Source organism: Tupaia chinensis, unplaced genomic scaffold (assembly GCF_000334495.1).
Source record: "Tupaia chinensis unplaced genomic scaffold, TupChi_1.0 Scaffold000527_1, whole genome shotgun sequence".
Taxonomy (NCBI): Eukaryota; Metazoa; Chordata; class Mammalia; order Scandentia; family Tupaiidae; genus Tupaia; species Tupaia belangeri.
Window position 1 is genome coordinate 7,772,581 of NW_006160040.1, and position 56,822 is coordinate 7,829,402.

General features: G+C 38.8%; 1 protein-coding gene and 1 pseudogene across 1 annotated transcript; both read left to right on the top strand.

Annotated features, from left to right (window-relative positions):
• The first annotated feature begins 16,497 nt into the window (after positions 1-16,497).
• On the top strand, positions 16,498-19,614 carry RFPL4B (ret finger protein like 4B). Its single transcript, XM_006157034.1, has 2 exons — positions 16,498-16,566; positions 18,685-19,614. Exon 2 carries the CDS (start codon positions 18,799-18,801, stop codon positions 19,612-19,614), a length of 816 nt encoding a protein of 271 aa, XP_006157096.1. The 5' UTR covers positions 16,498-16,566; positions 18,685-18,798.
• Positions 19,615-21,511: 1,897 nt separating this feature from the next.
• On the top strand, positions 21,512-32,954 carry LOC102487177 (stress-induced-phosphoprotein 1-like; annotated as a pseudogene).
• Positions 32,955-56,822: the final 23,868 nt, after the last annotated feature.

The following is a 56,822-nucleotide window of genomic DNA, read 5'->3' on the forward strand; positions in this document are numbered from 1 at the left end:
TCTTTCCTGCCTGCAGTCCCTAAATGAAATCCTTACACTGTAGGAAGCAGCAGGTCCTTTCACTGCTGTCTCTGGGCTGCAAGAATCAAAGAGTGAAATGGATGTTTTCCTCTGAGAACTGGCACTGTACAGAAGGAAGGAAATGCCTACTCCAATTCAAGAATGTTTTAATCTCTGAAGAAGGGGGTATTGGGGAGGGGTAGAGTTGGCTGAGGAGTCAGTGGGAAAGTCATAAATTTTGTCTTTTATCCCAGCAACTAAGACTCTTTCTTTATAATTCCTCCTACTCTATTTTGTTTCTCTTAAAAGGATTTCGATAATGAACTTTATAAATTCTCAACTTTAAAAAACTCTCAGTGGTGAAAGAAAAGAAAGTTTTTGAGTAAATCTCCAAAGGTTAGAGAATGTATAAAGCACATTCACAACTGGATGAGTCGCTTAAAAACATGTTCAGAAATTTCAAGATTCACACACACCTCATGAATCAGCCACCTGAATGTAATGTCAAGTATCTGGCACCAAAACAAATCAATAATTCTTTACCTCTTTTTTTTTTTTTTAAATATACTTTCAATATCTGAAATGATTAATTCATTTTTAAAATTATTTATTTAATTTTATTTATTCATTCATTTATTTAATTTTACCAGAGAAGGACACACACACACACACACACACACACACACACACACACACAGATAGAGAGAGAGAGAGGGAAAGTGAGAAGGCAAGCTACCAAGTCTAGGACTTGAACCATGGTAGGCCACGTGGGAGTGTCCAGCACCTTAACCACCATGCCACCTGCTGGTCCCAATTCATATTTAAGAATTGCTTGTAATTCAAAGACAGTAAACATGATAGACAGATAAATATGCAGTAAACATTATTGAGACCACTTTAAAAACTGACTCGATTTGAGTTGAGCCTAATGATAACATCCCGTTCAGACAACAAATATAGATGGGGGCACATTCTTAAAGTCAACTGACATAAACTTCTATTAACATGTCGGTGTCCTGAAAAAAAATGAAAAGAAAATGAAGAAGAGGCAAAGGGGTGGTAGTGAGGCCTTCTGGAATATAAGAGATTTAAGAGACATGACAAGCAAATAGAGTATAGAAGCTTTCACCTTAATTCTCGAGTGTGATAATGTGATTACAGAGGAAAACATAAGCAAAGAGAGACAGGGAGAGGAAAAATAAAGGGAAGGAGGAGGTAAATATTAAACAAATACATTCTGACTTAAGCGTGGATTTGGAACTCCCACTGAAAAATTCCCTGTTGCTTGTTCAAGTCCAGCAAATTTATGAGCTCACCATTCAGCATCAGAGCTGGGTTAATCTGGCATGTTCTAAAGATCTGTCTTTAGACAGGCTTCCATTCAGAATTTAGCTACAGGAAGAGCTTTACTCCCTAAAGAGGTGTATCAGAGCAGAATTTCTTACAGATGTCCCTTACAGAAATATTTCAAATTTGTTTCCCCTAATTTATTTTTATTTTTTATTTATTTATTTATTTTTTGGAGAGGTTTTCGCTATAGGGCGCGTGTGCTCGCCAGATAGACAGAGAGAGACAGAGAGACAGAAAGCGAGAAATCACCTCCTAGGGGGGATGGTCATGCTGCAATCCCTTCTCCTCCATTTTCCTCTCGGGATCTTGGGCTCGCATGCATGAGTTCTAAGCCACCAAGTCCAGGACGCGAACCACGGTGGACTATGTGGGAGTCCAGCGACATAGCCATTACACTAACTGCTGGTTCCCTCCCCTAATTTATTTTTCAATTGATTTCTATACCTGCTTCATTATATTTTTAATTTACTTTGCAAATAATGTGGCACTTGCATTTCTCTAAGTAACTTTGTCCCTTCTGTTATCTCTCATTTTCATGTCTAGAATCTCAATTATGTTATGATACATTCCACAATAATTGCATTGTAAAATGTCATGAACCATTACAACAGGGAGACTATTCATGAAAAGTCCCTCACTGTCTATCCACACTAAAGGCTTAATTCATTAATTTGAAAGAAAAATTCTGTGACTGCATGAGCAAGTGGAGAATCTTTATGTTTTAATAGGTCAAATAGCCTAGGGTACTGGGTACTGGGCACTTCACATATGGGAGTTTTTGAAAATGATTTTAAAGCAAGTCTTTGGGATATTTTCCTCTAAAAAATCAAAACTAATTTGATAGCAATTCAGGTTGTTTGTTTTGTTTTTCCTTTTTTTGAATCTTCCATCACAAATTTGGCCATTCTACTGTATTGGTGGCTCATGATTTTTGGGCATCTGGCAGTCGGCACTTGGGTTCATAAAAACCAGCTTTCAGCAGGTTGTTGGCAAGAGAATACCTTCAAAATTTGTCCCAATTATTTGATATCTTTGAAAGACTTATCTCTGTCCATTACTCACTTGAAGTACAAGTAGATCAAAGGTATTAATATTGCTTTTTCTCTGAAGCATTCTATTATTGAAGTCATTCCAGCCGGGACTTTAATAATGCTGTAGTTGGCACTAGACTGGACGATGCAGAGGAGAGATGGAAGAGTAGAATATGTTCTCTTGGTTCATAAGAAGAATGTGACCTAGTAGGGAATAGAAAATGAGAGAAGGAATCAAGGAGAAAATAGAGGCAAGACATTTATGGGATGCAGAAATGGATGATTATGTGTTGATGATAACGTGTACGGATAGTATTTTCAACTGGACTGCTGTGAAGTGTATTCATGTTGGGTAAATTCACTTTACAAGCTGTAGTGATGTATAGTGATTGCATGTATAACATTTAAAAAAAGATACATGTACAAATTTATATTAGATGGGGTTAAGAACTATTCCATATGGGAGTTGTAAACAAAGTATTGTGCTGGGTTCCTTACCCATTACTCTAGTAGAATTAGAACCTTCTCTGTCAGGATCCCAATTTTCTTTTCTCCCACACTGAAATTTGGACAACTGCAAATCATTATCATTAGCTGAGTCACCAGCCTAGAGTGTGCCAATCTCAAGCCAATGTCATCGACATTTATTTTATATCTTTAACACCTGTGAAAGTTTGTGGCGTGTAGAAAGGCCTTGGATATTATTGTTGCAGTAAATGAATGGATGGGTAGATGATGAATAGTCATTACAGAATCCTGGAGGTCTCTAAATTCTTCCTTGAACAGACTGATACAAGCTTCAGGGTTTGGCAGCCTTTGCTTCCAGTATAATAATAGTACTGCTTTGTGCCTCAGGGATTAACTAACATGGTGAGGACAAAGGAATTTGATTCTCTCGTTTATAACATTTACTGCTACTTTTCCTTTGGGGAGGAACTAGAATTATACCTTCATCTCTAATATTGTTTTATTTTATTAGTTATTTATTTTACCTATGAGTAAGAGACAAACTGAGAGAGAAAAACCCCTGACAGGGTTTGATACTGTAATCTACCCTCAGCTCCAGCCGGCCCTGAGTCATGGCATGTACATGTCTATCCATACTCAGGGAAGTCTCTGGATGTGAACTCATAACATTCCCACATGAGTCAGTCTCTCAGAGTGTTGTGCTTTGCTTTTTTTTCTAATTGTTTGCGGGTACACGCACAAGCTAGCAAGAGTCAGAGAGGCAGAGAAAGAGAGGGAGAAAGCATCTTCACATAGGGTGTGGTCATGCCACAAATCCTTCTCTTTCATGTCTCCATTCCGTCTGGATTTTGGAACTGTACGAATCTGGGCCTGGCATGTTGAAACTTCAGGAAATGGGATTCAACTCATGATTGGTCATATGGGGATATGACTCCCTCACCCATTAGGCTATGGGGCTGGAATAGAGTGTCCTGTTTGACCATTGTACTAGCATCCATCCCCTCTAATGTCATGATTTTAGAAATTGCTTTCTGTACTTTCACTTAATACTTGCTTAACTTGTGGCCCAGTGTTTTAGTGCCATACCTAGAAGAGCCCATCCTAGGTCAATAATTCAACTCCGGGATTATAGAACTCCTCACTCATCTCTGCAGGTTAATAAAAGAGATTATAACCTAGTTACTCATTAGTAAATAGAAGCCAACTTGAGGTTCAGTGGAACACTATTTCCAGTGCTATTAAGAAGCCATTGAACTGTTTTTAAAATAAGAACTTTCAGTCTGTCTGGCTGCTTGGATAGGATGGAAAAGATGAACTCACTTTTTTTTTGGAGAGGTTTTTGCTATAGGGCGCATGTGATCTCCAAAAAGACAGAGAGAGACAGAAAGTGAGAAATCACCCCCCAGGGGGGATGGCCATGCCTCAATCCCTTCTCGTCCATTCTCTCGGGATATTGGGCACGCATGCACATATGCCCCATGTGAGTTTAAGCCACCAGGTCTGGGACTCGAACTATGGTTGACTACATGGGAATCCAGCAACATAGCCATTATACCTACTGCTGGTCCCAGGATGAACTCACTTTAAAACTACTTGGGTAATATTATTTGTGTGGTACAATGCCAGCTTAAATGAAATATTAAGAGATTAAAGTTATTAAATGTCTTCTAACACTTACTTAGCATAGAAACAATGGTAAAGAAAATAAATTATTACTTGAGTAAATGTTAAATAAATGGTAGTAAACATAGAATTCCCGTTGATGATTTTTGCCTCTTTGTGTAATCATTGAGATGATTTTAGTGCAACTGCATGGTAGCATAAGTGCTTCACATGTATGACACCTACTCCTAGACTTTAGACTCTCTTCTTTCATGCTTTTAGGTGTAGAAACCAAGTCTCAGAGAAGTTAGATAACTTGCCATGGATCACGCAACTAGTGAGAGCCTCCTGGAAACTCCGTCTCGTTCCATGAACAAAACATCTACATAAACTTTAGAAATTAATAAAATGAATGTGTGACATCAACCTAATCAAGGAATTTAGTGGTAGAATGTGTTTGACAGGTGGTAGGGTAGTGTCTATCTAAATCCAAAAGTAAGTGAATTCTGTCTTCAGCACTTTCTGTCTTCTGATGATGTTCAGTGTAGGATTAGGCTACCAGTCTCTTTGTTTTCCATCTCCAAGTCTTGTCTTAATGAGAATCACAATCATTATATTTCAGTGAGCTTAAGGTTTTTGTTTACTTTCTTAAAGACCCGAAGTAGAGGATCTGAACAACCAAAAAAACTAGAAAGGAGACAGAGTAGATGCAGTCATCACTTAAGAGGTTGCTGTGGCTGTTGGCGTGAGAGAAAATTAGTGGCTCAGCCTGGGGATGATGGCTGTTGTGATGGGAAACATGGATGGCTGCACATGCAGAAAGGAGGAGAACACTGGAGAAGGCTTGGAAGATTTCTGGCTCATTCACATGACCATGGTGCTGGCAGGGGAAGTTGAAAATGTGGGACCCAAATGACATTTTTCTTTGTCTCCCCCCTTCTTAGAAACATTTGTACACTAAATAATTAAACTATGATAAAAGACCAAAAGCATCCCTCTTCTGCACATCCATTTCACTTTGGAGGAGAGACACACTGGTGATTTTGCTTAGTTCCTTGAGACGTGAGAACTGTGGGTGGTCACCACCGGAGGTTTAACGCCTCACTAACTCTACAGGAGCGGGGTTATTCTGAAATGAGTCTGCATGGAAATGAACAGCTAGAACAGTTGAAGCACAGAATTTTTGCTGTATTCACCTTCAATAAAGGGATAGCCATGACTTCACACTGTTAGCTTTCCTTGAAAAGGGAACTCAGAGCTCCTTTGGAAGATCTGTAGAGAGCTGAAGCCTTAAGAGCAAGTTATTCTTGCAAAAGTTTTTAAAAGTAAAACTGGCTGCCAAAAAAAAAAGAAAACAAAACAACCTTTTCCCTTTACATAATTAATTTAAAAAGTCATAATGGAGCCCTTTCAGTCCTTTGATTGAGGAGCCATGGTACAAACCAACAGTGAACAAAATAACGCAGCAGGAACTCCCCCTTCCTTTCACTGCCTTCCATCTTCTCTCCACTCTGCAGCTTGGGGGACTCCTATCTTCTTTTCAGATGATTTTGTTTTCCAGGGACTAAATTCTTACTTGGCTGCTCAAGAAACCATCCTAAGTTATTATTTTCCCCAGAACAAATTTTAGATCATGCCTATCCTATAAAAAATGGTTATATTTAGAATTGTGATATTTCAAGGTGCTAATGCATGGTGTTCTCAACAGCCAGTCAACTTCTAGAAAAGCTGGGGTCATGAGCACTAGGTACTAGTTGTGTGCTAACCATGTACTAGGCAGAGTTTACAGACACCTATTTAAATGAAACCCACCTAGTATTCAGTTAAGTGGAGTATCGGTGATGTGATGAACTTAACCCACAATGAAATTTTATCCCAACTTCCTCTCCTGCCCACTGACCTATCAGAGTTGCTAACAAGCTAAACTAACAGGCCTATGTGTGCCATCTCAGCCTTATGCATTATTTCCTTTCCTTTGGCATTGCTTTTGCAGAGAAATGGGCAGAAGTTAAGAACCAAGATAAAAAATAGGACAGGATAGACTAAATATAAACAGTTGACCTTTAAATAATTGATGTCCAATAATACTAAAAGAGTATTACATAAGTTCATCTTTTATAAATAAAACAGAACTGCATGAATAGTTTCTTTTCTTGTACATCTACATAATTTAATCAATTTAATTAGAGTTGCATGCTTTGGGATTTGATCAAAAAACTCGGATTGCCTTTTTCTCTGTTCTTCATGACACCAAGAAAAGTAATTACAAATTTTATAAACTGATTTCCCCTCAGTGAGGAAATTTCTTTTCTAATTTAACCCACTGTTCCTGAAATCATTATCCTAAGGATCTAACTGTATACATGTGAATTTCTCATTTGCATTTTTTCTAATATTCATAAAACCTCCCATGAGCAAAAGAAAAGTGATGTTCATTGGCTTCCTGTCACCATCAAAGTCTAGGATCACAGCGAATGGGGACCGAGGCTCCAGTTTCCTCAGAGACACGGTAGATGGCAGTGTGCAACACAGAGTCCCTAGCCTCAGCCTTGCAGGAGCAAGTGACTGCGAAGAGACTGACTCTCTGGTCATGGATACTGTTTTTCTTCAGCCTAGTCAGAGCAAGAGGTTGTCTTAGGAAATGCTTTTTTCTACATAAACTTGGTTTTGCTGAATCAGCAAAGTAAGCTGTCGTTATCTGAACTACTTTGACACCAAAGGACATAAGGCTTCTTTAATTTAAGCCTGACCAAATCTGTACTTCGAAACTCTCCTTCAATGCATTACATAATCTTTTAGTTATATGATGTGCTGACTTCTCTGTGCTTCATATTTTATTAATTTTATTAAAACAAGATCACCCTGGGCAACCTACAGATAAGTGCTCTGGATATTTCATAACTGTATATTGGATATGTCAGGACTTTGTGGTTTGACTTTCCAGCCTCATAGATAGGCTAATTTAAGCCTCAGTGTATACTTTAAAGGGGCAGATTTAGTCAGGGGATTGTGTCCTTTGGCTATTTTAAAGCATTTTAACATTTTTGCATAATATTTCTCCCCAACTTAGTAGTAATCCTTCAATAGACTTAAAAGGTATTTAACATAGTTAACTTTATTATTATTATTATTCCAGAAGAGTTAGGAATTTAGGGTAGTTTTGTTGAAGATTTTATAACTGTTATCACTTCCTTAATAACAAAAGCAATTATTTTTAATATGAAGACAATTATTAAACATTTACAAAGGAGACTTTATTCAGTGCTGGTCACAAATAGTTAGAAAAAGTGAATTCCTTAGAATAAGAGTTTTAGAGGATATGTTATGTGGAGTAAGTCATTACTGGACTTAATTACATGGAGACTTGGAATTTAAATAGACATACATCTACCTTAATGCTTTCTTAAACCTACTCTCCTTTCCAGAAAGGAGTGTGTCCTTCTGGGCAAAGATTAGGGACTTTACTCTGATCTCCATTTTGCATTCTGTGGCCTACCTGGCCTTTCCCAGTTGGGCTAATATGCTAAATCATATTTATTTTCAAAGATCTCTTTGTTTGTGACCAGCAGATGGCATAATGGTTATGTCACTGGACTCCCACATGGCTGACTGTGGTTCAAGTCCCAGACTTGGTGGCTTGAGATTCATACTGGGTGTGTTTGTGTGCATGCCCAAAATCCTGAGGGGAGACTGGAGAAGAAGGGATTGCGACGTGGCCATGCCCCCAGGGGGGTGGAGTGCAGTGATTTCTCGCTTTCTGTCTCTCTGCCAAGCACAAATGCCCTATAGAAAAAACCCTCTAAAAAACAAATAAACCAAAACAAGATTTCTTTGTTTACTTAGACTTCAGAGTTCTAATTCTCACAGTCTCTTGGAGCTCCCAGCTTTGGATTTTCCTGGCCTGACTCACTCTTCTGGCACTGAAGGGTGGCCCAGATAGACTACTGGTCATTCTCAGAGCTGCCTCCATTTGACCTGGGGTTTTGGAATTCCACAATTGGGTTTTGGATTTCAGGGATGGTTTTCCTTCATATCTGAACCACAGTCTTTTCAGAGATTGCTTTTCCCCTTGCCTTAAATGCTGGTGTTTCTCAGGGTTCCACCCTAGGCCCATTCTCACCCTATGCAGCTTCCAAGGGCAACCTCAGCCTCTCCTGATGTCCAGTAGCCATTTCCACTTTTGTGCTCATAGTTTTTAAGCCCATGTCTACAGCTCAGATCCCCCTTTTGACCGCAGAACTGCAGAAATCTCACATCTGTAAGACAGTTACCGGCACCACTATCAGACTGAGATTCCATGCTTCCTTGTCTCTATGTTTTGGTTTTCCTGACCATCTCACTGTTACCAGTGTCCATTTCTGTCCAGACCAGGAATCTCTTGGTGTTTTTCTTTCTTTAGACAATGACCCAGTCCTGTTGATTCTGGCTTGTAAAAATCATGGGAAAATATTACACACACACACACACACACACACACACACACACACATACATCATCGTTTCTTGTGATCTCATCTTCTTCCTTGTTCCTTTGCAACCCATTTTCCACGCTGCAGTTAGATGATATTCCTTGAATTCTCATTTGATCATGTTCTTTTCCCATTTAAAATTCTTCTATGACTTACCTGGTTCCCTGAAGACTTCTTCTCATCCTTTAGTCTTCAACCTAGATTTTGCTTTCTTTGCTACCTAAGCTGGCCTTCTCGGGCTTCTGTGAAGTATCTCTCCTGTGCTCTGGAGTATCGTGTGCTTTCTCCACGATAGCATGTATAGCTAAGGATGCTGTAGTGGCCAGTTTGTCTCTATCCCCTAGTAGACTGCAAATTTTGTAGAGGCTGGGATGATGCCAAGTTTACGCATCTATTTTATGTATTACTTGGGACATTGTCTCCAGTATAGGAGGGACATAGTATACAATGCTGCACTGTCTGTGGTAGGAACACATGAATGAATATGTAAATCCATCCCAAACTATCAATCTATGATACCTGTAGGACTTTTCTTGTGGGATAGTTATGTGATGGGTAATTAGGATTGTGTTAGGGTGGGAGCAGAACTTGTTAGCAAAGTAAAGCTACACCAGTTACCTCCGTTCCATTTATATCAAGCAGATTAATTGCACTGCTTTCAATGGTCTTCTATGATTCTGAGAAAAGAGCATTACATGTATAAAGTTTCTGAAAAGAGAATACCTAAAAACAAGCCAAAAATATGTTCTTCTTTGTTATCTATATACAGATGTGGTTAAAAAGAAAGAAAGTGTATGTGTGACCAACAGTCCATTATATACGGTCCATACAGTCTGGTCTGGTTTACATTATTTACTTTCTCTTAGATTTGTCTACTTCCCTTTATTGTTCCGTGACATAAAGAACATTGGCTTGGTCATTTACTTTTTTTTTCCAGGGAAGGAGTGCTTTATTGGTATCTAAGGTACTTCAAAGATAGGAGACACTGGATAGAGATTCATATGTAAAGCTGAGGGTATTTCTGGGATTCCTGGCAGCTTCTAAAGGAGAATTTTGATTAGTTTATTTTTATATAACCCATGACCATGGGAGGCATGCTGCTAAGGTGGCCTGTTGTGTTTAGATGATAGTTAATTGAAAGATTTGACTGCATAAGGCATTCTCTGCTGAGTTTGCTGGGCTGTGCTGACTCTGCTAATTAGTCATTACACTTGCTTGTTTTGCAATGATACCATGCTAAGGAACTCACTAATAGAATTTTGAAAAACTGAAGCTAATGTCCTGGCAGACTAGTACTGACAAGGACATGCAAAAGTATTATAGATCCAATGAATTACACCTGTCTATTCAGTTATAACATTTACTCTTATAAAAATGAAAAATACAGTGAAAAAATGAAGCTGGTATCCTATATTTCTAGATCCCTGGATGAAGTCTGATGTGTTAGAATGACTGTCAAACTAGCATGGATTAATAATTCCAAGACGCTAAAAGAATTAATTTAGCATTTGTTTTAACTGGACTTTAATTGGAATAGATTGGATGCACAACATAGAAAAATTGCAAAATATGTTGGTTTAAACAGGATAGTTTATTTCTATCTCATGTGAAAGACTACAAGGGGTAGGCAAGCCAGAGAGGTTTTAGTAAGGTCACACAGCTTGGTGCTGTTGAGAGCTTTAAATTAATCCTGTAAGACATTAGGGTAAGAATAGTACCTGCTTTGCGGAGCTAAGAGGAATCAATGACAGAAAATTTGGAAAGTTTTCTTAGAAGTCCGTAGAAAAATGCCTGGCACATAGTGAGTGCTCAGTAAGTGCCATTTATCAATGCCAGGGAACTGTGGACTGATCACGTGATCACATTGATACGTGTGTAAGTAATCTTTTGATAACTCACATGGGGGAAGGATGAAGGAGGGAAGGTAATAGGGATTTCTGACCTAGTCTGGGTGCTCAGGGTACATCCTGAGGAATGAGTAGGTGTGAGCCCCCTGGCCCACTGGGGCTGCTTCCAGGCAGACAGAACCATCTGGCCTGCATGTGGAGGGAGCACTCAAAAAGTGGCTTAGTGCCTGGATTTCAGAAGATGTGTGTGTGCGTGTGTGGGGGGGGTGGGGTGGGGTGGTTGTAGGGCCAGAGGACAGGTTAGGGATTTTGGCCTTTAGGAAAGGCAAAGGGCAGCCACCAAGGACGGTGACATGGGGGAAATGGAGTTATGTGGCTGGGTCGCTGCTTGCTTCTGGACCAAGCCCAGCCACTTCTGACTCCTAGGTGGCCAAGAGCTGCATGGGTCGGTGGGTGGGTACTGTTTGCCAGCAGCAGCGTGCCTCGATGTACTGAGTCATGGAGTGGGGCTGGGGTCCGGCCGTTTGGAGAGACTCAGTGGGCAGAGGACAGTACACTGAGGGTCAGGTAATTAGGTAGAAAGGAAGTTTATTTTGACTCGGATTTCCTCATCTACACAGAACTATGTCTATAGCCCTAAACCAGAGGAGACAGCACAGGGATAACCTGGAAACACACGTTTGGCTCTAGGAACCACAAAGTCAAATAGCTTAAGGGGGTGGTGCCTTTGCTCCTGCAAGCTTGTCATTCACTCGGAGTCCTACCATCCCCTTCTGTCTCTGCTCAGGGTCTGAGAGGAACCACCAGTGAAAAAAGGGTGACCCATGTGGGATGACTGAGCACAACTCTTACTTGAGGATGGCCTGTTGCCAATTATTATGCAACTATAAATAACCATGTGGATAAAACTCATTATTCAATTATTTGTCACTATTTTTGACACACATACACATACATACATACAAATACAATTCAGAGGAAGGAAAAATAAGCAAAGAGATTAAATAATAGTGTTCTATAGGGACCATATATTATCAGTATGAAGCTATGGAATCTAATCATCTCTGAAGTTTTTATTTTTTGTCAGTTTGTCCTCTAAAATAAGTTTAGAAGTGGAACATTCTATTCCAAGTGCCAAAAATATTATCTTTGTAAAGCTTGCCAGAGCTGCAAAACATGGCTTTTTTTTGAAGAGGACAACTCAGGAGTTCCATTAGCGTTTCTGATGGCATTAATAATTCAGAGAGGTGCCCTCTGTCTTCTCTCAGAGAGGCAGAAGGGTCCACTTTAATGCATAACCAGTCAGCAGAGAGGAGCAGAGGACACGGATTGAAGAAAAGAGGGAGTTGTAAACTGGCACCCATCCCACAACAGGGAGTGGAGGCTAATTGTGAAAAGCTGCCCCACCACAGCTGCCCCCTTCTGAAAAACTGCAAACTGTGTTGTGAGCAGAGGCATCATCTCCTTGTAGGCATCTGAGTTTCCTGGCCAGGCCGATGAGTCTCTCCTCCTGCCCTTCGCCCCTAGGTGGCTGCAACTTATCTGGTGTAACTAGTGTGTGAAAAGTTAATTTCTTTTTTAATCAGGAAGCTATGGAAACATGCTTAATTTATGATTTTTATCTTAATGCCTGGAAGCACTAGTGATAATTAAAATACATTCTAAAAAAAACACCTTCATGCACATTTTTGATAGGTTATCATAAGATATTAAGACATCACAGAGAAGGGACTTGAAATATTTCCAGCACGTAAAAAATTAAAAAGTGACCTTTCTTCCTGAATTCAATATTAGTCTACTAATGGGGAATATGGGAACTAAAGTACATATTTTTGGAAAAGAAGCAGTCATCCTGGCAAAGACCCAGCTGCATCGAGTCAGTGTATGTTCAAACACAAGCAGAACAGACTGAAAATGCAAAAATCAATGAGAAATGGTGTTTTCTTGTCATTCGATAATGATTTGTTGAGGGCCTATTTTGTGTAGATAGCGGTAGAGAGGATTTTATTTGGTGTCATTAATGCAGTTAAATAAACTAAATGAAAAAAATGAAAAGAACTTCATCCTTATTGGGAAAAGAAAAAAATGATTTATACTTAGCCATGTCATATGAACTAATTTTGAGATGGAAACAGCAAACAAAAAGATGGTTAAGTGCCTCGCTAGATTCTTCGAGTACCAAGAAACTAAGATTTCCTGCCACCACTCAGATTATAGAATTCGTTGTAGATCAGTGGTCTTCAAATGATGTTTAGAAGGGTCCTGGGGGTTCCTGAAACTCTTTTAGGGATCTGCAAAGTCCTCTCTTTTCCCTCTAAATATCAGTGGAAATTCAAATTTTTTTCACATACTTCCGTCAAAACAACACATTGCAGTAGATTGATCAAAAGAAGTTGTGAGAATGCAGCTGTATTCTATTAAGCAAGAATTTCAGATATTTGAAAAAGTGACCTTTCTCCCTGAATTCAACAATAACATTGTGTGAAGCAATGACATCCTTCTCACTAATTGCCTTTTGTTTCAGAAAATAGGTATCTTGTTTTTCATAAGGCCATGTCATTTATGTTAACATAAAATGATTTTGTAATTTTAAATTAGTTAAATAAATATTTTAAAATTCCATTTTAATTTTTAATGCTGTAAATAAGGAGAAATGTGATTCATATTTGACAAGCTTTTGGGGATTCTTTTTTTTAATAATTATATTTTAAACTTTATTTATTTTAATTTGATCAGAGAGAGACAGAGTGAGAAAGAGGGGGAAAGTGAGAAAGCAAGCCACCAGGTTCAGGATTCAAACCATGGTCAGCCACGTGGGATTCCAACTCGCTTAACCACCACACCACCTGCTGGTCCCATACTTTGGGGGATTCTTATGCCTGTGTAAAAGTGTAAAGGATATAATCTCACACCTCTAAAAATGGCTTTTATCAAAACACAGCACCTGGGGGCCAGCAGTTAGCGTAATGGTGATGTCACTGGACTCGCACGTAGTCAACTGCGGTTCGCGTCCCGGACCCGGTGGCTTAAAACTCATGCTGCGCACATGTGTATGTGTGCCTAAGATCCTGAGAGGAGAATGGAGGAGAAGGGATTGCAGCGTGGCCACCCCCCGGGGGGTGATTTCTTGCTTTCTGTCTTTCTGTCTCTCTCTGTCTGTCTGGCGAGCACACATGCCCTATAGCAAAAACCTCTCAAAAAAAAAAAACAAAAAAACAAACACAAACACACAAAAAACACAGCACTTGTGTGGAGAATGTGGAGACAACATCTTTGTATTACATTGGTGGGAATGTAAACTGGCAACATCATTTTAGGAAAAAGTATGAAGATTCCTCAGGAAACTGCACATAGAGCTACCACATAACCTACCAATACTATGCCAGAGTATATATCCAAAAGAAAGGACATTGGCATGTCAAAGAAATACCTATATTCCTATGAGGGTACTTCAAAACCTTCATGGAAAAATGGAATTATGGTATGAATTTATTTTGATGCAAAGAAAATTGCAAATCTATGCACAGTTCTTTAATAATATACATTTGTCATGAACTTTCTGAAGACCCCTTGCATGTTCACTGTAGCATTATTCACAATAGCCAAGATATATAGAATCCACTTAATCAATGAACAAAGTCATAAAGAAAATGATGTCTATCTAAATGGACGTACACACACATGTATAAAATGGAATTATATTCAATCATAAAAAAAGGAATCGGGCCATTTGTGACAACCTGGATAAGCCTAGACGTTAAGCTTTAGTGCAACAAAACAGGTACCAAAGACCAATATTGCACGATTTCACTTATAAGTAGAAACTAAAAAAATCAAATTGTGGAGTAGAATGGTGGTCACTGGAGGCTGAGGCGGGTGTGAGGATAGAAACTAGGAGGATGTTGTTTAAAGGATCCACATTTTCAGTCAAATAGGAGGAGCAGCTTCTGGGGAGTTATTGTAAATCATGGTAACTATTATTAATCGTGATGTATAGCATACTTAAAAATTGCTGAGAGATTTTAGATATTTCATCACCAAAAAAATCTGTGAGGTGATGGCTATGTTCATTAGGTTGATTTAATCATTTCAAATGTATACATATATTAAAGCAGCATGTCGGTTACCACACACACACACACACACACACATATATATATAATTTGTCATTTATCAATTAAAAACATAAAATCTAAAGCTGTATGAAATGTCATACATATATGGTTCTTTGTACTAGTCCTGAAAAGTTTTTATAAGCCTGAAATTATTTTAATATGAAACAAGGGAAAGTATTGAAAGGATATGTTGAATAATTTCAAAACAAAAAACTGTAAAGGGTTTTGAGATGAAAATAAAAATGTTTTGGGCTGGTTCCATGGCCTGGTGGTTATGGCAGCCAGATCACACATGACTGGCTACTGGATTTGAGTCCTAGCTCCTGCAGCTTCGGAAACATGCCAGGCATGTGTGTATGTATGCCTAAAATCCCCAAATGAGTAAGAAATGGAGATGAAAAGATTGCAGTGTGATCATTATCCATAAGGCGGGGGTGCTTTCTCATGTCCCTTTCTCTGTTTCTCTCTCCTGAGCTCACTTGCTTTCTAACAAAACAAAGTTTGAGATGTATATCTATAGCTATTGAACTTGTAGGAATGGAGAGAGCATCAGGGAAAAATATAGTAAGAGCTATATGTTTGTCCTGGAAGAAAGAACAGGGACTCTAGGAAGTGGGAAGTTATTCAGATTACAGAATACCTCAGGGGAAAGGTTTATTTATGGGGCCCCACAGCAGCCGGAATTCACTGATACTCCAGCTCCTACATTTGAGACTGAGCCTTAGTTTTCTTCTGTCATTACTTCTATTGCTCCTTCTTCCAGTACACACAGACATCATATAACCTATTACTTAAGAATACTTTTGAGAGAAAACGTTTTTATTATTAATTTTGTCACAGGACCAGCAGTTGGCGTAATGGCTATGTCGCTGGACTCCCATGTAGTCAACTGCAGTTTGAGTCACGGACCCGGTGGCTTAAACTCATGCTGGGTGTGTATGCGTGCGTGCCCAATATCCCGAGAGAAGAATGGAGGAAAAGGGATTGTGGTGTGGCCATCCCCCCTGGGGGGTGATTTCTCGCTTTCTGTCTCTCTTTTTTTCTGGTGAGTGCACACACCCTGTAGCAAAAACCTTTCCAAAAAAATAAAAATAAAATAATAATTCTATCACATGAATCAGCTTATCTTGCTGCCATCTTTCTTATCCCATCCAGTGACTATACTCTAGTGGAATTGCTGAGCCAAAGAACGTGCAAACGGCTTTAGATCCTCTTCATTCATGATTGTATCAGAGGTATTAACTTCAATGATTATAGAAGCCAAGCTTTGATTGGGTTTCAAAAGAGCACTTATATATCTAATCTCTAATACATTTTATTTAAAAAGATTAAGTTCTGAAATTGTACCATCATGCTCGGATTCCAGGTTTGCTAGTTTAACTCAGTTACTATAAAATTTTGAAACTGTAAATTTTGAACTATGAAAATGTAAGAGTGCTTTAATTACCTTATCCTGCATTGAAGACTAGCGTTGATTGAGTTTGCCTGAACAGATTTAAATAGCCTAAGCTTTGGGGTGGAGCCTACAACGCTAATTGTAATTGAAGATTGGCTCATCTGGTCTCAGGTACTATAAAAGGCCAGAGCATCTGTGCTCACTCAGACTCTCTCAGGAGCTGAGGCCAGGAGAGGTGGAGGCACAGACAACGTCCTTCCAGACGGCTGTGGAAAGTCTCTGAGCCAAGGTAGAGTGTCCGTTCTGTCTGGGCTATTTCCACTGTTCCTTCTCTCTCTCTTTATCTAGAACTTGCTTGTCTAATACCTTTACCTTTGTATTTCTAAAGAAAACAGTCAGTTTTGTCCTGTGCTCATTCTTCATCTTCTACTCTAACATGCCCATTTAAATTTTTATGTACTAACTGCAGGTTGCTCATCATACATCCATGCATTTTTACATACAAAATATATGTTCTTTAAAAATGGTTTCTTGGGACCAGCAGTTGGCATAATAGCTATGTCGTTGGACTCCCATGTAGTCGCTGTGATTTGAGTCCTGGACCTGGTGGCTTAAACTCACGCTGGGCATGTGTACGTGTGTGCCCCAGATCCCGAGAGGAGAATGGAGGAGAAGGGATTGTGGCGTGGCCATCTCCCCTGGGTGTGTCGGGGGGTGATTTCTCGCTTTCTGTCTTTCTCTGTCTTTCTGGCGAGCGCAGGTGCCCTATAGTGAAAACCTCTCAAAGAAAATAAAAAGAAACCTTTTTTTTCCCCAACATTTTAAAAGACTTTCTCTGGGTTTTCACTGAAATATATTATAGTTCCTACATTTGTATTATAATTACTGTTACAGATTGTTGCTGATTGTTTGGAATCATAGTTACCAATGAATAACTTCTTACAAATATAGCAGTTTATTATTTTAAACTCCTTTTCTTAGATACCTTTTAAGGTGGACTAGGCAAGCTCTTTCAGATTGTGAGTGAGCCAGTGCCATGTTAGGTTTCCTGAAAAGGTAGAGTTTTTTGAAGGGCTAACAGGAGCATTAAGGAAGAAGTTTCTCTCTCCAGTGGCTCAGCAAGCCTGGTCAGGCTGCAGTACCATTAGTCATTCATGAACTGCAGGCTTCTGAGGACTCCACATTTTGTGTGGGCAGATCCTGTCTATTATACTTGCTAATCAATTTATGTCCAGAATCTAGTTGAGGCTGAGAGCTCAGAAGCCTCTTAATAAAAATTTGGATGGAAGGGACTCAGTTTATGACCCCTCAGCAGGGCCCGTTATTTCCTCTGTGGTAACGAGGACCCTGCAACTCTTTCTGCTGTCTCTGATTCTGCTACTCCAGCCGTAACTAATGTGTGGTTGGTGAATTTTTGGTAAGAAGTTATGCTAGTTATTTGATGTAGGCCCTTTTGGGAGTAGAGCCCTTTGTTCACACCATTTCATAGCCATGGTCCAGTCTTCAGCGGCCATCTTCAGATCACAGACCAGCTAGATCCAACCAGTCAAGACCGGCAATCAGCTCACTCAAAGAACAGCAATGATAAGATGGCCTAGAAGGAGGATCTAGGAATACTACAGGTTCTTAAGCTTTGAGGAAATTGGGGTCACTGGAGGTCTTCTTCCTTACCAAAGGACATCTTTTTGCTTTCTGTTTAGGCATGATTATATTCAGAAGATCTTGGACACACATGCACACATGTCTGGTATACATGTCCAGCTTGAGTTTAAGCCACCGGGTCCAGAACTCGAACCGTGGTCAACTACATGGTAGTCCAGCAATGTAGCCATTATGCTAACTGCTGGTCTTGATTATAATCTGTTTTTATTCACATTCATTCAAATTGTGATTAGTCTTCTAAGAGTGCTTTAAAGTATTTCACCTAATATTTGTTCTTAAAATAGATTCTATCACAGGCATCTCATTTGTTTTGCAGTGGATTTTGCTGGTTTTACTCATAATTTTCTTTGAAATTCTGAGGGTTTCTCATAGTCACTTCTCTGCAATGATTAAGGTAGGGCTAGCATTAGTCTTATGATTGGATTTAGACCTGGGAATCCTTTTTCTTAATTTGAAGGTGACCTACAAAGAAACCCTGATTCAGGTGGAGATCCCACTCCTAGATCCAATCAAAGATCCCATTGGACTTGGCTATTGAAAAGAGCAGCTTTGGTCAGAATAGGCAACACCTCATCTAAAAATCTCCAGGCAAGGTAAGTTTCCCCATCTGAAAAGACACTGTCTCTTATGATTACTTGGATGTTAGTTTTTCTCATAGACTTTACTATAATTTTCTGACTTAAGTAACTTTCATACATAAACTACAGACATGTTTATAGTGTTTAATTGTTTGTATTGCATTCAGGTACATTTTGATTATTGAAGAGAGATTGTCTACTGAAGGCTTCTGCTCACTTCCAGAAGCTGATAAAGGGTCTTTTCAGCTCACTGTACGGCTAAGGAGCAACCTTCAGGAAACATGGCCAAAAGTCTACAAGCAGAGGCAACCTGTCCCATTTGTCTGGATGTTTTCTTCAATCCTGTTTCTCTCTCCTGTGCACATATTTTCTGCTGGGATTGCATTCAAAATTGGCAGCTAGAAAGGGGAGATTCAAAATTGATGTGTCCTATGTGTCGAGGAGAAAGTGAAAAACCTCCTGTGGAAGAATGGCAAATTAGATCACTGGCCCTTCTCATCAAGCAGCATGGGCCCCTACTGGAGCAAAGCCTGCACTTGAGTGACGAACTCCTGAAGTTCCGGGAGGACATGACCTTGGATGCAGACACAGCCAACTCCTTCCTCATCTTGTCCAATGATCTAAGGAGTGTCCATTATAGGAACATCTGCCAAAGACGGAGGAAAAATCCTCGGAGATTTACCTACCTGGCCTGTGTCCTAGGCACTCCTTCCTTCTCTTTCGGTCGCCATTACTGGGAGGTTGAAGTGGGAGAAGGCAAGGAGTGGGCTCTGGGTGTCTGCAAAGAGTCGGTCAACCGAAAGAAGAGGAAGAATGATTTAACCCCTGAGCATGGCTACTGGGTCATCAGCATGAAGGCAGGAGTAATTCACACCAATGCCATACTAGCAAGAAGAATTCCTGTAAGCTCTGGCCTTTCCCATGTGGGGATCTTCCTGGATGTTGAGATGGAAGAACTCAAGTTCTTTGATGTTAGAAACAATGCCTTCATTTGTGTATACACTTGTTTCTACACTTCAGAACCTTTGCGCCCATTCTTCTGTCCTGAGCTGCCAGGAGAAGCTGGTTCTGGCGCCCCCCTGACCATTTGCTCGTAAGAAGTTCAGCCCTTCCTGGAAGCTCTCTGGAAGGTGAGAGACCTTTGACCTGAGAAGGCCCAGAATGACCAAGGAAGAGATAATGGTTATAGTGCAAAGATTTGCTAGACTTTAATATTTGTGGACGCCATAACAAAACAATTTTATACTTTTTTTAGTAAATTTAGAAGACCTTGCAGCTAGAAAACTTTCCTAGTTTTAAAATAGATTTTGTGGGCTGTAGCTAAATGAATAAGGGACTTCTAGGGATAGTATCAACCACTCAGCCTCAGTTTCTTAGTCTCTAAATGGGGATAATTATATGCCTCAGCCAAATAGATGTGATGATTAGAGACAATACATCTTGTTTTGTAGTAACTGATGGAGAATATTCGGTTGTAAGTTAGATAGTAAATTTTGTATGTAGAAACAATATCTTCTCCCCCACCCCCAATTCCAAGCACTGTTCTATACAATTATTGCTAATGGCAGTCATCTGGAGAGAGACAAAAATTAAAGCCACTGTGAGATGTTTTGATATGGTCTGAAATTTTAGAGACAGACTAGTAGCTACTGGGGAAATACTAAGTTTCCCATTTTTATTTTTTCTAAAACACAGTCACTTAAGATTTTTTTGAAAGGTGAAGAATTTTGACTAAGTGTTAATGGTGATTCATGTGGTAATGGGTATTATCCGTTATCATTTTCAATAATTGGCCCATTGCATGGCCATCAAAATGGTGTATGTGACAAAAAGGTGCTGATAGGCGCAATGTCAAGTATGTAAACTGGCAAAAGGCTCTGAACCAAAAGGAACCAATTACATAAAGAGGGAAATGACTGATTTGAAGTCTGGATCCCTGAACTTTTGTTCACCAGTTGCAGTTTTGCTTGCGAAAGTCCTCACGTAACTGAGTTGAGAGAACATCGCCCAGCAAGTTCAACGTCAAGCCACTGCTGCTGAGTTTTGCTTTCAGAGTTATTGGTATCAGACTATTCCACCAGGTCAGAACGAATGCTCTCAGTTGCCATCTCCCATGTTCCTCTCTGGTCCTAGGTACAGCAGCTTTCTTGTCAGACTTGTGGAAGCCAGAGATTGGAGGCTCAAATCTGAAGTCTGTGCTTTTAGCTTTATGATCTCTGACAAATTATCTAACTTCTCTGTGGCTCACGTTTCCAATCAGTAAAGAGATCAATGAACTCAACCGTTAAGATTTTGTGAGGATTAAATAAGACAATTCGCATTGTTTTCCCGAGCCTTGCTAAAAGAATGTGCTGAAAATTTGTTGCCAATTATTGACATCATCTGTTATTTTTAAGTTGAAGATGGCTAGCTTTTAATTTAACAGTCTTTATTGTATTAGAGACCTCTTTAAAATCCTAGTTCATCAAAAGCTTTAACTCATATTTTAGAGAGAAGTTTTACATGTTGACTAATTTTTACTATAAAATGACTGTTTAAATTACTTAATGAAGTGATAGAAAGCATCGAGTCCCACTTGCCCTTCCCCATTCATGTGAATTAATTTCCTGTTCTCTGTCCCTCCCCCGTTTCACCCACAGCCAGCCTCCTCCACTCTCACACGTTGGAGTATGGAGATGTTTGTGTCCCAAGGTCTCCATGTGCTCGCCATGCACACACACATGTATGTGCCTGTGATTGTGGCTGGCTGTGGTTAAGGTGGATTGTGGCTAGGGGTGTTGGTATCTCTTTCTCTTGTCTAAATCTCTCATGAAATAAACAAATAACCTTAAATAAAAGTTTGGTCTGAACTCTTTTTTTCATCTGCTTTATATTTACCCACCAGATACTTCCCACGAATATGCTCTATACAATGTTCTCTCTGCCTAAAATTCTTGGATTAAGCCCTGCTTGATGACTGATAAAAACTAACGACTGAGTGAGGCAGGGATCCCAATGGAGATGCCAGGAAAGAAAGAAGATGAGAAGTATATTCAGCGCCAGAGTATGCTAATAGTGTGCCAGGAGCCAAAGTGTGGAGGAATGCAACCTTTCTACTTGGGTCAGAAAAGAGACCGTGAAGAGAAAAAAACTACAGATGTTGGGAGGCCTACTAGTTTGACCCTGCCTCTGGGATGTAGTTTCTTTGAGAATTTTTATTTGACTGTAAAGGTCAAGATAACATGAGCAGGCTATGGTTTGCAGTCCTGGCTTCTCATTAGAATTACCTGGGAGAACTTGAGGATATTGCTGTGGCCAAAACCAATCAACTCAGAATTTCTGGAGGTGGAAGAGGCAAGGTTACATTTCTGACTTTTCTAAATGAATCCAAAAGTGCAGCGGGGCTTGAGAATCCCTGGACTAGAGTGTTGTTCCAAACTTTTAATGCGCACCAGAATTCTGTGGTGGGATCAGAGTCCTCTGGATAGGTTCAGTAAGTCTAGGCCAGACCCAAGAATTTGCTTTTGTAACAAATTTCCAAGTGCTGCTTTGAGAACCAGGTGGACTAAAGGACACAGAGTGTGCTCGATCCTGATGTCTGGGTTTCTATGCAAGCGTTTTTCCTTTAATGATATAAAAAGCTAATCTTGTTATGATGATTTAAGAATTAGTGTTTAAAAAAAAGATTCCATAGGAGATCTGACCCTATACCACTTTTTTTTCCATAACAAAAGCTTTAACAACTCTGTACTTTAGTCTTTATTTATTTATTTTTTTGAGAGGTTTTTGCTATAGGGTGCGTGCGCTTGCCAGACAGACAGGCAGAGACAGAGAGACAGAAAGCGAGAAATCACCCCCCAGGGGGGATGGCCACGCTGCAATCCCTTCTCTATTCTCCTCTCGGGATCTTCGGCATGCACGCACACGCGCCTGGTGTGAAGCCACCGAGTCTGGGACTCAAACTGTGGTCGACTACGTGGGAGTCCAGTGACATAGCCATTACGCTAACTGCTGGTCCCAGTTCTTCTATTCTTGTTTAAAGTCCAGTTCCTGTTTTTGTTTGTTTTTTAACTTGTACACTAAAGAGAAAGGAGGAAGAAATAAGGGAGATTGGGTGGTCTTAATGGGGAGTACATCAGTGTAGCAAAACTCACCTGGGATTTCATTGCTGCACTACAGAAGTTAGCTTGTTCTGAACCAGTGTTACTATTTGTGATCTATACCATCATAGGCACTCTTGCCTCCTACTACCATTTCTACACTCAAGCTAGAATACAAGATTTCTATAACATTAAGGAGAAAAATAGAGAGATAAGCATTTACGGGACAAAGAGATGGGGTATTATTTATTGATAATGTGTATAGTATCCCCAACTGGACTGGTGAGAAATACATTCATGTTGGAACATTCACTTTACAAGCTAAGTGACATATGTGATTGAATGTATAAAACAAATTTTAAAAATTATATAAAAAATATTTATATCACTAATTCTGATACCCCGATAATAACCAAAAGTATATAAAACAGCTTCACTGGACCAGCTAGTGGCTTGGTGGTTAAGGGCGCAGGAGCCCATGTGGCCGACCATGCCTCTCGAGTCTCAGATGCAGGAACCGTTTCTGAAGAGCTCTTTGGGCAGCCTGTAAATGCTGACCTTGAGTTTGGTGGCATGCTGCCCCTTTTGACCCCCTAAGTGAGTGGCAGATTCTGTCCTGGCTCTGTAATGTGACATATTGGTGTTATATGTGGCCTAGTTATCAGCTCTTAAGATGACTTCTAAGAATTTTCCATAAAAGACAGATGGTAGGACCATCCAGTGGCATGGTAGTTGGATCCTATATGGCCAATTGGCTGTTTGAGGTCCAGACACCACAACTTGAAAAACATGACTGATGTGTGTATGTGCATGCCTAAAATCCCTAGGGGAGAAGGGACTGTGGTGTGGCTATCTCCCCTGGGGGGTTGCTTTCTCACTTTCTCGCTTTGTCTTTCTGGGAAGTGGATAGGCCCTATAATGCATTAAAACAAAAATTAAGAAAATAACCTTGAGAGAAAGGGAGAGAGATAGAGATAGCTGGCTCTCTCTCTCTCTCTCTCTCTCTCTCTCTGTCACTGCTTGGTTTCTTCCTTCATTCCTGCCCTTGGAATGCAGACACTTGGACAACAAGAAAGAGGGAGTGAAGGTTTGGGGATGAACCTGGGCTGCTGAAGGCTATGGGAATCCTTAAAGGTTACAGAACTGCCGAATCAGCCCTGAATCACTCACCAAGGATTTAATTCAGGTGAGAAAGGAACAGCTTTCCATTTTATGCCAGTGTTATTCTGTGTTGGACATGTCCTTGAACTTATTTCTCACTCAAGCACTGGTGAGCCAATATCTCTGTGACACGGTAATTGATTCTTAGGCACTTTATATAGGATTCACATCCTGATGTAACTTTCCCAAGGTCTGTAGTGCAGCCTTGTTAATGCTGCCTTGTCTTCCTCAGTTCTGGCTGTTAGAAATTACGTGTCTTCTAGGATTTTGCACTCTCATAGACTGTTCATAGATTACTCCTCCCTCCCTTCCATAACCAATTTCGATAAATACAAGAGCATCAACAAAGTATGTCTCAGTTTTATTTTTGTGGGAAATTTCAAACATACAAAATGGGAAATGGCAAAATGAACCCATATGTACCTATTATTCAGGTTCAAAGATTATTAACAAATGACCACTCCCTCCTCATGCACAGTGGATTACTTAAGAATAAATCTCTCACATATCTTTCATAAAATGTACCCTAAATATCTTTATTTTTTAAGATTTATTCATTTAATTCTATTAGTTATTATTATTATTATTTTAATTTGGCCAGAGAGAGAGAAAGAGAGAAGGAAAGCCACTAGGTATGGGACTGAAACTGTGGTCGGCCATGTGGGAATCCAGTGCCTTTAAATATCATGCCCTCAGTAAATATCTTTAAGTGAAAAGTACTCAGGAAAATATAATTATGGTACCATTATAATTATAAAAAAATCTCTTTTTTTTTTTGAGAGGTTTTTGTGTGTACTTGCCAGTAAGACAGAGAGACATAAAATGAGAAATCACTTCCCAAGGGGATGGCCATGCCACAATCCCTTTTCCATTCTCCTCTTGGGATCTTAGGCACACACGCACACACACCCGGTGAGAGTTAAAGCCACTGGGTCTGGGACTCGAACCACTGTCGACTACATGGGAGTCCAGCAACATACCCATTATGCCAACTGCTGGCCACCCCAAATGATATCTTAATACCACCAAATATCCAATCAACATTCATAATTCTGTTTCTTTTTTGCCCAAAAAACAGACAGAGACACAGAAAGCAAGAAGTTACCCCCTCTTCCCCCCAGGGATATGATCATGCTGTAATCCCTTGTCCATTCTCCTCCTGAGATTTTGAGCATGAATACATATGCATTTGGTGTGAGTCTTAAGCTGCTAGGTCCAGGACTTGAACAGAGGTCGACTACATGGGAGACCATCAATGTAACCATTATGCCATCTACTGGTCCCCATAATTCTGTTTCTGATTCAGCTTTAAGAGTTTCTCTCCAGAAAGATACAGAGAGAGACAGAGACAGACAGTGAGAAATTACCCCCTGGGGGATGGCCACGCCTCAATTCCTTCTCCTTCATTCTCTTGGGATCTTGGGCATGCACCCACATGTGCCTAGTGTGAGTTTAAACCATTGGGTCCAGGGCTCGAACCTCAGTCAACCACATGGGAGACCAGCAACATAGCCATTACACCAACTACTGGTCACTTATTGTCAATTTTCTAAAAATTAAAAAAAAAATCCTTTTTTAAAGTAAATTAAAAAAATGATAATGATTTATATGGTATATGTATATTTGGAAATTTTTATGTTTTGCATTATTGACAGATAAATGTATATAATATTTAAGATAGCTCATAGTTAAACTGTCTCCTGGCCCTCTTGTCTCCATTTATCTCATTATTCCTCAAACAACTGTTACAAATAGTTTGTAGATTCTTCCAGAGGCATTGTGTGTGTGTGTGTGTGTGTGTGTGTGTGTGTATTTATTTACCTCGATGTTAATTTAATACATACATTGTTTTGCACTTGCTACTTCTTTCTTTTCTTTTTTAAGGAGATTGATTTTAAATGGTCTTTTCCCAGAACTCAAATAATGAAGCCTTCCTGTATTGTGTTTATCAACTTAATCAGCCAGTCTTGTGAAAACAGTTCTTAATCAGGTTTCTAAGTGTAAATTTTCCCTGAAGTTTTTCCAGGAAGCCATTAGCACCTCTCACACTCCAAATGGCATGACACCATGACTGCCATCAATTAGCTGCTAGAAGGTCTAATTACTATGAATTATCAGGAAAAAGAGATTGACCTCAGACCCCAAATCTTTCAATTAAGAAGTAATTTTATTTTTCAAGCCTGGTTGCTGGGTATGACAATAATGATGTTTTGAGAGACCCTTCAGAGAAGGCTGAAATGCCAGGTTCATTAAAGGACATTGCCTGTGAACTCAGGTAGTTCCCTGGAGACCTTAATGATCCAGGGAGAGTAAGCAGGAAACTGGTAATATGCTTTAGAGAAAAAGATGCAGATACTCTTTTATTAGGCACAATTCGAGTATCTAAACTGTGGACAAATGAGGATGTCTGGGGGCCAGATGGGGACACAGCTTGGTGAGGTTGACCACCACATGGAAAGGTTCCCAGTTTGTGTCCAGAGACCTCTCTGATTACGTTAGGCATGCACGTGCTCATTATTGGGATTGGCCGAGGCTGGGGGTGGATGGTGGTGTCAAGAAGAGTCTTGAGTTAGGGGTGCTGTCTCCCTGTCTCTCTCTCTGTCTTTCTCACTCATGGGAGAAATAGACTTTTTCAGAAATGAAAAAGTCCAGTTGTAGGAGGTCCTGGTGATCATGAACTAGTCTTGTAAGTAAAACAGGTACATGTGTGTCATAAAAGTAGTCGATGTTTTAAAATGTTGGCTATGAGGAAGGGTCTACAAAAGAAGGCAGATGAAGAGGTCGATTTTGGCTTGTAGTAATTAGCCCAGGCCCGGTTACTCCAGACAGTCTGAGAAAAGGAATTTAAAACTCATCTACAAAGATGGTTTTAACGGTGTGTCTACTCATTCTTTGTCAGTACTAATTTAATCAAATTAGCCTATCAAAGTAATAGACCTGAAATTAAAATATCAGAACATGATTAAAATGGGCCAAAGCCCTCAAAAGTTGATTATCACAACTCGTTCTGGAAGATCTTTAATTATTACTCAAACAGTTTTCTTCATACATTTTATTGTGCATAAAACTTACAGTTTTGTCTTCCTTAGATGCACCACTCAATGAATGCAATGGATGAGTTCTTGAGAAAAAAGTGAAATAAGGATTTCCAAAATCACAGGCAGATTTCATCGAACATCTGTTTTACTCATAAGCACAGATGAGTCCATCAAGATTTATTAAGTTCAAAATAGGTTAAACCTTTTAATGTTAAAAATTTAAGAAAATTAAGTAAATAAGCCTTAGTGATGACTACCATTTATTTTATTTATTTTTTAAACATAACAATTTTACTTTTTATAACCATTGAAGGTCCATTTGAACTATTTTTTTTTCTTTTCTTTCTTCTCCCTCTATCTTTTTATTTATTTATTTATTTATGTATTATTTTTTTTTAGAGGTTTTCGCTATAGGGCGCGTGCACTCGCCAGACAGAGACAGAGAGACAGAAAGCGAGAAATCACCCCCCCGGGGGGATTGTCACACCGCAATCCCTTCTCCATTCTCCTCTCGGGATCTTGTGCGTGCATGCATATGCGCCCGGTGTGAATTTTAAGCCACCAGGTCTGGGACACGAACTGCAGTTGACTACGTGGGTATCCAGTGACATAACCATTATGCTAACTGCTGGTCCCTTCTCCCTCCATATTAAGACCCTGACCCTGCTTCTTCTTTAATAAGATGGCAGAAATGATGAACTAATGATATCTGATCTTCACAAATTATGTCAGAGTTTTAAAAATAAGGTGTCTTGTTTCATTTGTCTGGATTATTTTTCAAATTCTTGTCCTCCCCTATGCTGAAATAATTTTGCTTCAAATGCATAAAGGAATACGTGGGCGAGCAGGGAGTGATGGGATTTGCTTATTAGTGAGTCAGATGAAACCCAGAGATTAATGTGGATGAGTTCAGGACTCAGGAAATGCTGACTTTTTTTTTTTTTCTTCTTGCTACCAATCTGCCTTCTCTGCATGATAGAATCACAGATGGTGTCTGTCCCAAGACTTACGACTTGCTAACTCACCTAACAGGAGGCATGGTCTATGTTCAAGGGGTGAATCAGAGTCTGGCTTGGATTTTACACAAATCCCATTAATCCCAAGAGAATTTTTTCCCCTGTAAGGTTTTTCAGTACATGAAAACATGTGCTAAGTAATGATAATTTGATCTCTTTTTAACATATAGTTAGTTTTACTACTAGCTTATCAATCAGTAACTGTGATGGTTTGAAGTCCCAGATTCTAAAAGGCCTTCAGGCCCAGCAGCAACCTGGCTTCACTTGTGCCTTAGATCTGCCACACTGCCCTTCCTCTAAACTCCATTTTTTCTTTATGCTAGTTAAGTGTTTTCATGTATATAATTTCAATCAAAACCAGCTTAACTAATACAGGTATTTCTTTATCCTTATTGAATCTATAAAAAAACAAACAAACAAACAAACAAAAACATGCTCTGATTTTCTCCCTGACTGGACACTCTTTTTTCAGAAACATTAATATTTTTCGGAAGAATCAATAAGGCTCTTCTTGTAACTTCCTCATTACAAAGTACTTATTTTCCCCAATTTTCTGGAATGAATATCTAAGTGTTATATAAAGAGACTTACTGATTTGTGATGATAAATGTGATCAATAAAGTTGGTGAATAACACTCTGGTCTTTAATAAAAAGAACTTGACTTAAAAAATATGATCTCTGTAGTGATGACATACAATTAGCTGCTAGTCAATCACTCTTATCAATGCTTTGCTGAAAAATGTGAGATTCCTTCTCTCTGGTCCTCGTTTCCTTATTGGCAATGAAGCCCACCCCTCACTGTGAGATCTCACCCCACCACTAAAAGTGCACATTGGTGACATCAGAGAATTTACACTTTGGGTCTTACTTCTTGATACTGTATCTGAATACATCTACAGGTGTGAACCAAGGGTTCTGGTTCAAGCTCATGGATTAGAGAACATGTTACCTTCGCATGGAATGATGAGAAAAAAGGACCAAGAGGTTAAATCTGTAAAAAATTTTGAGAATGGAGGGAGCAGCAGTTAGTGTAATGGCTATGTCGCTGGACTCCCATGTAGTTAACATGGTTTGACTCCTGGACCTGGTGGCTTAGACACGCTGGGCGTGTGTGCGTGTGTGCCCAAGATCCCGAAGAAAATGGAGGAGAAGGGATTGTGGCATGGACATCCCCTCTGGGGGGTGTGTGTGTGATTTCTCACTTTCTGGCGAGTGCATGTGCCCTGTAGCAAAAACTTCTCAAAAAAAAAAAAAAAAGAGAATGGAAAGATGAAAACCTGTGTTATATGGATTTCTGAGCTCTTTTTGACAAATAAAGCAGAACATAGAAATCCTCAGTTCAGAAAACGAAGGACATGCAATGGAAGAAGGATTCATTTTTCCAAGAGAGCTTCAGAGATGTTCTAACTTTGGAGAGAGTCAGTACTTAAGGTAACAGTGGGTTGGGTCATGAACTAGACTACTTAATTAAAGGTGTAGTTTCATGATGACTGTAAAATGTAGTAATTTTCTTTTTACCTTCCAGGTTAAAACCCTCCAATTTTTCTTTTAAGAAAGTGTCTAGGAGTGGCTTCCACTATGTGCTTTGAGCCAGATAGAAGCAGATTAAATCTGTAATTCTAGAAAGCCACAGTAGAGCTCTGGGAGTTCTCCCTCTTTTCTTTGCCCAGAACAGAAGTACACTAAAGTTAGTACTCCTTACTTGAATTTTATTTTTATTTAAGCCTGTCTGTAGATCCACTTTTCCCAATATACAGACCTTTTAGCTTTTTTTTCTAAATTGACATGCTAATAGTATAGAAAGCTTAGTTATATACCTATAGTTGTCAAATGAATCATTTCATTAATAATATGAGCAAAGGACAACAGATATTTTCGAGGAGGATAACATCTTGAAAGAGAAGAATCATATTTATCAAACAAAAAAATGAACCTTTGAATGACTAGAATTCAGAAATATGAATAACAAAAAATCAGTACTATTTTTATAAGGAAACTTATTATGTAAAGTTTCAAACATAGAACATAAAATATTTCACTTGTAAGCCAACCTCAATAATTATAAACATGTGGCTTCAATATTATTTTGAACCAAACTCAAGATACCCTATCATTTTATCTATAAATATTTTACTGTACATATCTCTTGAAGAAAAGAATCCTTTACCCCACCTAAAAAATAACTTTTTAGTAGAGTCACATATCCAAGGTTCACCTTTCTTTTATTGTTTTTTTTTTTTTTTTACTGACTTTCCAGTGTATATGTTTGAATTGAGATCTGAGTAAGTCCAATATTGCTGTCGTGTGATGAATCTATAGTTCCTCCTTCATCTCTTTCCTTGAAGATTTTTTTCTTCTGAAGAAGATAAGTTGAAGGAATTTCACTTCCTGGATTTTGTTTAGTATATTACTGTGGTCTAAAGGTATCGAGTGGAATTATAAAGCTTACTAATAAAAGGACTTTAGGAGTCAGGTGGGTGTTTGGTGCTTTCTTATGAGGTTTTGTGTTTTGGGGAGGTCAACTCAGGGAGATAGCCCCTCCACTCTTTCTGGCCTAAACTAGATACTTTCCCTCATACACAGTGAAACGTGGGAGTTGAATATTTTAGTGTTTAGTCACCATGGGAGAGGCAAGAGAAGAAATAGTTTCAAATGCCTTGGGTATTAATCCCAATGTCTATAGTAACAAACTCTGTAATATATCTAGGAATCAAGTGAAATGCATCATAGCCTTATGAATAATGTATATAAGAGAAACCTTAAAAACTTGGAGCTGGAACCAGCAGTACTATGTCACTGGACTCCCATGTAGTGGATTGCAGTTCTAGTCCTGTACCCGGTGGCTTAAACTCACGCCAGGGGCATGTACGTGTGCACCCAAGATCCCAAGAGGAGAATGGAGGAGAAGGGATTGTGGCATGGCCATCCCCCCCTGGAGGGTATTTCTCATTTTCTGTCTCTCTGTCTTTCTGGCCAGCGCATGCGTCCTATAGCAAAAACCTCTCAAGAAATATTTGGAACTAAATCATGTTTATGAATAGGATAATTTTATATTTTAAATATATAAGACCATTGAAGTAAAATCCCAGCAAACGTTAAAAAAAAAATTCTTCTGTGAGTGAGAGAGACACAAAGAGAGAGATTATCACTAACAGGGTCTTGATGCTGTGATCTACCTCCAGCTTCAGCCAGTCCCAGTTCAAGTCATGTGAGTTTCTGGCATACTTAGGAAGGTCTCTGGGCCTGAACCTGGGACCCTTCTATGTGGGTCAGCCTCTCAGAGCATTGCATTTTCATGATCTGGCCTTGTTCAGAAAATGTTTCTTGCATGTAGAGGGCCAGCAGTTGGCGTAATGGCTATGCTGCTGGACTCCCACATAGTTGACCACAGATTGAATCCCAGAACCGGTGGCTTAAACTCACACCGGGCACATGTGCATGCATGCCCACGATCCTGAGAGGAGAATGGAGAAGGTTTGCAGTGTGGCTATCCTCCCTGGGGGGCAGTGAATTCTCGCTTTCTGTTTCTCTGTCTCTCTCTGTCTTTCTGGTGAGCACACGCACCTATGGCAAAACCTCTTCAAAAAGAAATGTTTCTTGCATGTGCATCTCCATTGGCGGATTCTTAAATCTAGATAGATGAATAAATATCTATAAATACCTAAGATACTTCAGAAAATGAGAAGTAGTAATGGAAAAAGTATTAACTGATATTAAGACATTATTTAAAGCAACAGAAACTAAACAAACATACATATAAAGAAACATGGTATTTGAACTTTTAAAGTAGATGAATTGTTTAATAGATGTTAGGAGACTTTGATAGAATATATAACACAAACAATATATAAATTGGTAGAACAGGTTTGGGAACATGGAGTGGATTTGATTCCAGGGTTTTCAGGCTAGGCTATAGAGGAGGTAAATGAGCTAAAAGAGAAGAATAATAAAGCTTGAGTTCTGGGAACATCAATGATGCCTTATATTGTTATTTGGAAACAATTAAGTTAGATCCCCGGAACCATGTATTCTGTAGCAACTGGTCTACAGCCTATGTCAAAATGGAGACTATCAGAAGGCTTTTGAGGATGTCTACAAAATTGTTGACTTAAAGCCTGGTGCAAGGGTTACTGGTGAAAAGCAGCAGATCTTAAGTTCATAAATGGATCTGAAGAAGCCAAGTGAATCTATGAGAAGGTTTAAAACATGAAGCAAATAACCCTCTGTATCAGTGACCCAAGGACAAGAACACTGCTAAATGATCCTGTCTACCAGGAACTGATAAAGAAACTACAAAAAAGCTCTCTGATTTGTGCACATAACTACAATATTCTCAGATCATGACCACTTTCAGTGTCCTCCTTGGAGTAGATCTGGGCAGCATGAATGAGGAGGAAGAGGTGGCAACAACATCATCATCATCTCTTCCCAAAATAGAGACCAAGCCAGAGCCAATGGAATAAAATCTTATGTGGATAGAGAGAAGCCACTGAAAGAAGAAAGTTGGGGAATGACACCTGTAAGAAGACTTTGACACCGTCTTGAAGCATTATGACCGAGCCAAGGAACTGGAGTCTACGGACATGACTTAACATCAATAAAACAATGATATTTTTTGTAAAGAGCAACTACAATAAATGCCAAGAGCTTTGTGAGAAGGCCATTGGAGTAGGAAGAGAAAACCAAGAGTGTTATTGACAGGTTGCCAAAGCTTATGTTCGGATTGGCAATTCCTATCAAACAAGAAATGTACAAGAATGCCATCCATTTCTACACATCTCTGGCAGAGCACTGGACACCAGATGTGCTCAAGAAATGTCAGCAGGTAGAGAAAATTCTGAAGGAGCAAGAATGACTGCCTTGGAAAACCATGACCTGGCTTTGGAGAAGAAGAACAAACAAAATGATTATTTTCACAAAAGGGACTATCCCCAGGCCATGAAGCATTATACCCAACTCATCAACAAAACCATGGTATGTCAAGCTGCCAGCTACACCAACCTCCTGGAGTCTCAGTTGGCATTGAAAGATTGTGAGGCATGTATCCAGCTGGAGTCCACCTTCATTAATAGCTGCACACAGAACACAGATGCTCTTGAAGGGGTAACACCTAAGTTATGGACGTGTACCTGTACTCTGTAAGAAGCCAGTGCCATATGATGGTCCAGTACAACCACCATGACAGCTCCCAACAAGCAAAACGATGACCATGGTCATTACGAAGTACAGCAGATTTACATGTGACTCAGCCATACAGCCTAGCCTGGAGCAGATGCAAAAAGATTCCCAGGCACTGAAAGAATACTTAAAAAAAAAATCCCGTAGTAGCAGAGATCCAGAAGTGGATGTGTGTGAGTATGATCACAATTTGGTAATGACTTGTTCATTGCCCCTTTCTTTACCCTCAAGTAGAGAGGAGCTGGCACCATGGCAAATAGCATGGAGCAGAAGGGAGAGAAGGAAAAGGAAAACAACATACCTTTGTGTACTCATACATATCCATGTGGAAGCCAGAGACTTAGACTCTAGTTACTCATATAGTCGCTGCCACTGGGACTTCCCAGCACACATGTGGTTCCTTCACTGCTGCCCTGGAATTCAGTGTCTCTTCCCTCTGCTCTCCAGTCAATGTCTCAGTTGCTCTCTCATAGTTGTTATTTTCATATGGGGCAGTGGGGAATGTACAGGGAGGGGAGGTGTTTCATCCTGACATCTGATCCCACGTTGTGAACTCCATGACTCACCCTTTCTGCAGTAAAAAAACCCAGTCATGTGCGGGGAGAAAAAAAAGGAAATTACTAGAAAAATAAGTTGGGTAAATAGGAAACAGGTAGACTAAACAATTAAAAATTAAAATATTAAAACATAAAATTTAAAAATGAGAAGTAGAACTGTAAAGTTCTTAGGAGAAAATATGGAAAGTCTCTTTGAGATTTGGGATGTACTTTTTTTTTTTGCCATAGGACGGGCACCACCACACCCCAAGGTAGATTCTTAAATAAATCATTCATGCATATGCTCTGATATAAAGAGAAAATTAGTGTAATTGCACCTCAAAATTATTTGTTTTCTGGCCATTTTCAGCAGCAATAAAGTCTGAGTAGATGTGCATTTTAGCATTCCAATCTGTGCTTAATAAAAGATGATAAAAGATATCATACACAAAAATGAGGGCTACATGACAGTTTGGAAGAAGATTTTTTTATAGTATTCAGCACCAAGACGAATGCATATTTAGCATAGCAAATAAATATTAATTAAAACTCTCAGGTACTGCTTGCTGAGGTGCAGAAAGTTAGAAAATTATGTATCAAATGCTGGTGAAGCTGTGGGGAGGGAAAACCTCATGTGCCACTGGTGGGGCTCTAGAATGGTACGGCCAGTTTGGAGAGTAATAAAGCTGTACTTGGTGGAATTAATTATTGTATAGACCCTTAACCCTACCAGTATTCTCGTAAGAGGCACTGGGAGGTATGGTAAACATTTATGAGAGTGTTTGTCATACTGTTATTTGTGGTAATAAAGAGCCAGGAAAAAAATTAGGTTAAACATAGACTATGCAGTAGTCATGAGGAATGAATAAGATAGACATTTAGTCACATGAGCAGATTCCTAAAATAATTTTGTTGTCTCATATTTTATGTAAATTGAATATACACACAGGAAGGTCCCTGTTGTAATGACATTCTTTTTTTTTTAAATAAAAATATTGAAAGTAGGCAGAAGGTACCACTTTTAAATTCTTGAGGTTGTGATTCTGTGGAGGAGAAAAATGGATTGCATGGGTTAAATGGGATTTAAAAACTCAATAAAATTAAAGGAGGAACAAATGAAGATAACTTGTTATGAATTGATGGCATGATCAATTCCATTCTACTCATTTGACATATCTATAACAAAAACACTTAGAAATAAACTAGATTCTCATGAGCAATAGGAAGATATATCAACCTAATGTCTGGGGTGAGATGGTGGGAGCCACGAGTCAGGGTAGATGTGGAGTAGTGCCCCAGGGTTCATCTTCTGCACTCTCTTTTAACTGTCAGTGAATGACATTTTCATTGCTTTCTGGTCTCTGCAAACATTTGTATGAAAGCCCCTGCTCTGCAGAGTTGTCTGAACTTTCTTCGAAATGGGAATCTTGGAACAGAAGACCTCATGGGTAAGAACTCATTTCGTAAGCATGACAGAGTAATTTAGTTTATTCTAAAAGCTGGTGATGTGTGATGGGGTTGCTTGGACTGAGAATCCAAAGTCAAAGCAGTTCAGAAGATTTTACAGGCACTGAAGTTAATATTGACCTTAGGCAGGATTCCATCAGAAGATCCAGATAGGCTAGGAGAAATAACACTAAGCAGATCCATAAAGACATTTTTGTAAGAACATAGTATCTTCTTTCATGAATAATTCAGTTAAGAGATCTATGAAGAGCACAGATCAGGCAAATCTCTTTTCACCTTTGGCTTTTCTCTGTTTGGGAATATCAGATTTATGATCCCTGATTAAAGCTTTTCATATACCCACTGAAAATGTACATATGAATTCTGACTCCTGTAGACTCTTGGTAGGAAGTAGCAGCTTTTCCAGTCATAATTTGAAAGATCCTAAAGATGTTCTAGAACAGATGATAACTTGAGATCATCTTCAAGAATTAAAACCTCTGGTATAACATAACAGAAATCAACTTAAGCTGCTTAATCATAATAAAGACATCCTTTATAAATAAAAAGATTTGTCTCTAACCAACGGATAAAACCTGTTTAACTACCACATTTGTGACTGAAATGCAACAGGTAGAAAAAAATGAAGAAAGCCACAATAAAGTCTCCTAATTAGGACAAAGAGAATTTCAAAGGAAGCACAGGATACTTCCATTCAGTGGTCATCTGTACAGAGCACACATTACATCCCATAGAGAATCACTAATAAGAACACAAGTCTTACTAATGGACTTCAACACACTGAACTGCTTGTTTGTTAACTGAGATTGGGAGCTGGGGACATTTTAGCACAGTGTGTTAATGACATTTTCTTTTCTTCTTTTTTGTTTTTCTGGGAGGTTTTTGCTATAGAGCATGTGCACTCGTCGGAGAGATTGACAGAGACAGAGAGACAGAAAGCAAGAAATCGCCCCCTGGCAGAGAGATGGCCACACCACAATCCCTTCTCCTCGTCTCCTCTTGGGATTTTGGGCAGGCATACACATATGCCTGGCATGAATTTTAAGCTGCTGGGTCTGGGACTTGAAGTGTGGTTGACTCTGTGGGTGTCCAGCGATATACCTATCATTCCATCTGCTGTTTCCTACTACCATTTTCTATAGTATACTTGATAATGTAGAAAAAAAAAACAAACAGGCAAAAATGGACTTGGGCCTGGTTATGTAGATATGGACACATGATAGCCATCTGCCATTTTATAGGACACATTTTTTTGGTTCTGACCCATTTTGCAACCGCCCAGCAGAGCCCTGATATCAATATGCACTGGAGAGCAATATGTGCTGCAGTAAACCCTACCATTACAGCAATCCTGGGTATATCAGGATTGTTGAAGTACTTGCTGACTTTGGAAGTCTCCCTACCTTACTAAAAGACTTACACAGCTTCCAAAATAAGGCAGCAGTTTATTGTCAGTGGTGGCATGGAATGATATAAAATGCAGCCAAGGTCCCAGATTTCAGGACTTTGTACTTTTCTTCCCTAAAATGAATCAGTTCTCCTTTGAAGGTAGCTAACTTGGGGGTGAAAAAGCAAGACAGATCTAGAGCACCTTAGCTGATGGGAAACAATGATACTTGCAGAAATGTCTGAGATAGAATTAAGAGAGGAAACTAGGCCATTCTTATAAAAATAAACATACAAAAGTCAATTCTTACCACAAAGTGACACAAGTTGAGTTTATTCAGGAGGCTTGGTTTCATAATAACATTTAAATATGGATGAAATGAAGTATGCTAAAAGACTATGGAGGGACATGTGAATTTTCAGTTAAAGAAAAGAAAAGATAATACACTTAATGAATAATATGAACATTACACTAAAATTGCTATTGAGGAAAAGTCCTTTTGCATTTGCTCAGTAGTGAATATCTATTATCTCAGTTGTCCAGTTTTGGAGTTCTCCCCTCCCCAAGTCTCCTTACGTGAAGTTGATTAGAGTAATAGGCATTCTGATCTCCTGACATTAAACCATCACTCCTGTTGGCCATAGTATGGCAAAGAATAACTTCCTCTTACTTGTGATTGACCAATAAGTCTGCTTTTGAGTTAACAAGCTCAGGAAGACAACTACCCTGATACTTAGCAGCAAAGCTGCAGGACTACTATAAAAAAGGTTGACTGCTCCTCCAGTCAAACAGGGCTTGGCACTTGTCATATCTGTGCTAGTTGGATACTGCCCTAAGATTCATTTCATCTACTCCATCTTTTCCACCAAGAACCTTGCCATTAGTGGAGAGCGAGTGTGAAAACAGACTAACCATGGTGCATATGGTACATTACATCCATTCTAAGGTTGAGCATTTCCAGATTAAGAAACTACTCTACCAGATTAAGAAACTACTCTACTTAGACCAAAATATACTTAATTTAGGTGGAACATTCAGGTGTGTCATGACAGTTGAAATAGATTACCTTTAATATCACTACTTGATTTGTAGTTATCGTTACTAATATGGAAAGAAACTGCACACTCTCGTGGGCATTCTAAGGATTGACATACACTGCGGCACAGACAGGTTGGGATTGGGTCAGTTAATAGATGGTAACGTTACACTCTCTTGGCACCCTGTAATCTGGAGCTTACTGGTAGCTGCCTTAGTGGTAACATAAGGAGTCAGAAAGACTGAGCGCAGACTGACTGGAAGAGGACAGTGGCTGGTGCAGAGTATGTGTGTGATGGAGCCCTTGCTTCATTCCACCACCCTTTGTGAAATGTTAGGGGGAAAGGAAAGCTTGTAGAGACACTCGTCTCACAGAAAAGAGTTGGATTGTGAGGGTGTCATGGTATAGAAATATGAAAATGCAAGAAAAACTGTGATCGTGAAGTTAGAAAAATTCTTCTAATTCTCATTAGACTAAATAGTTTGGCACATAGATAACTAATCAAATTTTGAAAAATAGGAAGGAATATTGTAGAAAGCCTATAATCTTGTTCCTACTGATTTCACTGTCCATTGATTTCTGGAAGACTGGAATAGCATAAGAGAGGAAGTACGATTGATTAAAGTAGTAGTATGAGTAATTCATAATACAAAAAGGCGGCACTAGTAGAGATTTGTTCTTTCTATTTTTAAATTTTAAAGGAAAAATTTTTTTGGAGGAAAGTGTGCGTATGTCATTTTTTTTTTCCAGATAGAAGGTGTGAGGTATATGGATTAATTAAAATTGCTTGTTTGAAGATTGTTTTAAAGGTGACAAAAATAAGGACAATTGTTAGAAAAAAATTTCAACACATATAACTGAATTGCTTGATTTGGAACATATATTTGTGTTTTTAAATTGGGGAAGAGTTTTTTTTTTTTTTTTCTTTGTGTAATATTTTTGAAAGGCCTAAAAACAATTTGTTATTTTGAAATTATGAAATATGTGGCTACTTGCTCTGAGCCTCCAAAAAGAAAAAGTAAATTTAGTTTATTTGAAGTATTTTTACTGGTTTATACTTTGTAATTTATTTGGTTTGGTTTTAAAGAAAAAAGCAAGATTAAACATTATTCTGTACTCCAAGGTTAAGCATATTATAATTATAGAATTTTAAACTATGAAGTTCTTTTTGCAAATCAGATATATACACATTATGAAAATGCCAGGAGAAAACAGCCAAAAAATGGACTTGGGCATATATTTATTTATAATTTTCAAGATATTAACAGGTAAATGCAATGTAGTTTTCACTGAGCAGAAACTATAAAAATCTAATTCAGAAACACAAATTATTGATATAACTATAATCTGTAATATTTAAATTGTTTAGAAACAGATTATTTTGAAAAAAATTAACTACTACAATTTTAATTAAATTCCCTTTATATCTACTGGGTCATTAGAAAAGTCATGACACTTTTTTTTTTTTGAAAAATAGGTCAAGACTTTCCCAATGACCTAATACATATAAAGACATATAAAGCACACGTTATAAAAGCATGACCAGCATTGGAAAATTTCACTGTAATTTCTTTAAGAAAGTAAGTAAAATAAATACGTTTGAGTTTAGTTATTGAGCACAGTTTGGTCTAAGATTTTTTACTTTGAGTAAATAGAGATAATTTTTAGCTGATTTAACATGGTTGAGTCACCAAAAGACTTCAAATTCTGATACTAAAATAAAATTTAAAGTGTTTTATTAAGTACGATAAACCAATCGAACTTAGTATAATTAGACTCTTATTTCTTTTCTTTTCTTTTTTTTTTTTTTTTTTTTTGAGAGGTTTTTGCTATAGGGTGCATTCGCTCGCCAGACAGACAGAGAGACATAGAGACAGAAAGCGAGAAATTACCCTCCAGGGGGGATGGTCACGCCACAATCCCTTCTTCTCTATTCTCCTCCCGGGATCTTGAGCACGCACACACGCACACGTGCCTGGCTTGAGTTATAAGCCACTGGGTCCGGGATCTGAACCAGGGTCGACTACGTGGGAGTCCAGCAACATAGCCATTACACTAACTGCTGGTTCCCAGACTGTTACTTCCTGAGAGAGTAAGTATGCCAGGAAGAAATGATTTCTGCCTCTGGTTTACTGGAGACAGTGTGGGAAGAGGACCGGAGATGGAGGAGAGTGAGAGGAATCAAGGAGAAAAACAGAGAAGCAAGACATTTAAGGGACACAGAAATGGAGGATTATTGATGTTAATGTGTATGGTATCTTCCACTGGACTAGTGTGAAGTATATTCATGTTGGCTAATTCATTTTACAAGTTGTAGTGATGTACAGTGATTGAATGTATAAAATATTAAAATAATAAAAAATTTTAGAAAGACGAATTAAAAAAAGAATCTTAATATGTGAAGTATTGTGGAGAGTGGAGTATATTCTAAAGGAAAGGAGAGGGTGGAAGTTGGGGACCCTGCTGAATCTTGGTCACTAGAACCAGTGCTGCTTTTAACCCACTACCAGAGCTGGCTATGTAAATATTAGTCATTGGGAAAGTCATGGTGTATTTTTCTATGTATTTCTATGCAAAAATACATTATAGTTTTTCTGATGACCATTGGGTTTCTGGTGCCAAGAGCAAAATGAAAACATGATCCCCCTTTTTAATTTAGTTTTATTTGTTAATATTATTTTTAAATTTCATCAGAGAGAGACAGAGAGAGAGAGAGAGAGAGAGAGAGAGAGAGAGAGTGAGAGAATAGGAAAGTGAGAAAGCAAGCCTCCAGGTCCTAGACTTGAACTGCAGTTGGCCATGTGGGAGTCTAGCACTCTTAACTGCCATACCACCTGCTGGCCCCAACATGGGCCCCTTTTTTAAAAACTAGGAAAAAAGTGCCAGTGAAAGGTTCTAAATTACATAGCTTGTTTCTTTATTCCACAGACTCTCTCTTGATTGCTATGGTGTTTTTTTATTTGATATTTGATGTTGTTTAAGTAAAAACAAAAAAAGTAAGTTATTAGCACAAATATTATTCCCAATTTTAAATGCATAATGTCAGTTTTAAATGCAAATATGAGCATTTAATTTGTATGCAGAATCACTAAAATGATGTAATTTGTATTTTATACATGCATATATATATAAATATGTTTTGTTTTACCAAAACAGTAAAACACACCTGCTTGCAGTAATTCAAATGCTTTAATTTTACTTATTTTTAAAGTCATTTATTTATTAAGAGTGAGCAAGAAAGAGAGAGAGCGACATAGAGAAGCATCCTCACATCGTCAACAGAGTTTCACATGGAGATCTCACCCTTACCCAAGAAGACCCAGCCTTCCCAGTCAGCCAGTAGCATGCACACACATGTAGGTACATACAGGTTGACCAGGGAATCAACCCTTAATTTTTTTCAAAAGGATACAGCATTGTTTGAGCAGTGCTTTACCATTGTACCACCAAGGGACCCTCATTTTACTCCCTGATACATGAAACATATAGGTTATTCTATCTTCCCTCTTCTTTCCTTTCCTTCTCTGTGATTGTCAGTTTAAGTCGTTGGTTAATACAGGGAAATAAGACAAATAGGAAAGATAGGATAGAGGTCCTTTGTCATTACTTCTAGAATACCTTTGTCTTCTTTCTGAGTTCTGGATTGAATGGGAAATGTAGCCTTGGGGACTGTCAATGCCTGTGTTTACTCAGCCCCGGTATGGGATGCTTATACTGTACTTTGAATGTTAATGGACATGTGTTGCCAGTCCATTGGAATTTGGCACTGATGGAATCCTTCATTGCTATTAAGCAAATAGGACAATAAGAAATGGCCTATTTACAAATTGTATCTTTGCTCATGCATTATTGTTCTGTGAGATTTCACTTACAAAACAGAAGTTTAAAAATAAGAAGAAGAAATGAAAGATGGTGGCAGTAGAGCATAAACTCCAGAGCAAGGCTCTTCTGAGGTTGGCTTCTTATACACTTGGTCTAAGTCCATGAAGCCAGCCTTACCTGTGATAGACAATTTGTTCATATGGCACCATGAGCTTTATACTCTCTCCCCTAAGTGTAGCAGGTCTTCCAGACCTGGAGCTCTGCCAAGGCAAGGCCTAAGGGGAAACATGAACACTATACAGAGCACTAACTCCTTAGCAGAAAAGTGAGAACTCCCAGACCTCAGGATGATCTGCCTCTGTGGAAGAGCATATCAGGGTAGAGGGAATAGGGGAAATGAAGGGCTGATGCTACTTTATTCTTTACCCCTAAACAAGGCCTCTCCTTTTACCCCAAAACTAGGCCTCTCATTTTTAAAAAATCTTGACATTAAAGTGCTCAATTTGATCGAAACATGTTGGTAGAAAGGGAGATTAACATTAGACTCACGTGGGGAGTTTTAAAATTTTCAATGCTCAGGCCACTGTCCAGACTGTAAAATTAGTCATCAGAATGTCAGGAGAAGGGGTTGGGACAATCTTAAATTTGTCCAGATGATGACAAAGTGCAGATAAGGTTAAGAACACTACTCCGCTGTTACCACTTCTAGCTACTCACAAATTATGGTCCCTGCTTCATAATCATCTGTATTAGAATCGCCTGGAAGTTTGCTAGAAACACAGAAACTTAGGCCCCAGGACACTGAGTTGAGTCAGAATCTGCATTTTAATTTGTAACTTAATTTTGAATAGGATGGCTGCAGCCCAGTGAGCCATTTGTAGGAACTTGAAATTGGCTCCTCTGTTTTCCTGTAGACTACTAGTTTTTAATCTTGGCTATATTGGAATCACCTGTTTCATTCTAGGACTAAGTGCATGAGTGCATCAAATTTATTTTTATATTTACTATTTTTTTAAATCAAAAATCATAGTTTGATTGGATTATTTTGATCAGCTTTGCTCTACTAATAACAATATCAGTAAGATTTATGTTTAGTCCTGAGAAATTTGTAATATATAAACATGCTTTTTCTTAATGAGGTTTTTTTTTTTGTTTGTTTGTTTGTTTTTTTTTTTTTTTTGCTGTAGGGCATGTGTACTCACCAGAAAGACCAGAAAGACAGAGAGATAGAGAGACAGAAAGTGAGAAATCACCCTCCCCCGCTCCAGGAAGGATAGACATTCTATAATCCCTTTTCCATTCTCCTGGGAGATTTCCTGAAATTATTTTTGGAACCTTCTACTATATTCTTAATAATAATATTTTTTCATTCACAAGGACTCTATCTTATTCTCAGATTGATAAAACTTGATTCACTGACACAGAGAAGTTTCTTAACTGATCGTGTCATAGTGTGTGGTTAAGAGGTGGACCTATAGCCAGACCTCCTACGTTCATATCCTAGCTCCATTCTTCTCTGATTGTGTAAACCTTGACAAATTACTAATTTTCCTCACCTGTAGAAATGGGGTGAGACCTTCATCACAGGACAGTAGCCAATGCATTGGTATACACAAACCACGTAGACCACTGCTTGGCCCACAGCAAGAGCTCCAGAAGCGTTTGCTCCTCTTTTTATCTCCCTGAGGTTACGAGTTACAGAATGAAAACTTCTGTTTTTGTCTTCATTTTCTTTCCTCTACATTCCTTTTGTTTAATTTGGTGCTCATCTTGATACTGGATGCTTTTCTGAAATGTCTGAAGAGTCTTGGCTGTTCTTAAGAGTGAGTCACTAAAAAGTAGCTTGGGAATTATGTATATGTGCACCACACTGCTTGTCTCAGGGGAGTCACTGTAGAATTGATCAGGTCATCGGAGGAATACCTGTTCCCTTTTTCTTTTATTGTAGGTTTCTAAAGACCTCTTTTATTTAAACTGCTCAGTTTCTCCAGAAAAGAATTCTGGGAGCAATTAAAGGCACCGGAGTCCAATAGTTCAATATATATATTTTAATTAATTAATCTGTATTTCAATCTTGCCATAGTCCTGTATCCTTCTGTTGAGTTCCCTAAATTTTAAGCCTCTAGGATCACTTGATTGAACCCAAACCTGACAGGTGGTGGTTTAACAACTGCTTTAGCACCTCCAAAACATGTACGTATTGAAGTGTTGGTTCGCAAAGCTTCAGGCTTCAAAAAGATACTCATTCCTACCTTACTCAGATTCAGCAATATCAAAATTCCTATCCTGGAAAGGTTGGTCTTGATTCTTTACATTGTAACTGACCAGAATCGAACTCAAGCTCACCTCTCAAAATCCATGGAAGAATTGACAACCAAGCTTTGAGAGTAGTTGGGTCTTACAAGCAGCCATGACCCTGTATTTTAATGCAAACTGTCTCATATTTAATACTTTATATGTCACCATCATTGTATTGTGTTTTCTCAATAAAGACTTGAATATGAGTCACCAATATTTTATGAGTTTTCCATATTATATCTTCCACCAACGTACAAGATAAACCTACTTGTTTGATTTTAGTCCAAAAATATGTGAGGGAAGAGTTTTACTTGGCCCAGCTTTAATGAGGTATCCACTCATAGGCCAATCAACTGGGGTCACAGGGTCACGGGGTAGCATCAGGTAAGAATATGGCATCTCCCTAGGGACTGCCCCTTTTGGATGGGGTAGTCGTGGTGATGGTGGTGTGTTCTTGGAAAAAGTTTCAGAGCGTTTTTTTCCTTAGTTAAAAATATAAATAATGCTATGTTCCTTATACACATCTACTTCAGGAAAATACATGTTCCATCATCATTTCACACCCTTCAATCTTTTAACTCTGAAATAACCAGCTTATATCAATAAGGCTGATAGGTCACTTTCAAAACAGAAATCTGACAGTGCTTATTAACGTTGATATTTTCAAAAGGGGGACCAGCAGGTGTTATAATGGTTACATCAATGAACTCCCATGTCGTCAACCACGGTTCAAGTCTTGGACCTAGTGTCTTAAAACTCACACTGGGTACATATACATTTGTGCCCCAAATCCCGAGATGAGTATGGAGATGGGATTGTGGTGTAGCCCTCCTTGCTGGGGAAGAGGGAGGATGATTTCTGACTTTCTGTCTCTCTATCTCTGTCTGTCTCTCTGGTGAGTGCAAGTGCCCTATAGCAAAAATCTCTTTCTGAAAAAAGGAAAGGTCTCTTATAGTATCAGTGACCAGAAGAATAAACAAGAGAGTCAAGGATGTTAAATAGAAAAATACTTTTGACCTAATAGATTTCAAGAAATATTTTGAATAGTGGTAGAGAAAGTTCAACCTAGAATTAGAATCACTTTGAAATATAATAGATAGCCATCAGCTAAGTTGCTAAAGTAAGTTTTGACAATCTAATACACACGCACACACACATACACAAACACATGCACACACACATACATACAAGAAAGGTCTTTGGAAAGTTTGTGAAAAATGTGTATTCTGATAAAAGCTATAAATGATTTTCAACATATTTTTAATTACTTAATTTTATTTGTTATTATTATAATTTTTAAAAATTTGCTATAGAGCACATGCACTCACCAGACAGAGACAGAGAGAGAAAAAGTGAGAAAGCAAGTTGCCAGGTTTGGGACTTGAACTACAGTCAGTTATGTGGGAATCCAGTGCCTAAACCACGACGTCACCTACTGGCTCCCCCAAATATTTTTACACCAAATAAATTTGTACTTTAACTCCATTTTTATTGAACTTTATACATAATACAAATAATTTAGTAAAATTACATAAATTAAAACAAAAGATTGGAATTTTGCCTCAGCATGTAAAGTTTATCAAGCTAATTACTGAAGTCTTTCAAAGGAATTGACACAAACTTGAATCCCTCCATTTGATTTGCTGCCTTTTAATGACTTATACATCCTGATTGTTTAAAAACATAAGAATATAATTCTTCTATTAATATAATTCTTTTATTAATGAAAATATGAAAAATATAATTCTTTTATTTTCTCAAATTTACATTTGAGAGCTTATTTTAATTAAAATCCAAGACTGAATTATACTTCTCTGAAATCTGAATATAGAAGATTGAATTATTTACTTTGTGTATCTGCACAGATACTCAAAAGCCTGGTATATTGCTGCTAATAATATTCAGTGATATCCAGTGCATAGATTATCACCCTGAATATTCAAAATTTAAAGCACATCCTTATTAATTATTGGAAGTCTCCTGAGAACTGATGTCTGATCTCGAAAAGCAAGAAAGCAAACTTTGGATGCATAAATGCCAGTTTTTAAAAACACTGATAGTGAATAGAAAGTATCCCCTACTGTTACAATTTTCTCTATTTCAGAATTTCAGAAGCTCTCTGACCTCAGATATGGCGTCTCAGATGACTCCAAGTAATTTCACCTACGTGTAAAGTGTGGTAGGGAGTCGCAGATTTAGGTACATTTTTCTAAAATACTTCTTTTGTGATATTCTCTTTAACATGATGCACTAGTATTCCCTTTTTAAGAATGCATGCATATTTATGTAGATTGATTATATACTTGTCTAATATAAATGTAGATGATAGACTCATTAGGATCTTATTCATTTCAACTCACATTAAAATCGTTGGAATTCAGAGCATGCAGGGATGAGACAGAGGTGGCGTGAGAATAAAATGTAAGAGGCTGTACCTTCTCCCATTTCTGGGGCAGCTTTCACTTTAGTAGCTTCCCTGAGCCCAGGAAATAGGAGAAATGAGAAGAGATGCTATGAGTTGGAAGTAATGTGTTTTGCCTTCATGAGTAAGTTGTAAGCTGTGTTAAGATGAGAGACTGGGACCAGTAGTTGGTATAATAGCTATCTTGCTGGACTCCCATGTGATCGACTGCAGTTTGAGTTCTGGACCCAGTGGCTTAAACTCACGCTGAGTGTGCGTGTGCGTGCATGCCCAAGATCCCAAGAGGAGACTGGAGGAGAAGGGATTTCAGCATGGCCATAACCGCTGAGGGGCGATTTCTCGCTTTCTGTCTCTCTGTCTCTCTCTGTCTTTCTGGCGAGTGCAAGTGCCCTATAGCAAAAACCTCTCAAAAAAAAAAAAAAAAAAGAAAAAAGATGAGAGACTTCAAATAAAGTCACATTACTCCAGACTGGAGGGATGCATTCTAAAGGAATTGGCTGGTAAAGAGATAAATAATTTGACAATACATACTAAAGAACTATTTGTAACTTTTTCTCAGAGTCCTTATGCATATTAGTTATTAAGGTATAGAAGAAATTAGAACAAATGAGGCTGAGTGTAGATTAACCTAGGCTTAGTAAGTACATGAATATGTATTGTTGCTCTGTGTTGTGAATGCCAGATAGATGCTCTTGACCATTTAATAGAGAGATGGTGATTTTCGGAATTAAGCTTTGGGAGTGGGTATTATCAGACTTTTGACATAATAAGCATGGATGACAGGGTGTCCAAGGTATTCTGTATGTCCCAAGTTTGTGTCTGGTGAGAAGAGTTACTAAGATTGTGGAAGAAATGAAAAGGACAATGTAATTTGACTATATATTGGTAATTGGCATGGCTTTAGAAGAGCCCCAGCAACTGCCTTTTAAAACAGCTAAATGTCGAATGTCAGAAAAGTACGTGGGGTGCATGTCAGGAGGAGTAAGCATGTCCTAAAGAATTCTGCCCTCTTTCCTAACCTTGCTTTACCAAATACAGGGATCTACAACATTTTTAGCCTTTTAATACATGATACAAGTAATTTATACCTAATTATGTCAAAAATTCCACACTTTCCTCTGATTTAAATTGAAGTTACCAAGTATAAGTTGGGTCCCTGTTGGCAGGCTTGGAGCCCTGGAGAGCCCTAAACGCTGAAGGAGGTTAAGATCCACCATTCTATGATAAAGGTTAGAGTTTAGAATAGCCGCTGTGATTAGTCAGCCACTTCCCTAGGAGAAACAACGGACCCTAAAACTTTACCTTGAAGGCGTTTTCCTGGCTGTCACACACTCCTGTTAAAAGGCAAGTAGCTACAGGAACCAGCAGTTAGTGTAATGACTATGTCACTGGATTCCCACATAGTTGACCGCGGTTTGTGTCCCGGACCCGGTGGCTTAAAACTCATGCCGGGTGCGTGTGCGTGAGTGCCCAAGATCCCGAGAGGAGAATGGAGGAGAAGGGATTGCAGCGTGGCCATCCCCCGCGGGGGTTGATTTCTTGTTTTCTGTCTCTATGTCTCTCTCTGTTTGTCTGGCGAGTGCACGCGCCCTATAGCAAAAACCTCTCAAAATAAAAAAAGGTAAGTAGCTATGAATCTTCATTTGTAAAGTGTTACTGGTTGCCCTGGTACCTCAAACAGAGAAGTGCTTTGGGCCTATTATGCCATTTCCACACCACTAGGGACTTAACGTGTACAGGGCAGTGTCTCAGTATCTTCCCTTCTGATTCCCTTCATTTCTTTTGACGGTACTGAATGTGTCTCAAATGTTTAATATAATGACAAGAATGTGGCCTATATTCTGTACTCTGCCTATTGAACAGGGGCTTATTATCAGGAGTGATTAAGACTACGTTAACTGACTGCATCCCTCACTTCCTCTGGCCCACCCCCATTTCATTCCACTCAAAGAAGGGAAAAGAAGAAGAAAACAAGGAAGGGAGGAAGACAAAAAATAATCAGAAAGAGCCTTGCATGGCTTACATATGACTCTAAACAAAAACATATTTTAATAGAACGTTCTATTTTACCACGTAGAAAACTAGAACTGTCAATCAGTATACTCCTAGACTGAAGAGTAAAGCTGTGAAGAATATCACTTACGAAGCCCATGGAAATGGATTGCAAAAACGATCAGTGATTTATGGGAGCTGGAGTGCCAAGCAAACCTGCAGGGCTGAACGAAATGAGGAAGATTCTTCATGCCTCATTCATTGTCAGAGCTCTAACTCAGGAATACAAGATCTATTTAAATTTTGGATTACCTTATCTCTACTTGGGGAATTTTGTACTAATATCTAAGGGTTAATTAGCTGTGAAAATTAAGAGTTGCCTACTGGGAATATGATTCAACACAATCCCATAAACCTACTGCAAACCCTTCTAGTCCCCTATTTTCCCAAACCCTGAAGCTCCACCACCCATGCTCCCTACATTATTCCCTCCTTTATATTAACTTTTCATGCATTCTTGCACTCTCTACCCCCATAGAATATAAGATTATCATATGTTTGCAATTGCTAATGAATTGCTGATGGAAAAATGGAAGACATTAAGAAATTAAGTGAGTGTATAGTTAAGAGTATTTAGTTGTAAGATCAGACTACCTCAAATAATGGGGATTCATTATGAGGTCAGTTACGTGTCAGTAAGGGAGAGAGGGTTTCCCAAGGACTAAGAATTGCTGAGTCATACAAAGGAATCATAAAATACAGTGGTACACTGGAAGGGTTATTCAGGATTCAAGCCTGCTCTGGGGGACAGGATTTCATATAGCCCTTTCAGTTCTCTAATTATCTGCTGAGTTTCTTCTGATTTTACTACTTTAGTTTAACTCTCATTCTCTACTCTACTCAGAGTTTTACTCTAAGGTGTTTTTTGATTATTCAGAGTTTCGCTTTGTCTATAACTTGGATCCTTTATGGTTTTTCTGCTTTATGTCTGCTACTGCTGTTTTTAACTTTGCTTTTACTATTTTTATATCTGCTTTAGCTATCAATGATAGATCTTTATGTATTCTACACTGAAATTCTTGCCACATCAAAATCCCTGAATTTGAGTAGAGTAGACAATCATCATGATTACTGTTAGGAAGAACATTTGAATAGGTCAGTTTGTTGGTGAGGTGCCCATTCTGGTCCTAACAGCTATAACTGGTGCACAGGATTATAGAGGCAGGGAACAAGTCCAGGGACAGTGAAAGAGTACAATGTCTGCTGCCTTAGGAAGGCTTATACTTAATGACTTCCTTTGTAAGACAGCTATTGGCATCCCAGGTGTTGTAATTGATTTGCACACATGCATGGAAGTCAGATTTTGCTAAGAAAATTGTGCAAGTCCAACTCTCTTACAACAAAATTCCAATATGAATAATATCAAAACCCCCACACAATTACATCAAACAAATACTAGTCAAGTTTAATAAAAGTTAATCTGGGGCCAGCAGGTGATGTGGTGGTTGGGGCACTGGACTCCCACCTGGCCAACCACGGTTCAAGTCCTAAACCTGGCAAATTGCTTTCTCACTCCCTCCCCTCTGGTCAAAATAAAATAATGGTAATAAATAAATAAATTTAAGAAAATAATTCTTTTAAAAATAGAGTTAATCTGGGTTCACAGTAGGATTTCTTCCTTTCTTCCATCTTTTCTTTTTCTTTCTTCTTTTCTTCTTTCCTTCTTTCCCTCTTTTCACCTGTTTGAACTTATGTTCATTTCATGCATATTCTACATAGCTTTTGACTTGTTTGGTTGTGGTACATGCTGATCCTTTTCTTCATCCTTGAAGTCACTCATTTATTATAGCCTTGAACTTGCAAAGTAGAACTAACTGGTTTTTATCAATTTTCTAAACCAAGACTCCCACAGTTTTCAATAGACAGCTGTTTAATCATGTTCAGGAGGGTCATTTTCAATTTTAATGTCCAAGGTGTGGCAAGAGGGATTAGTCATTATTTACCACATTCTTTGTATAAAAAAAAATTCTAACAACACAATTTAGCAATAATCTTAAGGGAATAAACAATTAAAAAATTAACACTATATACTTCCTTCTTTTTCTTTAGTTTGCTTTAGGGCATGTGTGCTTGTTGGAGAGAGACAGCGAGAGGGGTGGCCATGCTTCAGTCCTTTCTCCATTCTTCTCAGGATCTTGGGCACACATGTGCATGTGTCTGAAATATATATATACATTTTTATAAGTTATATTTGTCTGGTCTCTCTAGCTAGATATCAATTATTAACTCTCCTACTGGAGTCAATTAAACTCTTTTTTGAAATTATAATCCACCGATGATTAAGTCTGTGACTTAGACAAAATGTTAGGCTAGCCTTCCATATCTTCGTTTATAACATCAGGAAAATAATAATCTTACAGAATTCTTGGTAAGACTAAGTAAGATTAAATTACATGTTGAATATAAAAATCACCAAGCACGATTGTTTTATTTCAGGTATTTTTTTTTCTACTATAATGTAACAATTTCTTTCCTTTTAAAATTTGCTGTAAGGTACATGGGTCACCAGAGAGAGACAGAGAGAGGGAGAGAGAGGAAAAAAAGAAAGAAAGCACTCCCCAGTGGGGATGGCCACACATCAATTCCTTCTCCATTCTCCTCTTAAGATTTTAGACATGCACACATGTGTATCCATCATATTTTTCAAGCCACTGGGTCTAGAACTTGAACTGTTCAGTTGCCATATGAGATCCAGCTGCCTTAACCACCATGTCACCAGCTGGCTCCATTTTCTGTTTTTGCAAACACTTAATGGAGAAGTCTTTCCTTCCTAGTAAAATCATCACATAGCTTATTGTCCAGAAGAGAATAATTTTGAATGTGAAAGTGAATACTATTCATTATTAGTCCAGAAGAATGTGTGCAGAATAGGTCTGTCTTCTGCAAACTGGGAGTGTGGTTACCCTATTCATGGACCACTTCTTATTGATTTGTTTTCTGGGTTCTGGAAATTATTTCGGGGTTAAAGAATCATAGACTCTTCTGGGAAGTTTCTGGCAATGTAATTTCCTCAGTGTACTTTAATTTCTACCTGTTTTCGCTTCTAGGTTTCCATAGTCAATCACTGTGATGATCCTTGGCGTATACTCTCAACTCTCAAATAGCCTTAGTACTTCACATTGTTTGACGAATCCCATCTCTCAGAACTTGGCATTTGCACTTAGAGAATTTTGAATGAAGTTGAATGAAAGCTCTAAACCATGCTGACATTTATCATGAGTCTCAAATGGGTCTTCCCCTCTGTCTAAAGGCAAGCCAGTTATATTGCCTTTGTCATTTTTCTCTTCCACTTTCTGAGAGCCTATTTCACACATTCTCTTCTCTCATTAAAGTGTTTCCTTTCCACCATTTCATCTCATAAATTGGGCATAGTTCTTATTTTACTAAGAAAATGGAAGCAATTGAGAGAGGATTCTGCATTTTTTTCCCCACCAAACCTATAAACCTATTGTGTCCAAACTCATATACCCTTAGCACCACCATGCTGCACAGTTCCAGGGAACACAGTTCACGTTAAATTCTATCTGAATAGTATTTTATGGAACACATTTTAAAATACTTAGCATCTCCACATTATCACTTTACATTTTCTATTCATCTCTCAATCTGGTTATTAGTCTTCTTCTGAGTCACTAAAGATTGCCAGTGACTGGGACCAGCAGTTAGTGTAATGGCTATGTCGCTGGACTCCCATGTAGCCGACCGTGGTTTGAGTCTCAGACCTGGTGGCTTAAAATTCATGCTGGGCGCGTGTGTGTGCGTGTCCAAGATCCCAAGAAGAGAATGGAGGAGAAGGGCCATCCCCCCTGGGGGGAGATTTCTCGCTTTCTGTCTCTCTGTCTGGCGAGCGCACGCACCCTATAGCAAAAACCTCTCCAAAAAAAAAAAAAAAAAAAAGATTGCCAATGACTTCCAAAGAATAAGACATTTAAAAAACAAAACAAAATAAAACAATACAGGGCCCCAGCTGTTGCTGTGCATGAAGCTAAGATGTACTGTGTAGGCTGGGACCACGTGGGATACTTTGGTTTGATTCCCAGTCCAACCAAAAGACTGAGTGTAGTGGGATGCACTTATAATCCACGTGATTTGGGAGGCTGAGGTAGGAGGATTACAGGTCTGAAGCTGTCCTGGGAAACACAGTGAGATGCTGTCTAAAAGGGCTCAGTATGGTGGCATGCACTTGCAGTGCAAACTGGGAGATGAAGACAGCATGATCACAATGTGGCAAGACCCTGTCTGTAAACAAAAACTAAAACAAAGGAACAGGAGTCATCTTTGATTTTCCCTTCATACCACGTAGATTTATCACCAGAAATGATTCTACTTTAAACGTGTTTTGAATTCGGTCAGCTCTTTACCACCTCCACTGCTTCCATTTTGATTCAAACCACCACCACCTCTTGTTCCTCTACAGTGGTTTCTCTAGCAGCCACCTTCTGTTATTCTCCTGCCAAAAATTGTCTACTAGTTTTAAATTTCACTCAGAATCAAAATCCCAAATCTAAAGTCATATAAGACTCTGACTGGGACTAACTCTTCAATGATACAATCTTCTCTGTCTTTTACTTCTTTCCACCAAAGAAGACTACTCTGAATTTTGTGTAAGGCCAACAAACTTTCCCTGCTTCCGGGGTTAACTTTTGCTTTTCTCTTTTCCTGCAACACTTGTCTCTTACATCTAATCTTATTAACTTCTCTCTCTTTTTTGTTATTCAAGTCTTTGTTCAAATATCACTCGTCAGGACCAGCAGTTAGCACAATGGCTATGTCGCTGGAATCCCATGTAGTCGACCGCGGTTCGAGTCCAGGACTTGGTGGTTTAAACTCATGCCAGGTGCGTGTGCGTGTGTGCCCAAGATCCCGAGAGGAGAATGGAGGAGAAGGGATTGTGGCATGGCCATCCCACCTGGGGTGGGGGTGGGGGATTGATTTCATGCTTTCTGTCTCTCAGTCTCTCTCTGTCTTTCTGGCAAGTGCACGTGCCCTATAGCAAAAACTTCTCAAAAACAAAACAAAACAAAACAAATGTCACTTATCAAGGAAGCCTTTCCCAAGTACTTTATATAAATTTGTCCTCTCCCACTCACGTTATCTTTTCTTATCTTAATTCATAACCCTTATTGCTACTTACTTACTGAAATGGCTATCGTCTTTTTCCCATTTGAATATAAGCTACAGGATGTCAAGAACTTTGTTATATTTTTCAAATTCCCCACTGATTATTATAGCACCTGGCATATAATAGCTATTCAATAAGCATTTTTTGTAAGAATGGTGAATAAAGGAATAAATCCTATCCTCTTCTGGTGCTCTCAGTAGTCTGTAGAGTAAGAAGGGTCTGGGCAGGCAAAATTAATCAAAACTTTTAAGTTCAAAATCATTTATTTCTGCCTCATTCATCTTCAGGAAAGAACTTTATAGCTCTATTTTTTTCAATAAGATCTTTCTATTGCTTATTGAAAGAATTCAGGTTTCTTGTTCTTCTATTCATTTTATTGTGTTTGCCTACATATTTTTTCTTTCTTTTTCTTTCTTTCTTTCTTTCTTTCTTTCTTTCTTTCTTTCTTTCTTTCTTTCTTTCTTTCCGTACATGCACCCTGTGTGAGTTTAAGCCACCATGTCTAGAACTGGAACTGCGATTTACTACATAAGAGTACAGCGACATAGCCATTACGCCGACTGCTGGTCGGTCCCTGCCTAAATATTTTTTAATACAGCTTCACAGACCAGTTTCAGCTACTAAAGGCACTATTTTTTAAATACCTTTTGTTCAGTCTTTAGCTTTTTCAGAAGATTAGTATCACACATACATGTGCATTGTTCATATGAGGCTATATTTTTCCTTGGTAGGTTTAATAGTTTTAATAAATATGAATCATAACTGCTATAAATCCAGCTCCCAATTTTTTGTTCCATTGTCCTAGAACTATATGATTTATCATCAAAAAGCATATTCGTTTCTTTCCTTGACCTTTTCTTCTTCATGCTAAGTGACTCCTGTTTGTAGGATGGCTTCATGGTAGGTGATCATCAAAAGAGTAAACTGTCTGATCTGTCATAACTGAATGAACATTACATTTTCAAATTTGACAAAAATGTTTCCTGACATACTTGTGACCAAATCAGAATTGATCATTCTTTTTTTTTTTTTTTTAACTTGACCAAAGCCCCAGTGCCAATGAAACATATCAAAGAAATTTTAAGAGGATGGACTTGGAGTTGTTGACCAACTCAGAATCAAATCTTGATTTTGCCACTTATGTCTATAATCAGGAACAAGTTATTAAACTTCTTTAAGTCTGTTTCTCCCCTTTTAAAATAGCTAATAGTGTGCAAGGATTTAGTGTTGTGAACATGAGCAATGATGCATGTAAAACACCTGGCAGGCTCTAACTGTTAAGATGTACAAGAGAGCTGACATTGGTACTTCTTATATGTATATGTATGTGTCTACATGTGCATAGATACATATATATTTAAAAATTTTTAATTTTGGGGGAGGGAAATGGAATGGATTTTTTTCTTAGAGAGATTTTTGCTATAGGGCACATGTGCTTAACAGAGACACAGAAGGAGATAGAGAGACAGAAAGCAAGAAATTAGGCCCCCCTCTGGGGAGATGGCCATGCCACAATCCCTTCTCCTTCATTCTTCTCTTGGGCTTTTGGTCATGCATGCACACATGTCTAATATGAGTTTTAAGCCGCCGAGTCTGGGACTTGAACTGTGGTTGACCACATGGGAGCCCAGTGATGTAATCATTAGGTCATCTGCTGATCCCCCAAGATGAATTTTAATGAATGCATCCAACACATAATAATCAAATCAAGGATATACCCATAGTCATCATCTTTGACATTAAACATTGTATTATGTTGCTTCATTAATATGAGAGAGAGAGCAAAGCATCCCCATCAAGGTCTTCACAGCATTATAACCTCCAGTCTCAGTCAGCCTGGATTAAGGGTATGTGTGTGCATGCTTAGCATGCTTGGGGTGGTCCTGGGACATGAACACAGGACCTTTCCCACATGGGTCCAATTGCATTACTGCAGTGCTACTGCCTTGCCCAATGTTGTTTCTCTAGCTATAATTCTAGAAAGCTTTGCTTTATGACCAGAGGTTCCATGTAAAGATAGTAAATTACTATTTATTACCATTTTCTTCTTTTATACTAGCATTATTCTATTTTTTAAACTAAAGAAGCACAATCTGATTAGCTAACCACCCCTAATTCTTGGAGTCGCCTAATCTCTTTTTATTTAGAACAAACACACAGGAAAATGTATCTACAGTTTGAAAATGTGACTTATCAGGATAGCAATCTGGGGCTATTCACCTAGATGGATGGAAGAGAAAGCAAATGCATGGAGGTTAGACAGATGATGTCCATTGGTATGCAGATCCCAGGCTGCCTTGGGGAAGTGATGTGATATACGGCTGTCAGGTTTGCAAGGCTGGATCTCATTGGGTTTGTCAGCCATGCCAAAGAGTCAGATTTTTCTGAAAAGTATAGCCAAGAACCAGACCGTTTTATCATTGGTAATGGTGTGATTATACTGATGCTTAAAAGTCATTACTATGGCAACAATGTAGAGACTGGACATATGGAAACCAGCTGGCCACTTTTCAAGAGAGGTGGCTATTATGGTTGTTCTAGTTTGCAGGCTGCCCAGACCAGCCCTTCAGGATGAGGCTCCTTCTGGGGAGAGACTATACTCAATGACTGGTCCTCACCTGGTGGCCATCCTCTTTTCCTCAACTTGGACAATTCCAAAGCGCCATCTCAGCTCAGAGTTGCTTTCAGGCTGCCTGCATCTGCATCACAGTTCTCCTTCCATCCAAACCCTGTTTCCCTCTTCCTTTCAGATGTTGTCCTTGATACATTCCATAAATTTCCTGCATAGAAATATGACCTAAAGCAGAAAAAGAATTGTAAAATTTTAAGCAAAAAATGATGAGGGCCTAAACCTGATGATTGGCATATGAAGAAGTAAAGGAGAGGATAAATTCCAGAAATATTCAAGAGGCAGAGTCAATGTAAGCTGGCATTTGACTGTTATGTGTGTTATGAGAAGTAGAGTCTGGTGAGTGTGAAGAAGAACGTCCAGAATAACTTCCCAGTTGGTGATTTAAGCAACCTGATGGCCCTTTTTCAGGCAGATGTAGGGCCCGAGAACCCTCCTGGGCTGTGCTTCTTTAGCCTGGCTGAATTCTAAGACAGATTCAAACAGGCAGGCTCCGGTCTGTGAAGCTTGGAGTTTTAGAAAAGGATAGATAATATACAGAACCAAAGTAAGAACGAAACCAAAGAGGAAGTCTACTACCTTTAGCATCAAACTAAAGAAGCAGCTACAGGAGGAACCTGGGACCTCAGTGAAGGAGGATGGATTTGGAATGGGGATTGGAGAGCCTGAGGGATTCTTTGTGGCACTGGGAGGTAGATGCAGGGGCTTTGCACTGAAAGTATATGCTCTCAGAGCAGCTCACTAGTGGGGCACTAGATTGAAGAAAACAAAGCACAGGAGGAGAAGGTCTAGGGGGACAAGATGAAGACTTCCAATTCAAATGCAAGCTTTGGTAAACTACAAAGCCTTACACAAGACATACAACTTTTTTTTTTAAGTTTATTTATTTATTTCTTCCATGAGTGAAAGAGATGTGAGAGAAAGAGGCAAAAAGAGAGAGAGAATTACCCCCAACAGAGTCTTGGTGCTGTGATCAGTCACTGTCCTCAGCCCTGAATCATGGGTACACAGGCCTGGGTATTCCGGGAGCCCCGGATCATGGGCACACAGGCCTGGGTATT

Bases quoted from the DNA above. Each gene is read 5' to 3' on its own strand.
- RFPL4B (XM_006157034.1), top strand. From the start codon at position 18,799: ATGGCCAAAAGTCTACAAGCAGAGGCAACCTGTCCCATTTGTCTGGAT.